Source organism: Schistocerca piceifrons, chromosome 2, assembly GCF_021461385.2.
Source record: "Schistocerca piceifrons isolate TAMUIC-IGC-003096 chromosome 2, iqSchPice1.1, whole genome shotgun sequence".
Lineage (NCBI taxonomy): Eukaryota > Metazoa > Arthropoda > Insecta > Orthoptera > Acrididae > Schistocerca > Schistocerca piceifrons.
Window position 1 is genome coordinate 1,003,780,532 of NC_060139.1, and position 72,089 is coordinate 1,003,852,620.

At 41.4% G+C, this 72,089-nt stretch overlaps 1 protein-coding gene across 1 annotated transcript; it reads right to left on the bottom strand.

Moving 5' to 3' along the window:
• Nucleotides 1-3,898: 3,898 nt before the first annotated feature.
• LOC124776051 (shematrin-like protein 2) lies at nucleotides 3,899-43,656 on the bottom strand. Its single transcript, XM_047250894.1, has 4 exons — nucleotides 43,562-43,656; nucleotides 39,311-40,041; nucleotides 12,989-13,076; nucleotides 3,899-4,863 (listed from the first exon to the last, which is right to left on the bottom strand). The coding sequence occupies exons 1-4, from the start codon at nucleotides 43,571-43,573 to the stop codon at nucleotides 4,189-4,191; spliced, it is 1,506 nt and encodes a 501-aa protein (XP_047106850.1). The 5' UTR covers nucleotides 43,574-43,656; the 3' UTR covers nucleotides 3,899-4,188.
• Nucleotides 43,657-72,089: the final 28,433 nt, after the last annotated feature.

Here is a 72,089-nt window from a genome sequence, read left to right on the forward strand (position 1 = left end):
GTACTTCTCTACGCCACAATAGGCGCAGACATATCCTGAAAATTACTAACTCGCCTACTCATCATCACTCATGATACCAAACTACCTATATGCGAGCGAAGCAGCGAGTAACAGCGAGTAACAATATAATAACGGAATTTGCGAAGTTGTTCTAACAAATGAAAAATTTAAAAAAATAGAATCAAAAAATTTTAATCACGCAAACTGACAAAGAAGTCACGGAAACCATTTAAGAGGTTTTATATGTAGCAAAATAAATGGAAAAAAGAGTAAAAATATCCAGGTGTGCTGTTGCTAAGCGAAGGGACGATTTCCAGTCTCCGTATATGTCTAGAAAATGAAGTTTAATACCAGTGCGCATTGCCACTGAGACCATGAGGCGTGGACTTTTAATGTGAAAACCAATAAAAAACTTAAGGTGATCAAGGGAATAATATTTGTTGGAAATGATGCGAGGGGCAGGAAACAAACAAATGTATCAGGCAACAAACCCAGTGGAAGAAATAAATATGACTGAATGAAAATGACGTAATGGTAAACATTTTTAGATGGATTAGAAAATACAAGTACTACTTAAAGGAGGGTACGTATTGTTAAACTGTGCAACAGTGCATGTTGAATGGCTAATGGTGATGATGACAATTCTTCTTAAGCTAGTGTGTTCTGTGAACTGAGCATTACAGTGGTACACTACTGCACTAAACATCTCAAACAGGCTGCAGTAACCAGCAACGTTGCTGTAACTGTCAGTGCATAGTGCACACAGTGACTATCATATTTGAAAATACTGAGTTTAAAGCTATAGGCACTTCGGAAGTAAATGGTACCTGTTAGCGTTATACTTTTAAAAAAAATTTCAACAGGTGTTTGCGACGGCTCATATCATTTGCATTATCAGAGCGCTAGACTTCTCTCCGTATCACGAAATTTTCAGTGATCAGCACGTTAATCGTAACATGAACAACGCAGATGAAACTGATACTGTCTTTTGAGGTCTAGCATAAGCCTGAAGCTTGCTACGGCTAAATAAACATTGCTTTCTAAACTAATGTCTGCGATAGCCATCCATGTCTTTGTTAGTGAAAGGTGCTACGTAAGCTTTATATTCACTCACACATTTCTAATTAAATTTTTCCTAACCAACCTAAATTCAGTACAAACACATTTACCTCGCGCTAATATTTTCTGATATCTTAATATAAAATAATCTGTACCTATTACACAAAGAGGCTAACATAAAATGTTTTTCAACTAGGAATAGCTTAAGCCAGAAATTAACAAGTAGTAATAAACTATATAACAGGAAAAAAATTAAAGCTTGTGGACAACAGCGTATCAGATGAGCACACGTAATTAAAAAAAAAAAAAATTAGCAATATATGAAACCTACAAAATCTCCAAATAAGCCGATATAGACCGTAAATGAAATACAGTATGCCTTCTCAGTCACCGGCCGATTCTTAATACTTCATGAACAGATGAAGAAACTACGTAAAGGTCACGTTAAGTAACACTGTAAAATGCAAATGTTTAAAAATCGTCACAATGAGTTTAATGCGCTTCGTAGTGCGCTAATAGTATCTGTAAACATGCAGGAGGCATAAAAAATATGAAGTACTCCCTGAAGAAACATCAGTATTCCCTACATTACAAAGTAGCGGTTTTAGCGTAAAGCAGAGTAATGATGCAAATATATTTCTGTGAACTTTAATGCTTTTAAGATAGTAACGTCTGGTGGAAAGTCGGATGTTCTGGTAGAAACACTAGGGGATAGTGTTGTATCTAGGGTACTGCACGTAGGAATACAGTATGTCTCCTGGTTGGTCTCTCAATCTTCTTACTGATTTAGAATCACATGAAGGAAGAAACGCTAAAACCACCATAAGCAGATTCTGTTATTTTCTACTGTTTTTGTTGTGAGGCGTGTAGTTGTTTTTTGCGTAGCGTTTTATAATATCGTGGAGTCTACATATTTAAGTACTATATAATATATTACAGTTACTTGGAGAATATAGTTTCATGTTGAGTAAAATTCCGTATATTTCTAAAAATAGTTACGTAACTTGTGAGCAATTAAGCCATCTTTCTTCGGTCGTGCATTATACTGTATCTTGAAACGGAAGAAAATCTTCTACCACGAAACACGTAGTATTACGAAAGGAACTGAGTTTGTTTAATTTTTTTAACAATTTTGCGTCTTTTAAAAACTGAAAAAAAGAGGAAAGGAATCTACTGGGGCACAGTTGTATGTGGCACACGAATATGATAATGACGCTAATGTAAACTAAAATTAAGCTTTTATATTATAAATGATGTATGTCTCTGAGAGGCCTTATAAAGCGGATAGCTGACTGTGCACGACCACAGAGCCAAAGATATTGCTTCAAGCCCGAGACTGTAGTGTCAAAGTAAGTTCGCGCTTGGTGTACAGTAGGTAGCTGTCTGTGATGGAAAGAGTGTGGAATAGGCAGTTTATATAGTGTTCACTTTGAAGCCACCAAGTGTTAGATTATAATGTAGGATTTATGAGTACATGTATTATTGGAAATAGAAAGTGGAACCTAAAGTCTTCACGCAAGCAAGGTAAAGATGTTAAATATTTATGACTGTAGTTTTGCCAGCGCGTTAGTATAGATGATTTGGCTGATAATTGTCAATTGTTGAGTAACCCCAGAATGTACATAAACTGATTTGTTGTATCTGCTAGTTAGATATTTCCCTTTTGTAATGTTTCTAAGATTTGTTAACACAGCTGTATCTAATTTGATGATTTGTATTTATATCCTTTTTAGTGAGTTGGTGTTTGTGGATCAATTAGTAAATATGATGTAATTTTCTGAGTAATGTAATTTCAGTTGTCAGATGTTTTGAAAAGCCATACTTTACTTACCATATGATTTAACTAAAAATCAGTGTTAGTAATTCACCTCCCTGTCCTGGTCACATGTTTTTCAAAGACGTTGGATTTTTCAGAATTGTTTTCATTTATCATCCAAAAGAAAACTCCCAAGTATTACTGCCAGTATTGCACACTGCTGAGCCTGTAGTTACCATTTTTATATTCTTTATGAGAGACCAGAATTTATCGCGTTTCACCGTTGCTGCTTTACAGCTAAGACAGTTTTTAACAGGGCCAGAGGATTCAGTGCCTGAAGGCCTGAATGTATTTTGCAGCGACTGTATTTCTTTAGCGGTATTGGGAGTTGCATTGCCCAATCACTTCGTTTTAAGTTTTGCCGAAAATAATACGGAGTAAGTACACCACTTGCACTTACAAGACACTACACGAAAACTCCAGTTATGTATCCATTTTTCAGTTCAGGCATTCATTCATTGTATTAAAAACAAGTTTGGTAAAGAACGTTACAATTATAAGTGTAATTTTTTAAATGAATTTTAAAAGGATTTACTAGTTTCAGAAATATACGCGATGTAACCCACACTTTAGTAGAAATGAGTTTGAACCGAACTTTGAAAAATTTTGAAGCAACAAAAAAAATTAACTTCCCGCTAAGAGTGACGTATTACATTAATGGTTCAAATGGTTCAAATGGCTCTGAGCACTATGCGACTTAACTTCTGAGGTCATCAGTGGCTTAGAACTTAGAACTAATTAAACCAAACTAACCTAAGGACATCACAGACATCCATGCCCGAGGCAGGATTCGAGCCTGCGACCGTAGCGGTGGCTCGGCTCCAGACGGTAGCGCCTAGAACCACACGGCCACTCCAGCCGGCTATTACATTAATGGGTCAAGAAAAAAGTGAATTAAGAAGTATAATTTATCCGAAGATTGAAAGGTAGAGTTATTGTTCTCTTATAATTGGGAGAATGAAAAAGAATGGCATGTATTGTAATTCAAATAGGACATAATTTTTTAGTATAAACCTATGTATATTCATTGTATCAGTTTATTTAGTAATTTACAGCACATATCCTTACTCTATTTATATGATTACACTAAATTTAATACAAATGTTTCACTTGACAGTGGATTAATATTATCGGCAAACAACAATCTGTACACTGACAATTGGCTTTCATGTTTTAGTAGTAATGCAGTTCATGGTTGCAGACAGTACAAGAGTAGTAATTAGTTGATAAGCTGATGTTGCAGCTGGTGTGACATACGCTTAGATGTGAGCATTTATAGAAACTGTGTGTTAAACTCTATGTTTTCCAGTACATCAGTGGTGACCGAAGCCACTGGTACCAAAGTAGTCAAGGCTGCCATATCCCGAGTGTCCTAGATAGCTACCGTAGCTGGTGCCATATCCAGAGTGTCCTAGATAGCTACCGTAGCTGGTGCCATATCCAGAGTGTCCAAAGCCACCGTAGAGTCCTCCAAAGCCCGTGCTCTTGACGACAACTGGGACTGGCTGCTTGACCACTACAGGCTGCGGGATTGGCACGGGCACTGCCTTTGGCACGGAAACTGGGTAGGGTACCGGCTTGGGTACGGGCACAGGGTATGGCTGGGGTACCTTGACAGGGTATGGCCTCACCACGGGCACCGTGACTGGAACCTTGACAGGCACGGGGACCTTCCTCTCCACGGTCACCGGGTACGGCACGGGGACAGGCTTCGTGATGGTCACCGTCTTCACGCCGTAGCTACTGGGGAAGCCTGTGTATCCTCCATAGGCGTTGTATCCGCCATACCCGCCGTATCCTCCGTAGCCGCCATATCCGCCATAGCCTGATCCGTAGTATCCACCATGTCCAATATAACCAGTATCATATCCCCCAAAACCTAGGCCTAGTAATCCTCGCTTCTGCGTCTTGCTGTCCCTTCCTTCTGTTTTCGGTTCTGCGTCTTCTCCTCTCACCAGGAGGAACAATGAAAGAAGTACAGCACACACCTGTAAATGCATTAATTAACATATAATCACCTCTGCTAGTTAAATTCCAGTAACATTTTCCTTGCGACATGAAATTCGATCAAGCAAAGGGGTACTTTCACAAGAAAGTTATCTGGTATAGTATCACATCATATTGTGAATCACTATCAATAAAGCCAATGTTTTGTCAGCGAGTACAGTGACCTTATTCTTGGTCTGCTGTACCACAGGTCCTGTTGACTCTGGCCTTGAAAGCCTACACAGTTACTTTAACAAACACGAAGGGCTACCCACTTCCCCTAGTAACGTGGTATTGCACCTAAATCTGTAAATGAATTGAAGTACACGTACAATTGTAATCAGTCACATTTTTTGATCGTTACACTATATATTTCGAACGATTATACCTTCATTACAATAACTTTAACTGAGAATAAGTAGGGCTGATAGGGACAAGAAGTGTCACTTTCTTTGAAATGTCATTGACTGCTTCCGCGAAATACACTTCCACTGCACGCACTATCTCTTCATAGAATGTCTGTGCTCTGTGACCACAATTTCTCAGCCACGCTAGTGTACAGGTGGATGAAGGATGTAGACATACAATCATTAAAACAAACGACACAGCGGGAGACCATCAACTGCGAGCACTGACAAGAATCATTCGCTAATGGAGGGGTTCATTCGCGCAACTAGACGCGCCATAGTAAATAGACGAAGTAGATCTCACTGTCGACTCTGATCCCGTATGGGAGAGAGACGGACTTAATTGCAGTGAATTGTCTGGTAATCTTAAAAGAAGGAACACCAGTGTTGTGAATTCAGTCGATGGTGAGAGCTGAGCATTTTTTCGGATTGTGGAAGGAATTCCGCCGTGTCTTTTACAAAGAGATCCACCTGTCGTTGGCCTCAAGCGAGCGAGCAAAACCATAGAAAATATAGATTTGGTTGGCCAGAAGATGGTTTGAAGCACTGTCGCCATAAATGTGAGTCAGTAAAAGCATTTAACGTCTCACGAGAAACGCAAATTCATCTGCGCCTCTATTCAGTAGAATACGTTTTGCATTCAGTAGCTTCGACAGTATTTATCCACAGCGTGAATCGGTATTTCAATTAAATAAACCACCCTCCGTTTTACCGCCGATTCTCAATTTCTTCCTTAAAGTTCACTGTGCTGTCTTTGTACCTATGAGTATCCTTTGTAAATGGTCCCTCGATTCATCTGGTATCTCCTACAACCTAACTCTTTCGGTTTTTTATAGGAGTTTCTTGGTATATGTACCCATCCATGTGACAAATAACATGAAGTTTTCGTAGACAAACGATGTCGAGAAGACCAGAAACCGTTCACAATACGCAGTGAAGTTCCAATATGTTCTAAACACAACGGATATGGGGAAAGAAATTATAAGGGAAATTATTCTGCCTAGCGGATACGATACATCGATATAACCAAGTCATCATGAATTAATCATAAATCAGAACTGCCAAGAGCAATATTTTATAAAAACGTAATGCATCGAAATTCCAACGAGGTTTAGCACCTGACAGCTTTTCGCTTTGAAGAAAAGCAGTCCTTACTCTTTTGCGATCTCTGTCTCTTCCCCAGACAGAAACACGGTAGTACTACAAGTCTGGCCTATATTTAACAATTTCTCACGTGAAGTTGCACTAGAAACTGCAAGGTAGTCCCAAACGTGGTGAGGAAAATTGGGCTATGGATTGTTGTAGCCTGTCAAAAGACTCAAACGACAGATGCAGGGCTCTAAAGAACTATCTAAATAACGAATAGAGGAACATATTTTGTGATCGCTTGCTATAATTTTTACGCCGATTAATCAACACCTCTCTTGCGATTAACACTGGTACACAAAGAGCGATAGCGTGAAATGCATCTATGCTCTGTTTCTTCACGAAAATTCAGAAAACTGCAGAGCCCTGAAGATAGCAGATCTCCGGTTCTTATTTGCGGCCAAATTACATCAGCTTAGAGAAGGTAAATGTGTATGATTTTAGATTAAAGAAGTCATTAGAAACAGATCTGGGACATGATTATCATTGGATATTTACTGACAAGTGCAGAAAACATTTGCGTACTTCAAAGCAGTATCACTGCCTACAAAATAAATGAGTCAATGTGATGGTGTGTAGCACCTGCAGCTCCTTATACAGTTCCCAAGACCACGAAGATATATAAAGGAAGACCATGTCGTAAGAAAATAATTACTAAATCCGTATGATATGCGCTTGGGGCTATGATTCACTGTGATTCTATTCGTATTTGAACACAGTATTCCGATGAGAAGTGTAGTGGCTTCCCAAATGCAGAAACGTTAAATAAAATTTCATGCTAAAAAAAAAATACAAATATGATCTTGACAGTATTCTCTACGACATACCATCGCATAGACAATTTCAAAAGGTAATAGGGGTGCTGGCAGAAGTAAAGAGGTAAGGTTGGGTCCTGAATCTTCTTAGGTGGCTCAGCTGGTAGAGCACTTGCCCTTTGAAAGGCAAGGTCTTGGACTTAGATTCAGGTCAGTCATATGATTTCAAACTGCCACCAAGATTCAGATTAGCGCATACCCCGCTGCAGAACCAAGATTCGTTCTAGAAACAATCCTTTAGGCTGTGGTTCTATGCAGCTGGTAAACTCATTTTCTTTTTTTTTTTTTTCAAAAATGAAACTCTCCTGTTTAAAACAACTTGAGTTAATCTGTTAAATATTTGGCATTAAGTGCGTAAGCGATAAAACGTTTAGAAAAAATTCAAACTATGTCGAAAAGTTGTTGGAAGCCGCTACAAAAATTTCTCTCACTTCTAAAATCTGGGTAACTTTCGCTCCGTTTTGGGCAAAAGCTAATTGTTTACGCATCTCAATGCTTCTGACATTATATCTCCTGAACTATATGTCGTCCAATGATACATGCGGAAAATGTTTGCACAATTTGTTGTGATTAGAATTACTGCGGGGTGGGGTGAAAAGTAATACATACACGCTTGTAGAGCGCACCTACATGACTTTGAGAAACGCGCTACGTGTACTGTGGAAGGTGGCTTCTCCGTCTGCACATATCCGCAGTTTGAAGGTGTTGCGTTAATCTAAGGCATTTTTTAATACCGGAAGTACAGAGATGTATTCTAGTCATATGTCAGCGCGAGTTAAACAGCGTGTTGTTATCAAATTCTTAACTGGTGAAAAAGTGACTCCTAGTGAGATACATCGTCGTTTAAAGGCTGTATATGCTGACGATGGTATTGACACGTCTACTGTAAATAGGAGGGCAGTAAAATTCCGTTACCTATTTTCGAATCTGGGATCACAATATTTACTAGCAATCAGGTAATTAATTTCAGACGGTAATGACCATCTTCAGTCTTGAGTAGAGACGTGTTGCATTTGCAACAACAAAATATCTACTTAGGTCTGAAGAAGGTCATTAAGACAAATCTCAACGTCCGAATAGGCCTCTGAAGGCCCAACGTGTCAGTCTCAGTCTATAGGCGTCACTGGATTCGGATATAGAGAGGCATAAGGTCAGCGCACAGCTGTCCCTGAAGTTGTCAGTCTTTATGATCGAAGCGGCTACTTCTCAGTCAAGTAGCTCCTCATATGGCCTCACAAGGGCTGAGTGTACCTTGCTTTCCAACAGTGCTCGGCGGACCCGGATAGTCACCTATTCAAGTACTAGCCAAGCCTTAAAGCGTTAAACTTCTGTGATTTGATGGGAACAGGTGTTATCACTGGGGCAAGGCTATTGGCAACGAAGACGGTCATTACCGACTGAAATTAATAAAGGACGTAGATGTTTGTAGCTTCGTCATAAGAGGCCTTGACAAATATGCATTTTTTATCTCTTGATGGTGACTAATTACGGATACTTGTGTCCATTTTCAAACCATCCGTGCAGTAACTGTGACAAACATAGGCAATATCCCATGTACAGAAACTGCCCCTGCAGTAATCAGTGCGGTATATGGACGAATTAATAAGACCATAGCAAATTACACCACATAGGTTGGACATTCGAGAACTAGTCACCGTCAAGAAAATAAAAATAGATAATTCTCAGTGCATCTTATGACGAAGCTACAACCATTTATTTCAAATACAACGCCAGTTACGGACCTTTTTTCACCTCTAGCATGCTGCAAATTCGAAATTAATAATCTTGTGATCCAAGACTGGAATTATAATGAAGCAAATACTTGCCTGGATCGCTGAATATGTTTTCATAACTAAGACGCAACTTAAAAACTCCGTGGTTGCGAACCTGGAAAAGCCATAAATGTCGATGAAGCGCATAGGAGACGACCGTTACTGCCACGGCGATAGACATTGCAAACTCGTAGACATGTCGACTCAGAATGACCGACGAATCACTTAGAATCGTATTTCAAACCATATTGGAATGTCCAAGGAACGTGTAGCGTTCATTATTGATCAATTTGGAAATCGTAAAGTCTGTGCAGGATTAGCACCACGCCGTTTCATAGACGACACAGACAGAGTCGAATAGAATGGTACGAGCAATTTTTGCAGTGCTGCAGTGACGAAGCAAACGACTTCCTTTCGAATTTTGTGACGGGGGACGAGTCATAGGTCCATCAATGAGACTCAGAAGAGAAAAGACGGAGTGCATAATATCGACATCCGTCTTCTCCTCAAGAGAGAAAGTTCAAGACAGAACCACCTACAAAAAATTATTTTCACTGTTTTGGTACACTCATCGAGTTTATGTGACCGACTGCTGGGCCGGCCTGCGTGGTCTAGCGGTTCTAGGCGCTTCAGTCCGGAACCACGCGGCTGCTACGGTCGCAGGTTAGAATCCTGCCTCGGGCATGGATGTGTGTGATGTCGTTAGGTTAGTTAGGTTTAAGTACTTCTAAGTCTAGAGGACTGATGACCTCAGATGTTAAGTCCCATAGTGCTTAGAGCCATTTGAACCATTTTTAAACCGACTGCTGGTACATGGGGCGCCGGCAAATTCTTCTCGGCACGTAAAGACTAAACCTCCTCCTACGTCGAGTTTGTCGTTTTAGAGGAAATCTGGCGCCAATAATCTTCCAACATGACAACGCTCGTCCACGTACCTCGCGCCCAATTGAAGAGGCTCTAAAAAAATCGGAAGTTTGAATCCATTCCACAGCCTCCGTAATCCCTCAGTCTTGCGTCTTGTAATTCCTATCTTCCACCTCTACCTCAAACGATGAGGTGAAAGGAGCAGTTAAGTCCTGGGTTCGATGACAGTCGGGAGAATTCTTCCACCGAGCGAGGTGGCGCAGTGGTTAGACACTGGACTCGCATTCGGAAGGACGACGTTCAATCCCGCGTCCGGCCCTCCTGATTTAGGTTTTCCGTGATTTCCCTAAATCACTCCAGGCAAATGCCGGGATGGTTCCTCTGAAAGGGCACGGCCGGCTTCCTTCCCCATCCTTCCCTATTCCGATGAGACCGATGACCACGCTGTCTGGTCTCCTTCCCCAGACCAACCAACCAACCAACCAATTCTTCCAGGCGGCAGCTCGTGGTCATGCGGTAGCGTTCTCGCTTCCCGCGCCCGGGTTCCCGGGTTAGATTCCCAGCTGGATCAGGGATTTTCTCTGCCTCGTGATGCCTGGGTGTTGTGTGATGTCCTTAGGTTAGTTAGGTTTAATTAGTTCTAAGTTCTAGGGGACTGATGACTATAGATGTTAAGTCCCCTAGTGCTCAGAGCCATTTGAACCATTTTTTTAGAATTCTTCCATGACGGAACGAATAAACTTGTTACATGCTGGAAGAAATATGTTGCTCTTAACGGTGACAATGTTAAAAAATAAATATATTATTTTGAAGCTTAATAATTGTAGTTTAATGTACTTTCTGTCAGATCTTCCTAACGGTTTTTGTTCTTGTCCTGTAAGTATGTGTGCATTGCTTGCCGGCCTATCATCGTAAGAAATAATGTCGTGCCCGGTACTGAAGTTTTACTCCGTCGGCGAAAATGTTGTGAGCAAGAATTTTTTTGCTTGCACAAGTTTATGTGGGGGCGGGGGGGGGGGGGGGAGAGTGGTGGAGGGCGGTGGAGTTGGTGGAGTGTCTGTGATAAACTGCTTTTAAAATTATGCTCGAAGTCTCAAATATTGGGAAAATGTAGTTTCGGTATTTGTGCCCCATTAATTACATTGTCTGCACACATATACACAGTTTCTGTTACACTTGCAGTACTATGTTAGAAGTTCGACGTAAGATTGTACTTCTTGATGAGTAGTATCTCACAGCATATTTCAATTTTTAAATTAGGTCAATAATAAAATGAAATACTGAAAATCAAGTTTTCCTGCCCCTGGAAGCCGTTATATAAGCAACCGCCAACTTTCTTTCACACTGCTAGTCCAGGAAGTTATGCAAGATAGCTTTGTGATATTTGGAAGGTAGAAGTAGATGTAGTAGAGAAGGGAGATATGTGGTCAGGTCGTGAGTCGTGCTGTGATTCCTAAATCGCTAGACCTGGCTTAAGGCAAAGGTCCTAGATTCGAGTTCTGGCCCGGCACAAAGTTTTAATCTGCCAGGCATTTTCAGTTTAAAAATAGTTCCACTACGTTTGACAGAAGTTTTCGGAAGGCTTCCACAATTTTAAGGCAAATGCTGGAACTTAAAATTTCCTCCCAAATCCTCTTTTAATTAGAATTTAACAAGGGATCGGATGACACAACAGGTATTCCTACTGTCTGAGGTAGCGAACGAAATGTATTACTTGCACACACACTAGTATTTACTACACATATTTATAGGGAGTGTTGTCATAGCCATAAATTTTAAGCTGTTCCTATTTACTGTCCTGGCCAGGTATTTCCTCATTTGTTAATTTTGAAAAATGAAGAAACCGCAGAACAGTTGCTAAATCCACAGTCTTTGACTGTGTACACAATCGGCCACAGAATGGACTTGTACAGATGCGGCTGCCCCATCCGAAGAACTTTTAGTTGTTAATTATGTATTTGGGCAGGTAGTCTCAAATAGTTTCAACTCGGAGCGGTGTCTGTCCTGTTTACAAATCGCTGGAAAGATATGAGCTCTGCAATGAGCTAAATTTTGAAACAACCCACTCTTCCCATTTTGGCAGGAAGAAAACTGTAAGGAGATAAAACCCTCTCAATTTGGAACCCCTCACTGGGATCTAGCTGAAGCGAACGTAGCTGTACGATAATTTAGTGATATCTTGCATGGCGTTTCCCAGACGAACTAAGATGAGCCAGAAGAACCACGAAAAGCCATAGAGTATCGAGGCGTATACATTTGACACGAATGCAGCCCGAAGCAACACATAAGTCGTCGTCTGGTGTAGCCAATTTCGAAACTACGTTTTATAGGAAAAACACTAAGATAGCGTAATCCGACAACCACAGAGATCCCGTACAAACCACCACGTTGGAATTATTCCTGAGTACTGTGCGTGGGGCTCAATGCTAAAATCGATCTCGGCGGTAGCAGACAGCATCGGAGACATCTTAACGATGCGTAATACATCAGGAAAATATATAGCTTACAGTTCCCTCATAAGGACTATTCTCATTGTTCATGGGCCTGCGAAACTCGCCGAACTGTATTAATGGAAGAGAGAGAGCAGATCGAAAATTTACTTAAGCTGATCGTCATGCAGGTGATTAGCTCGAGAGCGTCATAGAACTCTACAAACGCTAATGGGACAGCTTGTAAGAGTGACGTAGTGCCTTATTTTTGAAGACTCCAAGAGACAAAGTTCCGGTACGACTCGGGAAACATATTACCTTTCCCCATCTCAAACACTGGGTAAGAACCAAGAGAATAAAATTTGACGTATTCAAATTTTTTGGACAAGGAAAGTAACGTCATTCTTCTAGCGAACCATCCCTCATGTGAATACGGTGGTAAATGTTTCTGATGTGCTACATCATCTCCATCACACATCTTTCGACAGTGTATGGCAATCAACTCCACAAGCATACATGCAACAAACAAAAGTTAGTGTCTTCAGAACAGTGAAAAACTTTTACGTCAGTGTTGCTTCTTCAACAGTTTTCACAACCTTACCTACATTCCTCAGAAAATAAATTTTAATCACGAATGTACAATTTAGGCAGAGAATACCACTTCAGATCCCTACTCAGTTGCCGCAATACGCACCGGAGTCTTCATCGTCGCACAGTAGCAGTAATCCAGTAGAAAGATGGACCTCACTGATGAACGTGGAGTGGACGGTGCCTCTTTTATACTGAAATTGCGAAAATCCGCCGGCGTGTTGTCTGCCCACTCCGGACGCAGGAGTTACACTCTGACGCGCACAAGCTCGTCTTACCCCATACTACGTGGCTTAACTGTTCTCGATCTCGCGGGTCGCAGCTCTTGTGTAAAGGTTACACCGCTGCTGAAGGAGAGGCCTTGGCTCCAAGGCACAGTAACACTGACTATGGCGTCCTCTCCAGGCACACGAAGCCGAAATTGCAAGAGAATGTTGAGAACAATTACAAGGCTTGTATCTACGCGGTTAAAAATATTTGTATACAGGGTGTTACAAAAAGGTACGGCGAAACTTTCAGAAAAACATTCCTCACACACAACGAAAGAAAATATGTTATGTGGACATGTGTCCGGAAACGCTTACTTTCCATGTTAGAGCTCATTTTATTACTCCTCTTGAAATCACATTAATCATGGAATGGAAACACACAGCAACAGAACGTACCAGCGTCACTTCAAACACTTTGTTACAGGAAATCTTCAAAATGTCCTCCGTTAGCGAGGATACATGCATCCACCCTCCGTCGCATGGAATCCCTGATGCGCTGATGCAGCCCTGGAGAATGGCGTATTGTATCACAGCCATCCACAGTAAGAGCACGAAGAGTCTCTACATTTGGTACCGGGGTTGCGTAGACAAGAGCTTTCAAATGCCCCCATAAATGAAAGTCAAGAGGTTTGAGGTCAGGAGAGCGTGGAGGCCATGAAATTGGTCCACCTCTACCAATTCATCCGTCACCAAACCTGTTGTTGAGAAGCGTACGAACACTTCGGGTGAAATGTGCATGAGCTCCATCGTGCATGAACCACGTGTTGTGTCGTACTTGTAAAGGCACATGTTATAGCAGCACAGGTAGAGTATCCCGTATGAAATCATGATAACGTGCTCCATTGAGCGTAGGTGGAAGAACATGGGACCCAATCAAGACATCACCAACAATCCGTGCCCAAACGTTCACAGAAAATCTGTGTTGATGACGTGATCGCACAACTGCGTCCGGATTCTCGTCAACCCACACATGTTGATTGAGAAAATTTACAATTTGATCACGATGGAATGAGGCCTCATCCATAAAGAGAACATTTGCACTGGAATGAGGATTGACACATTGTTGGATGAACCATTCGCAGAAGTGTACCCGTGGAGGCCAATCAGCTGCTGATAGTACCTGCACACGCTGTACATGGTACGGAAGCAACTGGTTCCCTGTAGCACTCTCCATACAGTGACGTGGTCAACGTTACCTTATACAGCAGTAACTTCCCTGGCGCTGACATTAGGGTTATCGTCAACTGCACGAAGAATTGCCCCGTCCATTGCAGGTGTCTTCGTCGTTCTAGGTCTTCCCCAGTCGCGAGTCATAGGCTGGAACGTTCAGTGCTCCCTAAGACGCCGATCAATTGCTTCGAACGTCTTCCTGTCGGGACACCTACGTTCTGGAAATCTGTCTCGATACAAACGTACCGCACCACGGCTATTGCCCCGTGCTAATCCATACATCAAATGGGCATCTGCAAACTCCGTATTTGTAAACATTGCACTGACTGCAAAACCACGTTCGTGATGAACACTAACCTGTTGATGCTACGTACTAATGTGCTTGATGGTAGTACTGTAGAGCAATGAGTCGCATGTCAACACAAGCACCGAAGTCAACATTACCTTCCTTCCATTGGGCCAACTGGTGCGTGAATCGAGGAAGTACAGTACGTACTGACGAAACTAAAATGAGCTCTAACACGGAACATGTCCACATAACATCTTTTCTTTATTTGTGTGTGAAAAATGTTTCCTGAAAGTTTGGCCGTACCTTTTTGTAACACCTTGTACAGTGTGTCACAATAACCATTTACACTTTCATAAAAGTGCCAAAATAATTCGAAATAAAACTTCTATCAGGTGATAAAGCAAATCAGAGTGAATATTTTTAGGTCCAGAGAAATGATCTTGCGTGCTAGTTATTTTAATTAATTATTGCAAACAAAACATCAAAAATCTTACAACGAGGGCTTTGTTCGCTGAAACTGACCTATTTTGGATCTCTTTCAGCGTACGTATCATGTTATAACCGTACTGAGCTGGTGGATTTTAACATCACATTTAGAATGCTCCTCAGTTAATAATGTGAAAAGCTAAATGTTGAGAATACTTGGTACATCACAGTATTCCTTTTAATGTGATAAAAAATTACCTAGTAGGCACCACAATGACTGTTCATGGTCATAAACGGAATGCTGTGGTCGTTTACTCCCAGGCGTAACAATGATTGATAGCCGGAGCTTATCATACTCTTTTTACATTTATATGACACTGCGTAGGGTGCTTCAACCAACGAAGAGGAATTTATTAATAGCACTGTTCAGGGGAACAGAAAATAGATACTGAGTTCCGATTTTGTCAGTGTAATTTATCAGCGCTGCTAATATTTGATAGATATGTACATCCCCATAGTGTTTGAACTCCACTGATTGTTACTATATAAGAAGTTTGTTGTCTTGACCAGTATGGTTTGTTCATCAGCAGAACGTTATTATTCAGCATTGATCATCTTGTTCGAAACTGTTAATATTGTTGATTATCTTGTTCGAAACTGTTATATTATTGAGATAAATAAAAAAAATTCTCACACTCGACCATCAATGCTTTAATAATAAACAGGCACAAATATGGGAGCTGTCATTAACCGATGAGTAGCTTTCAACTTTCAGTGTGAATTATTGTATAACGTGCTCGTTTGAAGTTCAAATGGCTATTTGATTGCTGTGTTTCGGCGAATATGTTTTTCACAACACAGGTAGAAACATATTTAATTTCCAAGACACGGGTGTTATGTAAAATTGTTGACATCAACCTAAGTTTGTAATATTAATTTCTTTTCTCTTACGTCGATGGCGTTTATTTAAATACCTTCATATATTTTGTTATTATTCGACACTATCATCGGAGAGACATGATGAAAACAAAAATAATTTATCCTAGTAAGAAGTTTCTGTCAATTGTTAATCATGGATTCAGATATAAGAGTCCTGCGAGTGAGACTGAATGAAGAAATTTTGTCGATATCGATTGTTTGCTGTCTGTTGACTGATTGATCGGTTATTTCAATATCCCCTACTTTTGCTAGTAGTACTATTTGGTTGAAGTAGACGCTAAGATCTTCTGTAGCATTCACGATGTGCGTCGGTGATTATACTGAATGTAATATTTAATTTATTTTTATGAAAGGCATAACGTGTGACAAGTGAGCGATACACGTGGTGTGTGTCGCTGTTATTTTCGGTTTTATAGTGATCGTTTATTACAATTTTTCATGCTTGCAAAGACTGCGTATAACCTTTTTTAAATTAACAGAAATACATTTTGTGTGTGTATGCGTGTGTGAGTGTGTGTATGTGTACGTTAGCAGACATGATGCGTTCTTGCATCAGATAACGTGTTTTACCACTTCTGAAGGCATGACACGTGAAGGTCTCGTTATCTTGCAGAGGATATCTCTTCTCCTTCCCCCCTCCCGTGTTTCTCTCTCTCTCGCTCTCTCATTTTCTCTTTCTCTTTATCTTCAAATTTCCAGTTGCAGCGCTTTGACTACCTTGTATTTCTGTAAGGCAGTTTCGATTGTATGTTATTAGTAGAAGCACTTAGTAGGCAGTCCTAGAGTTATGCAAATGATCGAAACATAACTATTTAACAAGGAATTTTATTATTTGTGGTTCATGACCCTTTCTACAACATCGGTAATTTTTTTCCTTCTAATTCGGTTAAAAAGAAGAAAACGACTACCTGGCACTGCTTATAATGAAGAAAATGTGTTCCTTGTTTTATTTTAGCACTTTAAAAGTTTTGAAAATTTCATTTGAGCTCTTTTTGATGTACACCTCTTTACAAAAGCTAATCTCTGTTTCACAACCACAACTTTAAATTTATATGGATGAAACTCAGTTGTTTAATTTTTATTGTAGATAGTCAATAAATGTATTATCATGGTCGCATTTGTATTGCTTCTTATTTGTTCCAGTTCTGTTACTGCGCAAATTTTTGCATCAGATTAAGTCGTATATATAGCAGCACTCTAGTGCTGAGAATTTAAGTACATCGTTTTTTTAGTAGTCCCATTGAAACGTTTGGTTATTCAAGCTTTCGTAATGGAATGCCCTGACAAGGGAACCTCCCCATCGCACCCCCCTCAGATTTAGTTATAAGTTGGCACAGTGGATAGGCCTTGAAAAACTGAACACAGATCAATCGAGAAAACAGGAAGAAGTTGTGTGGAACTATGAAAAACATAAGCAAAATATACAAACTGAGTAGTCCATGCGCAAGATAGGCAACATCATGGATAATACGTGCGCCGGAGCGCTATGGTCACGAGGTTAGCGTGAGCAGCTGCGGAATGAGACGTCCTTCGTTCAAGTCTTCCCTCGGGTGAAAAGTTTACTTCCTTTATTTTCGCAAAGTTATGATCTGTCCGTTCGTTCATTGACGTCTCTGTTCACTGTAATAAGTTTAGTGTCTGTGTTTTGCGACCACACCGCAATACTGTGCGATTAGTAGACGAAAGGACGTGCCTCTCCAATGGGAACCGAAAACATTTGATCGCAAGGTCATAGGTCAACAGATTCCTCCACAGGAAAACACGTCTGATATATTCTATACGACAGTGATGACGGCATGTGCGTCACATGCCAGGAATATGTAGTCGACCCACCTAACTTGTACACTTGGCGAATGGGTGAAAAGATTCTTCTACCTTGCCTGATTTAGGTTTTCTTGTGGATGTGATAATGACTCCCAAAAAAGCGATGAAAACATAATAGACGGGCAGATAATAATTGTCTGAAAATAAAAAATTAAACTTTTCACTCGAGGAAAGACGTGAACCAAGGACCTGTCGTTCCGCAGCTGCTCATGCTAACCACGGGACCACGGCGCTCCTGAGCTCACACTGTCCTTGATGTTGCCTATCTTGTGCATGGACTACTCAGTTTGTATATTTTACTTATTTTCTTCATAGTTCCACACAACTTATTCCTGTTTTCTCCATTGATCTAGGTTCCTTTATTCAAGGCCTATCCACTGTGCCAACTTATAACTAAATCTGAGGGGGGTGCGATGGGGAGGTTCCCTTGTGAGTAAAATTTAATTTTACATTACTGCCTCAGTTTTTGAAATCAGAATTGCTAAATCTTTACTGCATCTATATGCAAGTCTTCTGATATCCTACCACTTATTGTATAATGATCATTCAGTATGTAATGCAACATGCGTTTTCTTAAATCAGGATGGTTTTACTCGTGATTTAAATAAACAGGATTATTCCTCAGTTCTTTGGCTAGAAAGCCCTATTTGACAAAGTAACCTCCTTTCATTTCTATGGTCTTACGCCATCTTAATGTGAGAGACTGCACAACGTAGTGGCACAGCCGTACTGATCTGAGTCTCAGCTAAGTCTCCGCTGCATCAATGGTTTCCCCATCCATGCCGTAGTGCTTTCCGCGAAGTCCATTCTTCAGTGGACCAAAGAGAGGAAGTCATACGGTCCGATATCCGTGCTCAGTGTTCAAGGGTGACTGACTTAGCATAGTCCACTAAATTTTTGTTGTCTCCTCTCGGTTGCCTTGCATTATCGTGGAAAAGGAAAGACGCGTTCGGATTTTGGTGGCCACGAACACGCTTAACATTTCTTCAATTCCTAAGAGGGTCATGACATCCCTGGGCTAGCAGGACAGAGCGGATGAGGTTATATTTGTGGAAGGGGCCAAAATAAGTTGCACTCCACATACAAATTTTATTTGTTAAAACAAACAGTCACACAAACAAGAATCAAAAACTCTCAAGGTTTTAACGAAAGACCTCCTTTGATTTTATTCAGATCGGCTGAAGGCCACATCGAAAATCCAAGGAACAAGATCTAAGCAAGGAATTGAAGTACAGGAGTTCTTCTGGAGGTTTCACTTCTTTAGAAAAAAAAATTATGTTCAATATAAAGAGGCTGAAAGCCTTAGCTTAAATTTATCCATAGAAATCGGCTGAAGGCCACACATTAATCAAGAACATTGTTACGGCTTAAGCCGAGACAAAGATTTTCAACGTTTAATCTAAATAGGCTGAGAATACGGCTGAAGGCCGCATATCAACAAAACGATTTAACGGCTCAAGGGCTAGAAAGAAGAGCTTTCAATTTAAAGGCTGAAGGCCTTATCTTAAAATATTTCGTGTAAAACTCGGCTGAAAGTCTCATACTAAAGAATCACAATCTTATGACTTAAGGGACAAGACAAGGATTTAGAATTCTTTTATTTAAGAGAGATTAAAACTCGGCTGAAGGCCACACACCATGCAGAAAACAATTTTACAGCTTAATGCCTAAAGGGAAGAGCTTCTAAATTTCAACTAGAATAGGCTAAAGGTTTTATCCTAAAATGCTTCACATAAAATTTGGATGAAGGCCACGTACGAAACCCTAACAATCTCACGGCTTAAAGACCAGGCAAAGAAATGTCCAGTTTTTAATTTAAGCTGTAAGCCTTGGCTGAAGGCCACGTACAAACTAGAAAATTCGTCTTACGGCTTAAGGCCTAGACAAAATTTTTCGACTTTTGATTTGAAAAGGCTGAAAACTCGGCTGAAGGCCACATACTAACTTGAAAAAAATTTATGGCTTAAGGCCTAGACACAAGGAATTTTCAATTTTAATTTTGAAAGGATGGAACTCGGCTGAAGGCCACATACCAAACAAGAAACAATTTTTTTACGGCTTAAGGCCTAAGAAGAAAAGCCTTGAAATTTTAATAAGATGAAACTCAGCTGAAGGCCACATGGAGTACTTAAGACTACAAATGAAATCACTATGTAAAACACAGGGAGTGGCTCTCAGAAGGTTTCAAGGATCGGCCTGGAAAGGTAACACTAACGCACGTTTAGGTGAAAAAGCCTCTTAATCGGAAGGCAACCCAACCGAAAGCCAGCCGACGAACCAACCAATGCGATCAGTTCTGCTCCACGTGACCAGCAAAGCGACAACAAGATGTCAATAGCACAACGTTCTAGATACTGGTGCACAATCCAGCCAAGTCAGAATAAACGCCCAAAACCACCAACACACCGCACTGGGCACCATCAACATGACGAAGAAAATACACTGCCGAAAACTAAGTCAACGACCAGGGCAGGTCACCGGAATTTCAACGGTCACAAGGCCAAAGATACCGGTGGTACACTTCATTAATGAAGTAACGAATTAAATTAAGTTAAACACGACAGAGGAAGATGGCTGCAATACTAGCCGACTTCAGTGCACACACGTTGTTACTAGCGGGAATCTGCCAGAAAGCGACAACCACGATGAAACGAAGAGAATTGATAGCAGTTGAGGCTTGATGGTAGATTATGTGAGCGCTCAACTTTAGTGTCCGGGATCTGTGGGCGACGAACCTCGTAACCCTGGCAGGAAGCGCCTCAAAACTCCAACCGCGACTGCACGGCGCCAGCGGCTCTGGCTTTAAAACGCGCCACGGAGACATCATCGCTGCTCTGCCTCCAACCGACCAACTCCCAACACCCGGAAATGGTCAAAAGATCAATACACGTCGGCCGATGAGATAACCTACCAGACGACCAACCAACGGTCGTTGCCGCTCCAGTCTTCTTCAGCCGGACAGTACATGTGTGTCGCCAGCAGTCGGCAACTACTGGCTGTCTGTACCACACTGGAGCTCGGTGCCCAAAGCTGCTTCCTCCCCGACTGCTGTTCCGTGCCGCAACTGCACTGCTGGTCCATCTCCAACTGACACAGGCACACGACGATCCGGAAATACTACCGGTCGCTCCAGAGATGGTACAACGGTGCACTTATCGATAAGCGCTGCTGCTGCCACTCACAGGCAGGTATGGGAGGAAATTAGTGACACCACTAAATGGAATAAGAAAACTAACGGCAGTACCGTAAGAAAAGGTGACAAACAACAAATGGCATGAAGACGAGCCATGCACAGCTCAGGTCACAACTAACTTCAGACTTCATCGTTTGACCGTGAGGACGGAAGTCGATCAAAATAACGACTTCAGGACCCCAGAAGAATGTAGCCATGACTTTATCAGCTGAGGATACTACTTTGAACTACTTCTTCAAAGGAGATATTGTGTGATGCCACTCCATGGACTGTCATTCTGTTTTGGGCCCAAAGTGCTGAATGTTTGTTTAATAGCCTGCTAGAATGTTTGACAATAAATCATCACCATTAGTCTCATAACGAGTAATCAATCCGGCACTAACGTTCCATCTTTTGTCTCAGGCTCTTCAGTTGTGCTTCCAGGAACCCAGCGAGCATAAACGTTTCCATACGGTAAATGGTGGACAAGCGTGTCAGCTCTATCCACCGAGATGTCTCAAGTTGAGCACTGAGGGGCTTGACTGTTATTCGTCGATCACTTCTAGATATTGCAAAATTGAGGACATCACAGCTGTGTTTAGCCGTTCTGCACTTGGCAGGTCAGATTTCCTTCTTCTCGTTTTATTAACGACAGACGCTTCTCCCAGCGACTTTCTGAGCTTTTGTCCACTGCTCGTTTGCTCGGGGTGCATCTCACAACGGGATCGTGCCTGTTCGTCATCACCGATTTCGCCCAAATTCATGGTATACACAGTTTTTGCCCAGAAATGCAAGTAACAGGATTGTGAGCGCCAGATGGAGAAGCATTTCGAGAAAAAATAGGATTTTTAATGCGGGTTTGGCTTAACATGAGACATTTATGTCGGTGTTGGTTGCAGGCAGTTGCAGGATCTGTGGAAGGCTTACACTACGGCACTCCGAAGGTCGTTAATCCTAAAGGTCGCTCACAAACTGTGGATATGACCGTGGAATTTTCTAATGTGATCACATAGATTGTGGTCAAAATGTGTAAATAACACAAGGTCGTTTTTAATCGTTGCCTCGACGCTTCGCCGTGGATGCTGTCATCGTGTGGCTACTGTTTTTCTATCGGTATTCCAGGCCATCAGTATTTTCACTTCCGCCTTTACGGTGCGGACGAACAGGAAGAGAGTCAATAAGGTCCTGGAAGATTCCTTGTCATGAAATTTCAATCACCAACTTTGTCCTCAGAGTGTGACAATATTTTGTTAGCAGCCATCTAAATTATAAAATAAGAGAAATCGGAGTTCTCTCTGAAATATTTAAGTGTTTTTTGATCCCGCGCACTGTTAGATAGTGGAACGGTAGAGAAACAGGTTGAAGGTGGTTAAATGAACCCTTTCCCAGGCAATCAATTGTCAACTGCAGAGTATTCATATATAGACAGGGACGCAGAGCCCTGTTCGCTCCAGAGCCGCAGCCAGCTGCGCTAGGTTTCTGGGCTGAGGTTTCATGGTTCTAGCAGTCCGATGAGGGCCGGCCGATTTCGTCGAGTGGTTCTAGGCGCTTCAATCTGGAATCGCGCGACCGCTACGGTCGTAGGTTCGAGTCCTGCCTCGGGCATGGATGTGTGTGATGTCCTTAGGTTAGTTAGGTTTAAGTAGTTCTAAGTTCTAGGGGACTGTTGACCTCAGATGTTAAGTCCCATAGCGCTCAGTGCCATTTGAACCAAACAGTACTGTGTTTAGAGCGCCCGAAACGAGAAAGGAATCACTACCAGATTTCCGTCCGATTCCACAAACCCGAAAATCTGTACAAACAAGTCACAGTACAGAACACCAGACAAACTAACAGCAACTAAAACTCTACTCGATTTGGGTGTGAGGCAAAACCGAAATGTAACCAACCAGAATCAGCAACCACATGTACCAAATGAGTGACATCAAATTCAGTAGGCACACAAACGCACACTGAACTCACTGTGACAACTCTGATGATGGTTGGCAGAATGAAACAAATCTCTTCACTGCTTTATTAATTCACAGTTGAGTAACCACACCATCTAATCAATGAGCCAAGTGCTTTTAATACAGTAGGGTCTTCAAGTACTATACAGTACGCAGATCCACCAAACTGCACATGATGGCGCGATGATAATCTGTCACAACATCACACACGTACTATGGGGCCCACAGGAGCAACTGACTACGCTCTACTTGGATTGAAATGCACGCATCTTAAAGCTTACTGGATCTGGCTTATGACGAGGTCGTGCACCCTTGTGACCACACCCCCTCCATCCGACAGTCCAAGCGTGCCGCCGGCGGTCCCGGCGTGTTTATCCCCCTGCGCGGACCTGGTTCCTCCTGAGTCCCCAACCGAACTGGCCCACTCAAACGACCCGAAAAATCAGCCACGTCACCCCAAAGGTAGGACAACAGTTACAATATATCGATAACCGCCGCTGCTGCCACTAGCGGACAGGCAACGCTTGCGAAACCAAGTGGCACCAGTGAACACGAGAAACAACAGGGGGCGGAAACCTACAAATAGCACCGACGCAAGCAGCAGCACGGCTCATTCAAAGAAAGGTTTAAGAGTGGGATTAAAATTCAGAGTGAAAGCGTATCAATGGTAAGTTTCGCTGATAACATTGCTATCCTCAATGAGTACAGAATATGGATTGAGAGTAAATGGAAGAAAGACGAAAGTAACAAGTAGTAGCATAAATGAGAACAGCGAGAAATTTAACATCATATCACGAAGAAGATAAGGATTTCTGCTACCGGGGCAGCAGAATAACCCATGACAGACGGAGCAAGAATAACTTCAAAGGCAGACTACAACTTTCAAGAATGTACATTCCCGACCAAGAGAATTCAGAATTCTACTAGTATGAAACACAGCCGCGCGGTATTAGCCGAGCGGTCTCAGGCGCTACAGTCATGGACTGTGCGGCTGGTCCCGACGGAGGTTCGAATCCTCCCTCGGGCATGGGTGTGTGTGTGTGTGTGTGTGACCTTAGGATAATTTAGGTTAAGTAGTGTGTAAGCTTAGGGACTGAAGACCTTAGCATTTAAGTCCCATAAGATTTCAGACACATTTGAACATTTGAAACATATGTTTGAGGAAGAAATTTCTGACAATGTACGCTTGATCACAGTATTGTAACGTAGTTATAGATTGTGGAAAAATCGGAACAGAAAGGAATCGAAGGATTTGGGAATTGGTGCTACAGAGGAAAGTTGGAAATTAGATGGACTGATAACATAAGAAATGAGCAGGTTCCCGTAGAATCGGCGAGGAAAAGAATATGTGGGAAACACTGACAAAAAGAAGGGATAGGATGACACATCATCTGTTAAGACATCAGGATAGAACTTCCATGGTGTGGTGGGAGCTGTTGAGGGTAAAAACTGTAGACGAAGAGGACAGAGTTTTGAATGCATCCTACAAATAATTGAGCATTCAGATGAAAATTAACGTTACTGATACCAATATCACCAAAAATAAACTCACCAGCAACATACATGCGTACAAAATTTTGGACATCTACACATACAAAAATCAGTTAGGCATTCAGTGTAGATATTGTGAAGCTCTTTATTAAAAATGCATAATAAGCAGTTGGTATCCCTTCAAAACCACACACATCCATTATGTGGTCCATTATCACAAATGCCCTTTGCCCGGAACATTTCTCGTCATTATTGGAAGTCTCCGTTGTCAATGGCTTGGCGCTTTTTACGTCAGTTACTCTGTGTAGAGATTGTGAGAAAGACTCGGACTGCGGAGAATAATCAACTACTGGTAAGGTAACATTTTTATTCTTTGCTGCAAGTCTGTGTTTATAGATTGGATCTTTCTCTCTGCTGTGCAGATTAAAACTATGTGGCTCGTTTATACATGAATCCGCAGTCTAGACCTGCAAAGGAAATGCTATTACAGACTGAGTAATCCAGGCAGTACACTGGAACTTTGGTGCATTCTGCTAATATAGATTTGTATGGAAGTGAATTTTGGACTCTGCGAAAACTGTAATAGAAGATAATCGAAGCATATGAGATGCAATGCTGTAGAACGATGTTGGAAATTAGATCATTTATCAATGAGGAGGGGTTCCACCGAATCGACAAAGAGGTGGACATTGGAAAACACTGACAAGAAAAATGGCAGGCTAATAAGATACGAATTAAAAAAATGGTTCAAATGGCTCTGAGCACTATGGGACTTAACTGCTGAGGCCATCAGTCCGCTAGAATTTAGAACTACTAAAATCTAACTAACCTAAGGACATCACACACATCCATGCCCGAGGCAAGATTCGAACCTGCGACCACAGCGGTCGCGCGGTTCCAGACTGTAGCGCCAGAACCGCTTGGCCACCCCGGCCGGCTGCAAGCTGTTACTGACTTGTTTGACTGATGGGGCTGCTAAGTGCTATACTATTTACTGCACGCCCCTGACTTAAACCCTCGTGAGTTCAACTCGATTTCTAAACTGAAGGAAACACTTCACGGCATTCGCTACAGAAATGCTATAAATTCGTTGGGCAACAGCCTGCGCTGCTCGAAGTCAGCACAGCTGGCATCAAAGAGTATCCTACGACTTCCACGTCGCTGGCAACGGGCTATACAAAATGGTGGTGACTACTTTGAAGGTCAGTAAAACTTTGAAACACCTATATATTTTGTACGAGCTGTAAATAAACAGTCGCCACTGTTGACGTTCCAACCCTCGTACATTGAGTATGTATTTTCCCTTAAGAACGAGGCATTTCACTTGAAAGTCGTTTGCCTCGATTCGGTGGATAAGAACGGTATGGCAGTGCCTGTGATGCTCAGAAATACGTTGCAGTCTTCCTTGCAGGAACTTTGTAATGCATTTCTGAACAACGCAATCACTGCAGTATCGCATCTTCATGTAACACGTTATGTAACTAAACTGCTCTTAACAGGCGGCTTCTAAGTCCTTGGTTAATACATTTAGCAGCACAACGCTTTCTTTCCCGCCCACAGCAGAGAACATTGTCGTAATAAATGTACAAGAGCCAGCACCGCAGATGGAATATTCTTAGAGAGTGGACTCGACGCAAAATGTGGCTGTCTATGAATATTCTTTGAGATTTGTCGGTTCCCGCGTCTTTACAACGACTGCATTTACATATATAGAAGCAAAGAACACATTGTGCTGCTAAATACATTAAGTAAGGACTTAGAAACCGTTTATTAACAACACGTAACTTGTATGTTACATGTACGTTCCTGGTTTGTGAACAAGAAACGGAAGAAACACTAATATGATGCGATATTTAGGAATAACTAAAAATTTTTAGACGTGGACTTAACATATGTTTTTTTTTTATTATGAATTTGGCCAGCTATGGATCGCATACAACTTAAGACTTATGGTGTTTCTTTTTCTTCCGTTCTTCCCAGTACTTCTTCATTTTCTCGCCAACTGCTCGTCTCTGCTCATCTGTCCACACTCTCTTGGGTCGAAGTTTTGGCGCATCTTCTTCAAAATTTGCGATTTCTAGAAGTATCCTAAAGTTATTCCTGTCACGTATTATTTCTTCTGTAACACCTATTTTGTTGGCGTCTTTCTTTACTGCTTCTATCCACCCTACAGTTCTTTTCAGCTTACTAACGTAATAAAAAATTTTCTTTCTAATATATGTTTATATATAAAAGAGAAATAGTTTTCTACGTTTTGAATTCAAAACCGTAGTGGCAAAACGAAAAACCGTTAGAGCAGATTTGAAACAAGATGTGAAACACTCGTATTTAAAATAAATGTTTCACTGCCATTAAACTGGAACGTCCTCGCCTGGGAAAGCTTGTCTGTCGTTGAAGGGGAGAATGCTGTGTACTGAAGAGGATGGGAGTGTGGATTGATGCGCAGTAAAGGCTATTTACAAATTGTACAGAAACCAGATGGCGGTTATAAGAGTCGAGGGACATGAAACGGAAGCAGTTGTTGGGAAGGGAGTAAGACTGGGTTGTAGCCTCTACCCGATGTTATTCAATCTGTATATTGAGCAAGCAGTAAAGGAAACAAAAGAAAAATTTGGAGTAGGTATTAAAATCCATGGAGAAGACATAAAAACTTTGAGGTTCGCCGATGACATTGTAATTCTGTCAGAGACAGCAAAGGACTTGGAAGAGCAGTTGAATGGAATGGATAGCGTCTTGAAAGGAGGATATAAGATGAACATCAACAAAAGCAAAACGAGGATAATGGAATGTGGTGGAATTACGTCGGGTGATGCTGAGGGAATTAGATTAGGAAATGAGACACTTAAAGCAGTAAAGGAGTTTTGCTATTTGGGGAGCAAAATAACTGATGATGGTCGAAGTAGAGAGGATATAAAATGTAGACTGGCAATGGCAAGGAAAGCGTTTCTGAAGAAGAGAAATTTGTTAACATCGAGTATAGATTTAAGTGTCAGGAAGTCGTTTCTGAAAGTGTTTGTATGGAGTGTAGCCATGTATGGAAGTGAAACATGGACGATAAATAGTTTGGACAAGAAGAGAATAGAAGCTTTCGAAATGTGGTGCTACAGAAGAATGCTGAAGATTAGATGGGTAGACCACATAACTAATGAGGAAGTATTGAATAGGATTGGGGAGAAGAGAAGTTTGTGGCACAACATGACCAGAAGAAGGGATCGGTTGGTAGGACTTGTTCTGAGGCATCAACGGATCACCAGTTTAGTATTGGAGGGCAGTGTGGAGGGTAAAAATCGTAGAGGGAGACCAAGAGATGAATACACTGAGCAGATTCAGAAGGATGTAGGTTGCAGTAGGTACTGGGAGATGAAGAAGCTTGCACAGGTTAGAGTAGCATGGAGAGCTGCATCAAACCAGTCTCAGGACTGAAGACCACAACAACAACAAACCGACAGAGAAGGAGTGGATTTTGCGAGACAAGAAGGAAGGGGCAGTAAACGGTGTCAATAAAGAGAGAAAGGATTTAGGAAGTAAGGGGAAGAAGGGGAAAAGAGTTATGGAAGTATGGAACGGGAAGAGGCTGCTGATGTAGCGGAATGGATGTTGAATTTATAGCGGGTAGGACGTGTAAATGTGTCGACGGACTTCATGGTCTAGGTGAGGGAGAGGGCTGGAATTCCTTTGGGAGAAGTCGTGGAGGTGTGGCGAAATGTCTCCGTAGAGGCGCGACAACGTACTAGAATTGGAAATCAGAGGGGATGCAGTTAGATTATTGAAGTTTGCAGATGGTATAAGTTGAACAAAGGTGTTCAGTGAGAGTAAGGAGAGGTCTAAAGTTAAAAGCTGATGAGGGTCTGCTCCAGTGTAGCAGAATGAAGTTTATGAGTATGACACAGATATCATCGAAACAACCGTAAGAGTGTAAGAGCAATTATAATATGCAAAGTGTGATGACATTAAATAAGTGCTTTACGACATCAGCATGCGTCGACCGACAGAAACAGAGGCCCATGGTCAACTTAAACAGGGGGAAAGTTCGGAGGGGAAAGTTCCGATCTATTCCGGCCAGTAAGGTCTGGTCTCACGGTTCAGAGGCTGGGGTCCCCTGAATGATGGGATCATCTAACGTCCCTGCGTCTCATGGAAGCCGTGACGAGAAATTCAAATTAATAACTCGACGAGCCTTAGTGAATAGCTGTGTTGTTGTGGGTGAAATCTTACGGGACTTAACTGCTAAGGTCATCAGTCCCTAAGTTTACACACTACTTAACCTAAATTATGCTAAGGACAAACACATACACCCATGCCCGAGGGAGGACTCGAACCTCCGCCGGGATCAGCCGCACAGTCCATGACTGCAGCGCCTTAGACCGAGTGAATAGTCGTCATGTTGCGAATTACTATGAAGATTAACTCAAGGCTCAGTAAACCCCTCCGCCCACACGAGACAAGAGACCACTGATAAGGGAGCCTTCTGTGATCTCCAATTGCCGGGACAAACTTGTTTCACGAATTTGAACGTGCCAAGTTAATTAGGTTGCTTACAGTTTTATTTTGTTGGTATTGTTAATAGAGGCATCTGAAAATAGCCACAGGCCGATATTGGCGAGTAATTTAGCGTAAAGGTCTTGTATAAAAAAGGTACATCTTCTGCAAAAAAATCTGACAGCCTACGGTGGATATTTAAAATGGTCATTCAGAAATCTCGCCAAGGGTCACCGAGGAACTGCCGTGCCACTATGGTTTACGAACTCTGGAACGGAACTGAAGTGGTATGGGCCGAATATGCATACTTCGACTCGATGAACCAGCCGGGTTATATCCTCAAAACATCAACAATTGATTTTCACTGGTCTATTTGTTATTGGATTTTTAATTACGGGTCGTGTATTTTGGTTCACCAGCTATACTTTACTACCACTTGAGGCAACATAATGTGCCGGAAATTCACGGAAAGTTAGACCCCTTTCACACTTATCTTGAAGCCGTCAAAACGCGACATGCCGCGTGGCAGTTCCACACTTACCAGGCTACTGTTGTACACGGCAAGGCACGACATGATGGGAGGGCGGAGGGGGGTTGAAGGTGAAGGGGGAAGAGATCTTCCATTTTCAAGTTGTACAAATACTTGACGGTATATAAGAGTAGGCCACATCGTTTTATGAACCTATTGTTTCATTATTTTCCTTGACAAAACAGAAAAGGCACGTGAGTTTATTAGTTAGGTAATGTTTCTCACCGATTTTCAAGAATGTATTCGGTTAAGAAATAAATTTTTTTCACGTGCGGTAGTATGGAATCCTGGGTTCATAATAAACCATATACGTTTTCATAATTCGTAAGAGTCACTGTGAAATAATGACATTTCTCAAGCATTTGCACTTCATGTACAAATTGGCGGCTGGTCCCGGTGGAGGTTCGAGTCATCCCTCGGGTATGGGTGTGTTTGTTTGTCCTTAGGATAATTTAGGTTCACAAATGGTTCAAATGGCTCTGAGCACTATGGGACTTAACATCTGAGATCATCAGTCCCCTAGAACTTAGAACTACTTAAACCTAACTAACCTAACGACATCACACACATCCATGCCCGAGGCAGGAATCGAACCTGCGACTGTAGTAGTCGCGCGGTTCCACACTGAAGCGCCTAGAACCGCTCGGCCACATCGGCCAGCTAATTTAGGTTAAGTAATCTGTAAGCTTAGGGACTGATGACCTAAGCAGCTAAGTCCCATAAAATTTCACACACATATGAACATTTTTTTTTCTACAAATCTGGTATTGAAAACGTGTGATGGAGTGTAGCTTACTTACCCTTTGCTAAGTTTTACACAATGCATTGCTGCGAGTGAAATAGAGGCAGAAGAAAACATAGATTTCTGAGTGGTGGTGACAGTGATATCTGTCATCTTTCAGAAGTAAATGCGAGTTATTGATGGTATCAATGCCGCGATCGTAATCCGAAGGAGTGCGTGACAGTTTAGCTTACTGTCAAACACTATAGGATAGGAAAACGGCCTACTAGCGATCAGTGCAGGCCTAGTATCAAACCGTCGTGTGATTTTAACCATCCACGTACAGAAAGCTTCAATGCATACGAATTTTCCCTCAGTTGCGACCGTTTGCTTTGGAAAGTCATCGGCTATGTTCCTGCAACAGCCCACACATAAAAGGCAAGTAGGTAATTCAGTTCAAGTCTTATAAGTAAGCAGTGTATACATATCGTATATGATACTAGAATAAGACAATAAATGAACATAAAATTAAACTTTGCTTTCGACGGACTATTGTAATAGCTTGCAAATTCTGTTGAATTGCTTCCTTGTTCGAGATGAACAATGGCAGACGACAAAATCAGGATTTCATTTAAAGATGTTACTATGCCTACAGTGATAAATACATAAAATGTCCAAGTTTTAAATTTTTACTTTCAGTGGATTCGTCGCATGAAAACCGACTGCCATTTACGAAAGTTCTCTTCCCTTCGATGAAGATACATGTCTTTCTGCGACAGTGTCACAATTAATATCAGGCCGGCCGAAGTGGCCGTGCGGTTAAAGGCGCTGCAGTCTGGAACCGCAAGACCGCTACGGTCGCAGGTTCGAATCCTGCCTCGGGCATGGATGTTTGTGATGTCCTTAGGTTAGTTAGGTTTAACTAATTGTAAGTTCTAGGGGACTAATGACCTCAGCAGTTGAGTCCCATAGTGCTCAGAGCCATTTGAACCATTTGAATTAATATCAACAGACTCTTCATTATGGACCGATACGGTGTCTTCAATTTTCCACACTGCCCCAAGCTACTAATGGTAAACATATTCGAACTGCGAACCCATCAAATTCGATGTATTCAGACTACAAAGAATATTCGTCCATAGTTGATGCCGGAAGTTGTGAGAGGGATTATCTCTCGAACATATTCAAAGCAAGTTCCGTGTGGAAATCTAGATGTGAAAGCCAGCAAATGGCTCTCCATACCACGGCCGTGTCGTGCCCGACTAGTGTGAAGTGGGCCCTAGTCGTGTCGCTGTGGACAGCCCGCTCGCTGACACACATCTTTGAGAGGCAGCAGGTGTGTTAGATGTGCCGTCAGTTGGTACCACTTGCGTACACACCAGAGCGCGTAACCAACGGTCGCGCTTTCCCCGCCTGGCGGCAGCGGCACGCTGCGTAAATCTGCAGCAGGATGTCTGCGCTGTGTTCCGGTCGCACTGTCGCTTTCACGGTCACATTATCTGCATTAGCCAGTCAGTTACCGGAAATAAATTTGGAAGAAAACTAAAATGTTGAGGGCATTTACTGATGTATGAAATGTCCTCTACATACTTGTGCGGAAGATCAATAATGTTTATGAAGAATACGGATAAAACTATTCGTATATGTGCAGTAGTATTCAATAATAGCGAGAGTTATAAAAAAATTTAAAATCAAGAAACAAAGAGTGAGTTGTAAGGTAAAGACACAGTTTGTCGTCACTGTTATTTGGACTGTATTTCAAATACACATTGACGAAAGTGAAAGAGAGATTCGAACATGACCAAAACTGAAAGATAAACCAATATGAAAGATACACTACCCTGTCAAATTTATGTGATAACCTGTCAAAACTCTAAATAACCATATTTTCCAGCGTGGACGTGCAAGAGAATTAATCAGGTACTGGAAGGTAATGACAGGGACGTGCAGCCATGTCGACAACAGTGACGTAGCCATTTGCGCTAGGTATGACGGTTGAGGATCTACGGCGCGAAGAGTCTGATCGTGGTGATCCACACATTCTCAACTGGGCTTAAATCCATGGAGTTTGGAGACAAGAGAAGTTTTGTAAACTCGTGGCTCTAAGCACTATGGGGTCATCACTCCCCTAGACTCAGAACTACTCAAACCTAACTAACCTAAGGACATCACACATCCATGCCCGAGGCAGGATTCGAACCTGCGACCGCAGCAGCAGCGCGGTTCCGGACTGAAGCGCCTAGAACCGCTCGGCCACAAGCGTCGGCTCGGTAAACCCATCCTGGTGATTTTCGAACCACACACGTACACCAAAAGCTGTGTGAAAGATGGAACCAGTTAAGGATCTCATTTCATTTAATCTTATGATCGCTATTTGAATTTTCTTTGGTCTTTTCTCGATGAGTGATTGTCGATTAATATGTGGGTGTTTGAAAATTATCGTAGCATGGAGACAGAGCAGGGAATGGGCCAGAACAAGAACGGGACGAGAGAGTTGGTTGGCAGTTTCGGATTCAACGGCAGTTTGAGATTCATTGAATTTCACTACCCCCGCCCCCTGCCCCTGCCCCTGCCCCTGCCCCGTACTTCCCTAAACAGAGGAATCGTTCTCTATTTAACTTCGTTTGATACAGAGAAGCGAACAGGCCATGAGAAACATGCAAAGGCGAAACCTGGAGCGACACAGTGGTTGGACATTTCTGCCTTTTAAACACAGGAACCGTTCTCTGGCAGTGTGGTGGAAGACACAACAGAAGAGACTGCTCGGACGCGGATGTAACTGATAGGACGGAGTGAGGGATTTTGGTTGGTCACTTCAAACTCGACGCATCTCCTCCACCCCTCCCTGCTCTTAAGAGCAGAAGAGAATCGCTTCGGTAATGCGGGTGTTTCGAAACTCTTGTGGTTGAACTGGGTAAGGTTTACATTGGTCAGTGTTAGTTCCCCATTCGGTCGCCATTGTTTCACAGTAGTAAAAATAATTAATAGAAAGGCTCCTTTTCCATGTATACCTGCGATGAAAGCGGGAGAGTAATAATTTTCCTTTACCGCAAACTATTGCTTCAGTTCCTCTACAGTGAGTGTGTTTTTGACATTTGAACTAAATCCTAAACTATTTAGTTTTGGGGACCACTCGTTGTTGTAAGTTTTCTGACAGCACCTGTAAATGCTTGTTGAACTATTTGACCGAGCGAGGTGGCGCAGTGGTTAGACACTGGACTCGCATTCGGGAGGACGACGGTTCAATCCCGCGTCCGGCCATCCTGATTTAGGTTTTCCGTGATTTCCCTAAATCACTCCAGGCAAATGCCGGGATGGTTCCTCTAAAAGGGCACGGCCGACTTCCTTCCCCATCCTTCCCTAATCCGATGAGACCGATGACCACGCTGTCTGGTCTCCTTCCCCAAAACCAACCAACCAACTATTTGACTTAACTTTAGGAAACAGAAAATTTCCATTGATAATTACAAAAGCATTCCACCATCTGTGCAAAAAAGATCCCGAGCATAGTCGAGACTTTTCCCACAGTACCACTTGTTTAATGAGAGAGAGTAGGAGACTCTGTGTAGTAAGTTCTTTCAGTATTAATCACGTCAGAAATTAACAGGAAAAGAAGCTAACGTGAGTTAGGAAAGGAAAAGCAAAGAGACAGTAGCAAGTTAACAAAACTGTTTCAGTTAGCGACTTCCTTCCGAGATGGTAGTGATAACGGTTAATTTTCAGTGAAGATATTAAAATACAGCAACTGAAAGGCACCAAACAATATTCAGTCGTGTAATAGTCTTTGTCTATCGTCGCACAGGCACTCTTCGCTATACAATATACCACCTCTTTCACAAAGAGGATAGTAAATTCAAGTTCACGTGTTGCCATTACGTGAAAGTTTCAGCTGTTTGTGGAAAGGTTTGGATTAAACTGGTCAGTACAACCTGAATATATGTCGAAAAAAGAAGAAAGCTGGAATTTTGCAAGGAGTTCTGATGAAGCTACTCATTAAGTAATTTATTAATTTTTTAGTTATATTTTACGTATCTGAGACGCTCTTGTCTTGAAAAATTTGCTTCCGAATGATAAGGCAGCCACGTATGTTCACATGGCTGAATACATGCTCTTTCATTTTAAATGATGTAGCCCTGGTATAAACACAGACGCAGAGTGTCTGCATAGTCATTTAAATCGCTTTCCAGGGAACCCTGATGAGCAAGATGAACCAGTCACATGACGTGGAAATACTGCAGAAGAGGATTCAAATAACAGAGGAGTTGTGTGGAGCTATCGACGCATTCATTGATCGGACATATCTTGCTTTTTGTATGAAATAAATGTTTGCATCATTGTTTGATTTTCAAAATGATTCCTATAACAAGAAAAAATTATTTATTTAGGCACCATGTTGGAATTACCAAACTGTTACACATTTTCACAGAGAAGAGTTTTACGCGACGTACGTTCTACTACTAAAAATTAGACGTGATAGAAGAAAACTGGTGTTATTTCTTGAAGCATCAGATGAAATATAATCTATTAATGAATTTAAAATTTGAATCATCGATTTGTGTGTTAGCCAATATAGCTTTCGATTATTATGCAAATGAAAGACGAGTTCAGTAACTCTTCAGTGTGTAGTATACCACCTCTGTCACACTGAGGATAGAGTAACAGACTGTTCCTTATATCACAAACAAGCATAGAGCAAGAATAATAGAGTTTGCGATTAACCTTTCTAGCGTTGTAGGTCTCATGCATCTAATGAATGACATATGACAAGTATTCCTTAAGGGAAAGCAGTACACGCAATTACGAACGAGGTAGAACACTCAGTCATCAATAGCCAGTGGCGGCTACATGTATGGTAAAAGTATGATAGTGGTTACTCGGGAAAATCTTGAATAGAAGACTTACCACATATCGGAACGGCTTCGTAATAAATCGTCTTCTTAACGTATTATATATGTCGGTAGTTCTGTAAAGTATTTCGACGACCTTTCAGTAATTTATGAGCGTCATGGGAAGAGGTAGAACAGTGAAACACTTCATAATAGGCATTGTCAAGAAAAGTAGTTGCATTCAGCAATGCTAAATCGTTGTAGAAAACACTAAATACATTACTCGGGTACGAAAAGACGTAGTCTTGTACTAAAACAAGACTGAATTTTTCTTCGTGTATTGTGCTTCCTTTGTATCCAAATCATCACGTTCGGTGACCTGAGTACATTCTTCTGGAATTACGTCATACTATTGAACTATTGAAAAATAATGTTCGTCCGGAATCGCGTTGCTGCTACGGTCGCAGGTTCGAACCCTGCCGCGGGCATGGATGTGTGTGCTATCCTCAAGTTAGTTAGGTTTAAGTAGTTCTAAGTCTAGGGGACTGATGACCTCAGATGTTAAGTCCCATAGTGCTTAGAGCCATTTGAATAATGTTCAATTATTGCAAATTAGAGATTTCCGTGAACATAAAGCAGCAGATGACGGGACTAAGTTAAAATTTTTTCTGTGCCGCAGCTGTTAAAACTGCTGCAGGAGAACCAGTTTAAGGAGATTAATTTACTTTCTCCATTACAGCAGTATTTTTTGAGCCATTAACGCAGTTGCAGTGCTTTGTATACAGAATGCTCTCTGTGCTATGTGTACAATACTTTAGCACACACGGAAACTTCTCACAACTGAATAACATTAAATAGTCAAACTTTCATAACAAAAAGCAGGCTCATCTGCCACTATTACAAACAGTTTTAGGCTATTTTTGAAAACGTTATGAGTTAACTGATTAGTACAATGAAATAGGAAGATATCTAAATGTATGTCGAAAGAAGAAGAAAGCTAGAATTTTGCAAGTGGCTCTTATGAAACTACTCATAAAGTGTCTTCATTTATTGTAGTCACTGAACGACATCGAGTTGTATATTACGCATTCAGGGCGTTCTTGCTGTGAAAAAGAGCTTCAGAATAATGCACTTGACCAAGTACATACTCATTCACTGCAAGTCACTTGATTCATAAATGTTGATGTTGATCGTCGGCATGGTCACTTAAAGAGCTTTACAGGGAACCTTGGTGAACAAGATAGACCAGTTCACCAGGCAATGGAAATGAGGAAGGATTGGATTCAAGAGTCATTTTTAGAACGTAGTTTCAGACTCCAACGCGTCCATTGATTGGACGCTCCGTTTTTTATTTTTTTGTTTTTTTTGTGATAAATAAATGTCGGCACTTACGTTTCATTTTTATTATATTTTCTCTAAACTGAAAAATTTACTAACTTAGACATTATTTTGAAATTACAAATCTGTTATGCTTTCTCTCAGAGAAGAACTGTAGGTAGTGTACGAAGAAGGAGGAGGAGACTGGTGTTTAACATACCGTCGACAAGGACGTGATTAGAGACGGAGCACGGATTAGGGAATATGCAGAAGAAATCCGCCATTCCCTTTGCCATAGGAACCATCCCGGCATCTGCCTTATAAAAAGATGCAGGGAAAGCAAGGAAAATTTAAACCAGGATGACCGAATGCGGGTTTGAACCGTTGTCCTCCCGAACGCGTGTCTACTGTGTTAGCCACTATGTATGCAACATATGTTCTATTATTAGAGTTATTTTAAAGTATCAGATAAAATACAACATATAAACTAGTTTCGAATTTGAATCATCTGTAGCCGGCCGGAGTGGCCGTGCGGCTCTAGGCGCTACAGTCTGGAGCCGAGCGACCACTACGGTCGCAGGTTCGAATCCTGCCTCGGGCATGGATGTGTGTGATGTCCTTAGGTTAGTTAGGTTTAATTAGCGCCACGTTCTAGGCGACTGATAACCTCAGTTAAGTCACATAGTGCTCAGAGTCATTTTTTAATCATCTGTACGTGTGTTAACCAGTGCAGTTTTTTATTATTACGCAGACGAAAGACGAGTTCTACAGGTGAGTGTTTCTTTAATGCCATAATCTTTTCTACTACAGTACACTGAATATATGATATATATAACCAAGCAACTACTTTGCTATATCCATTGCATGTAGAGAAAGCTGCAATACAGCAACGGAGCTGCACGCAGATACCCTAGTCCAACATGTAACGATAAACTGACGCTCTAAAGTGATTTTCTTCATCACAAATTCTGCAGCTTTAGTAATTTATCATTGGCATCATGGAATAATTCGTATGTTATAATTTGTTGTACTAATAGAACCATAATGTTTAATAAATTATGCACTTTGCACAACATTTATGATGAGCCAATCCTGATATCCCACTATTTATTTACGTACGTGACGCCACTCAATTAACAATCGTGAGTGTTGCGCATAACACTTCGACTACCGGTCATTTCACTCAGACTTTTCATCTCAGCGTACAGTACCAGGCGTTTAAAAAAACTGACGCATATTGCTACAGGACGTAATATTGGTCGACGCTAGAAGAAAAGTACCTATAATTGTCCGAAGACCAGTTCCATTTGAGATACGGGGTGAAGATCGTGTATTTTGCTTACAAAAGTGACAGGATTCAAAAGAGGTTGCACAGAAAATTATCACAGTCGCACGCGTGGACATGCGCAAATCCTCAAGCAGACGTGGTGGTAAAGCATCAGGATCGCCTTCGTATCAGTGTATGAAAGGAATTGTCGGTAACATAGAACCATACGCATTACCAAACATATTAATAGGTGCTGCGTGTCGCCGATTTGTGTGCGATGAATTACTAGCGCTATTGGAGAACGTTACCCTGTGCTTTGTAACGGCGGGAAACAACTCTATCTTTAGGTATCGTGCGACATTAACTCAGCGCAACTTTTCAGGGGAGATGGATTTCATACATAGGTCAGGAACAACAAATCTGTTGGATTTTTGGTCACTGAGAAATTTAAAGGCATTGGTGAATGTTCAACCCATAGACAATGCGCGGACGTTACAGTAGCGTATGACCAATGGCTGTGATGCAGTCCGAAATGAGCGAAGTATATCTGAATGAGTGCCTGATTCATTGCGAAGAAGGTATGAAGGATCTTTGAGGATATGTCCTACCCCACGCAGCACTGCCTACATTACTTCTGCGCAACACACACATGGGAATGAGAGGTCAGATTGGTGCATGCGTCAACAGGCGTTTGTTTCCGGACATACCATTACAATACTTTGCTTATACTTCAGACCAATGCTGCCTCTTGTAGGTATATATAACACAATTTTTGTAGGGAGCACATTGTGCTCATGTGGGAGCGATCTAGAAGGTTGTAAAATAATCCACTGGTACCTAAGATCGCAGAAGTTCTTTTGAGATAAAAGGGTATAGATGTTTCCCACTGCCTGGCTTGGCATACTGTTTTGTAGGGAGCACATTGTGTTCATGTGGGAGCGATCTAGATGGTTGTAAAACAATAAACTGGTAGCCAAGATAACAGGAATTCTTTTGAGATAAAAGGGTATAAATGTTTCCCACTGCCTGGCTTGGCATACTATTTTGTAGGGAGCACATTGTGTTCATGTGGGAGCGATCTAGATGGTTGTAAAACAATACAATGGTAGCCAAGATCGCAAGAATTCCTGCGATCTTAGCTACCATTTATTGTTTTACATACATAACATCTCTTTTAAACGCCTTGTATAATTAAAAGAACAAAGCATGAGCCTTGCGCAGATGAGCATCCAATAAATCTGAAAATGTTATTCTTGTGTTCAAATCTGAATCCGATGACTGTCTCCACACCGTTGATGAACAAAGAATAACGAAAACTATTGGTTGGTTGCTGTTTTTGAGATAATGTTCCCATACGTCAACCGAAAGACGTTTTCCAGCTAATGGTAAACGTAAAAGAAGTAATATTAAAAGTAATTCTTATCTTAACAGAAAGATATGGAATGAAAATTTTTTCTTATATTTTTCAAGCCAGGGTCACAGTAGCCACACAGGTTTCGTCCTATAAGCCCGTCATCATCAGATGATGTGCACAAGTTATATAATAATTCATCTGAACAGGCAAGGAGAGGTATTCATAATGAATTACATAATGCAGACCGTGGCTCTGTAAGATGTGGAATGCATTACAACACCAAATCATTTGTAAATATCATTTATTTCATAGAAAAATATTAAAATTTACAAGCCTTTCTGGTCAGTGTAAGAAGACTAGATGATGAGTCGCTACCAGCAGATAGGGTGACCCGCTGATATTGTACTAGTGGTGACCGCCAAAGCTGCCACCGCCAAACCCTCCGTGTCCACCGAAGCCGCCACCTCCGTATCCTCCGTGACCACCGAAAGACGACCCTCCGAATCCTCCGCCGAAGCCGCCGTGGCCTCCGCCAAGACCTCCTCCGAAACCTCCGCCGAAGCCGCCTCCGTACCCGCTGTCCTTAACGACGACTGGCACAGGCTGCTTCACCACCACAGGGTGGGGCACGGGCACAGGGACAGGCTTGGGTACACTCACCGGGTAGGGCACCGGCTTCTCAACAGGGACAGGGTAGGGCTTCGGCACAGGGACGGGGTACGGCCTGTCCACGGGGACCTTCACGGGGACTTTCACAGGGTAGGGGACCTTCTTCTCCACTGTGACGGGGTACGGCTGTGGAACGGGTACGGGCACTTCCTTGGTGATGGTGATGGCCTTGATCTTGCCTTCGCTGACGCCAACTCCGCCTCCGAAGCCTCCGCCGAGTCCTCCCCCGTAGCCGCCTCCGAAGCCTCCACCCAGGTCTCCTCCGTGTCCGCCTCCGAAGCCGCCGCCGCCGAAGCCGCCTCCAAAGTCGTGGCCGCCTCCGAAGCCGCCGCCGTATCCGCCGCCGAAGCCGCCATCTCCGAGGCCGAACAGCCCTCGCTTTTCGTTCTTCGCGGCCTTGCCTCCATTCTTAGTGCCATCTTCCTTTGCAAGGGACGCGGTACTCACCGCCAGAAAAACTAAAGTCGACTGCAACAAAAGAAGAAAAGATGTAATTGATGTAGAAATACTCGTAGATTAAGATTTGGAAGAAATAATATTCCTTCGTATTGACTCGTTTTCACCGTCAAAACATTTTTTAATGTGATTAGAAATTAATTCCATTACGAGCGGCGTCTTTAAGGCGCTATGAAGTGAAATGAATTAAATACACTGAAATTAATAAGTCGGTGTGTATGAAATGAATGAAATAACATTATGAAATGATGCCAGTGCTGACCGCTAAGATTGCAGAACCTCGAAATTAACGAATATGTGTACGGCAATAGAAAATACCGCATGGAACTAACAGTGGTAGCAGTGTCCGTAAATCGTATGGGGAAAATTCAATGGCAGTACAAATCTGAGACAGGCTCTGGAACTGTGTAAGAGTGAAAAATGGGCTACAAACCAGTTCTGGGCTAAATTACCAGTTGGTACTACATGTACGAGTCATGCTTCAATAAAAGGAGCTTTAGAGCGGAAGTCTTTGCAATAAAGAGTCGCAGCTATTACAAATTAGGTAAATGATTTTTTTTCTCTTTTTTTTACAATGAAGGCTTCCGGCAACCATTTTGTAACGGATAAAATGAAATCATCTTTGAAAGACTTAGGTTGAATTTAACGCATTCAGCAGTCATGGTGGCATATGTTCAGCTACGACAACAGTACCATAACTTATTTGGTTACCAAAGTAAAGAAAATTTATCTTTCTAAAAGGCGCTACTTCGCTACTTGATAATTTATTATACTGAACGCATAGATGAATAGATATATGAAATATTTCACTCATTGCAGACAACGTAGAGGCTGCTGATGCTCTGTAATCCCGTAAAATAAAACTAAAAATGGTTTCATTTATGAATGGTGCTAAAATGAAATGCGACGTATCACATTTTCATATTTTTGTGGGACGAGGGGGGGGGGGGGGGGGGGGGGGACCTTCCTCGCCGAAGCTATTGTCATTTTTGGTTATTATGTCACGTGTACCTGTAATTCCTTACGACATCTGATTCCGTTAAAGATGGTTCATTCCTGATCGTGTCGGCATCATCTATAAAAATACTATTTCATTGGCTGAAAAATTTGAGCGGTGTGTACCGTAAATACGTTATGGCGAGTCACACTAAGGCTTCCGGTTCATATCCGTAAGTGGTTCGGTCAATAAAAAATTGCGCAACTAATTTGGCCAACTGTCCTTTCTATTTCCGAAACCAAAATTCCTTGTTATTGACTAATGTTTTCTCTCAGATACTAATAAAAATTCTTTTGAACTTTCCTTACGTTGTTTAATTGGATTTTGTAGAACAATATCTGTAAGCAGTTACGTCAACAAAATGTGTATATTGTGCGTACAGAGAGATTTAAAGTGGAACGACCACGTAAATACAATCATAGATCGGCCAGATAGCAGACTAAGATTCGTTAGAACAATCCTCGGGAAGTGTAGGGTACCCAAAAGGACGCAGCTTGCGAAACCCTAGTTTAATGAATACTTGAATATTGCTCGTTAGCTTAGGATCCGCACAATATAGGGTTTATAGAGCAAATAGAAATAAGGGCAGCGAGTGTAACGGAGATGCTCAGCCATTTCCATTGTCCGGCGCTTTAACGATCCGCACCGCCGAGTGGCTTACAGTTAAAGTGCCGTCTGCGTAAGTTCCAAGAAGAAATAAACAATATATTGCTATTTCTCAGGTATATCTCGCGAAAAGACCATTAAAATAAAGTTAGTGAGATTCGAGCTCATACAGGTCTTAGTAACAACCTTCTTTCTTTATGCCGTTCGCGAGTGGAATTGAAATGGGTGGAAGTTAAGAGACGTACACAAAGTGCCCTCTGCAACACGTTAAACAGTGTAGATGTAGACGTTAGAAGCGACTTGGCGGAAAACATCTCGAAATATGTATTAAGCGAGTCGGCGTTGTGATTAAGATACTTAAAATGTGTTGGAGAGGAAAAAAGATTCATATTTATATCCGGTTAGTCTAGTTTGCATATTTTGGGATATCCCAAATCACCTCAAACAAATTCCGGATCATTTCCTTCAGCCTATTCCTTGCCCTGTATTTGAATAATTCTGCAAGCGTTTCTTCGCAAATATCTCAGCGTCCTTTACATTCGGAACAAGTGACAAGGTCGCTTCCTTGTTTACTGTTATCCGCTGAAGAAAATAAATTCACATGTGCTACAAAAAATATCTACTTCATCTTGAAACCTCCAGTATCGGCAAACACAACATACTGCTTTGTTAAGTCATTCTTGGCACAAGTATAGCAAAACATTAGGGAAATTCAAATTGCGTTTGATGCAAGAAGGAACCGCGTTGTTAAAAACGAAGTCTACGGTCACCAGTGACTCTACTGTGGTCCCTATTTCGATTATTCATGAGTCGGGATCCTTCCTGCACATCGGTCAGGAGGCCTGAAGATGGCGTATGGAAACGCCGAAACCGGTCGCAAAAATGATATAAAACTGGTGATGTAGAAGGCTGAAAGTGTTTTTGATTTGACATTTTATAGCTCCTTGTGCTGTAAGAAATTTTTACCACCGGTGTTCTTCAGCCAGTAAGCGGAAGGAATTATGATATTTTGGTGCGCTCAGCTGTGCGGTCATCAGCGCAAATCTTGACACCGTCGAATGTAGCCACCGTCACGAATGATGTTGATATGATGAGGACAACACAAACACCCAGTCCTCTGGCAGAGAAAATTCCCATCCCGGCCGGGAACCGAACCCGGGACCCTGTCATGCAGAGGCAGCAACGCTAGCCACTAGACCACGAGCGGAAGGGAGACAGCGGCGTAAAATTCTTCGTCACTAGTCTTTACGCCATCGCCCGAGACTGAATCCGAAACAAACCCGACGTCTCGTGTGCACATGTGACTCTGTTAATGGCGAAGCCTGGCGGTCTCCTTCGCGGCATTCGAGAGGAATAGGCTACGTGGCAGCACAGTGTTCACATACTTTCTATTGTCATCATGATAAACCACAAACATTAAAACACACTATACTAAAATCTATCACAATCAATCACGCTCAACAAATACATTTAAGATACAACTCTCACACACCTCGAGCAAAGTGGAAGTTGTGCGCGGACGAAGAAAACCCCATTCTATACGCGACACAACCAACCACCCGTGGTCCCCAATCGAAATTGCCAAACGATTCTTTCTTTCTCTGTTGGGAACAAAAACTTAAAAAAGTGCGACCTTTTTACATGAGCGATCCCTATTGCAACGGATTTATATGAATTTTGGATTTTCGCTTAAAGACTAATTACATTTTTTTCAGCATTTCTATCGAGCTCTAGTCACTCCAGCTGGACGTTGCATCCATATGGAGAAATTACGATCTCATGATTCGTGTAGGTTTTAACTCTAGTATTTTAAGTTCTGCTACACTTTTGATAGATGTCCAGAGTGATAATTCCTATGAATAGCGGCTACTGCACGACATGCACCATGTCGATTGCAAGTTCTTAGACTCTGACTTGCCGGTGACTTACCACGATCCTCATCGCTGCTCGTGTGTGGGCCGGATGCAACGAATGACTGATGCCTCTTCCGACGACGGCGTCCCTTTTATAGGAGCTGCGGCGGAGAGCGGTCGGTCCCTCCGCGCGCTTTCTCCCGGCACCTGTTGTTACATGCCGCCGCCTGCCTCCAGGCGCCAGAGGACCAGTATTGTTCACCTGGCTGCGTCTGCTCGTTTCTCTCGCTGACGAGCAAAACGTCGTGGACACGCTTATGATAATGAAACCTCGGAGATTCTCAACGGTGGATGGCCGCCATCTCACCTTCTCCTAATTACAAGTTTTTACACTGTGCATGTATGTACGTAGAATGTCTCATATATCGGCTACCTGCTAGACAGTGTGTTACGTATAAAGAGAGAGTGGCTAAATGTCAGTCAGTAGTACATGAACGATACGTGACTTAAGCGATAATGGTAAAACCTTCGTTGTCATAAATAACTGCTGGTATGACACCTTTATAACGGGCAACAGAAATTAAAGATATAGTTGCTAGTTACATCCTAGGAAGTATCATGATGGCAAATCTACATGTGAAATAGACTATGAAGCGCCGAAGAAACTGGTACAGGCATGCATATTCAAATACACATATATGTAATCCTGCCGCTGCGGCCGAGGGGGTTCTAGGTGCTTCAGTCCGGAAACGCTCTGCTGCTATGGTTTCAGGTTCGAATCCCGCCTCAGGCATGGATGTGTGTGATGTCCTTAGGTTAGTAAGGCTTATGTACTTCTAAGTCTAGGGGACTGATGACCTCAGATGTTAAGTCCCATACTGCTTAGAGCCATCTGAACCATTTGAACTAGATATATGTAATCTGAACCATTTGAACCAGATATACGTAAACAGGCGGAATACGGCCCTGCGGTCGGCAACGTCTATGTAAAACAGCAAGTGTCTGGCGCAGTTGTTAGATCGGTTACTGTTACTACAATGGCAGGTTAGCAAGATTTAAGTGAGTTTGTAAGTGGTTTTATATCGGCGCACGAGCCATGGGATATAACATCTTCGAGGTAGGGATGAAGTGCGGATTTACCCGTACGACCATTTCACGAGTGCACCGTGAATATCAGGAATCCTGTAAAACATCAAATCTCTTACATCGCTGCGGCCGGAAAAATCGTGCAAGAACGGGTCCAACGACGACTGGTTCAACGTGACAGAAGTGCAACCTTTCTGCAAGTTGGTACACGTTTCTAAAATGGCTCTGAGCACTATGGGACTTAACTGCTACTGTCATCAGTCCCCTAGAACTTAGAACTACTTAAACCTAACTAACCTAAGGACAGCACACAACACCCAGCTATCACGAGGCAGAGAAAATCCCTGACCCCGCCGGGAATCGAACCCGGGAACCCGGGCGTGGGAAGCGAGAACGCTACCGCACGACCACGAGATGCGGGCGGTACACGTTTCTGTCGTGGGCCATCAGCCAGTGTCACTGTGCGAACCATTGAACGAAACATCATCGATACGGGATTTCGGAGCCAAAGGCTCACTCATGCACCATATAAGAAACTATCAGCCTCGATTGCGGTAATGAAACCAACCTTTACCTAGGTTTCAGCCCAAGTAATTGAGCCTTCTTCAGAACAGCCTGAATACACGCGTCATTTAGGTCTACCTAGCTTCACTTGAGCTCCCGAGGCCTACCTCACGGCGTCCATGGAGACAAGGTGCTCGCCGGAGCTTAAGTCTTGGTGCTGACTTAGTACTTATGTACCGCATTTTTAAAATGTGACTACGCCTATTCAGACTTTTAGTTTTATTTCTAGACCATGCCCTCGTAGACATATTATAGAATCAGGTATACCTTCTGAAGAAGGCTCTAAGAATGGTTTTATTATCGCAATCGAGGCTGATAGTTTCTTATATATTATATTATCACGATTGCTGACTGGGCTGCAATGTTCAAAGTACTATCACTCATGTACCCTTGATGACTGCACGACACAAAGCTTTACGCCTCGGATCGGCCCGTCAACACCGACATTGGACTGTTGATGACTGGAAACATGTTACCTGGTCGAAACGAGTCTGCTTTAAAATTGTAACGAGAAGATGGATGTGTGGATGTTGAGACCAGATGCATCCATTCATGTCCATTGTGCATTCCGACGGACTTGCGTAGTTCCAGGAGGGCACCCCACATCTCCAGAATAGCTACAGAGTCGCCCCAGGAACACTCTTCTGAGTTTAAACACTTCCGCTGGCCACGAAACTCCCCAGACATGAACATTATTGAGCACATCTGGGATGCCTATCAACGTGCTGTTCATAAGAGATCTCCACCCCCTCGTACTCTTATAAATTTATGGACAGCCCTATAGCCCTCATGGTGTCAGTTCCCTCAGACGTTAGTCGAATCCATGCCATGTCGTGTTGCGGCACTTCTGCGTGCTCGCGGGGGCTTTGCACGATATTAGGAGGTGTACCAGTTTCTTTGGCTCTTCAGTGTATTTAATCTGTAACCAGTATGATGATAAACGTTTAAGCTTTAAGCAATCGCAGGATCATGGGAGGTGGAATGTGTCTACAGATACCATAACATGTTGCGGCGTTAAATGTTGTGGTGGCAATAATTTAAACAGAAAACTGGAATTGGCTGAAGCCTTCTTTTATGAATGCGCTTCACATAAGATACCATTAATTCATTGACTGTTGATGGAAGAAGACTTTTTAGTAATGTGCCCTACGTCATGCCAAACCTGCGACGGTATGGATATCTTGTAGGGTGGGCACATCTTTTTGTTTTTTGTAAGTTGCCGATGTGCACGTTAGGGAGAGATCGAGTTATGTTAGTTTTAAACAATCTTTGGTCCTGTTGCACAGTCTTTGCCTTGTGCTGTCTAATTTTCCCTTAGTTGAAGTGTGGCAGGTGATGGACATGCTCAGTAGTGCGGTGTTGGCTTGCGATTGTATCTGTTAGATGAAGATACACTCCTGGAAATGGAAAAAAGAACACATTGACACCGGTGTGTCAGACCCACCATACTTGCTCCGGACACTGCGAGAGGGCTGCACAAGCAATGATCACACGCACGGCACAGCGGACACACCAGGAACCGCGGTGTTGGCCGTCGAATGGCGCTAGCTGCGCAGCATTTGTGCACCGCCGCCGTCAGTGTCAGCCAGTTTGCCGTGGCATACGGAGCTCCATCGCAGTCTTTAACACTGGTAGCATGCCGCAACAGCGTGGACGTGAACTGTATGTGCAGTTGACGGACTTTGAGCGAGGGCGTATAGTGGGCATGCGGGAGGCCGGGTGGACGTACCGCCGAATTGCTCAACACGTGGGGCGTGAGGTCTCCACAGTACATCGATGTTGTCACCAGTGGTCGGCGGAAGGTGCACGTGCCCGTCGACCTGGGACCGGACCGCAGCGACGCACGGATGCACGCCAAGACCGTAGGATCCTACGCAGTGCCGTAGGGGACCGCACCGCCACTTCCCAGCAAATTAGGGACACTGTTGCTCCTGGGGTATCGGCGAGGACCATTCGCAACCGTCTCCATGAAGCTGGGCTACAGTCCCGCACACCGTTAGGCCGCCTTCCGCTCACGCCCCAACATCGTGCAGCCCGCCTCCAGTGGTGTCGCGACAGGCGTGAATGGAGGGACGAATGGAGACGTGTCGTCTTCAGCGATGAGAGTCGCTTCTGCCTTGGTGCCAATGATGGTCGTATGCGTGTTTGGCGCCGTGCAGGTGAGCGCCACAATCAGGACTGCATACGACCGAGGCACACAGGACCAACACCCGGCATCATGGTGTGGGGAGCGATCTCCTACACTGGCCGTACACCACTGGTGATCGTCGAGGGGACACTGAATAGTGCATGGTACATCCAAACCGTCATCGAACCCATCGTTCTACCATTCCTAGACCGGCAAGGGAACTTGCTGTTCCCACAGGACAATGCACGTCCGCATGTATCCCGTGCCACCCAACGTGCTCTAGAAGGTGTAAGTCAACTACCCTGGCCAGCAAGATCTCCGGATCTGTCCCACATTGAGCATGTTTGGGACTGGATGAAGCGTCGTCTCACGCGGTCTGCACGTCCAGCACGAACGCTGGTCCAACTGAGGCGCCAGGTGGAAATGGCATGGCAAGTCGTTCCACAGGACTACATCCAGCATCTCTACGATCGTCTCCATGGGAGAATAGCAGCCTGCATTGCTGCGAAAGGTGGATATACACTGTACTAGTGCCGACATTGTGCATGTTCTGTTGCCTGTGTCTATGTGCCTGTGGTTCTGTCAGTGTGATCATGTGATGTATCTGACCCCCGGAATGTGTCAATAAAGTTTCCCCTTCCTGGGACAATGAATTCACGGTGTTCTTATTTCAATTTCCAGGAGTGTAGATTTATTGGAAAGGATAGTAAGGATGAATATGATGTATATATCAGAAGATGAGGAGAATGTAAATTTTGAATAACGCTATAATTTTTGAAGAACAGAGGCTTGAGGTAAGACTGCCGCACTGCAGTCAGCTACTTAATTTGCTTAGAGCAGAGAGAAAGACTACGCCACTTCCATGAGTCGTACATTAGGATATCAACTAATTCGGCTGTTTAGTTTTTATGGAAACTGTCTGTTGACATTGTACCATTTTGAATCGTTTTTCACTTTGTTAAGCAAAGTATTGTTCAGACGAATGATATGGGTGAAGATCAGGGGAAATTTTACTTTGAGTACATACTTCACTCTATAATCGTTGTCTTGGAATATCATGTCAGCGGAGATGTTACTCCCTGAGCCCACTGTTTAAAGAAGGTTTACCATTACGCATTACTACATTGCACAATATGGTGTGCAGCGGTTTGAATATTGCTGGAAATTTTACTTAAAAATAGAAATGTACCTTGGCCGCTGCATGCTTGCTTATTGCTGTTGTGCTTTCGAGAGACCTACAGCAATGTTGTGAAGACGCACAGTCAATGTAAACTTTGATTAGGGCCAGATAATTGTTTTACTTCAGTTGTACATTAAATATAAAGACAAGTTGTATTCAGTTCAGATACAGTTCAATTCAAACTAGGTTTTGTATAGTCGAAGGTTAACTTACCAGTTTAAGATGTACATAACTGTTTGTGGGTACATAGTTTTGGTAATACATAGACTTTTTATGGAGTGAGACGCAAATCTGGGCCAAGTTTCATACAGAAACACATAGTAGGGAACCTACAAATGTCGACCTTTCCTGCCATGATAATTCGTTGGCGCTGTTGGTAATATGTAGACGCATTTAAAAAAAAAAAACTACTGCGTTAATTTTGCTAACGTTGTACTTCTTTCTTATGTAATTCATTTAAAATTTTGTTCAATATGTGAAACTTTATGTTGTGAGATGATTATCGATTACTTTATTACATGAACAGTTGTCATAATATTAAAGGTTTAGAATTTGTGTGCACAGTAGTATAGCTTTTGCTTTTGTTTGTTCGGTCTTCTAGGAATTTTGCTTTTCCAAGAAATAGTATTTCATAATATTGGGCACAACAGGAAACGAATGAAATTCGTTTGGTGCGCAAGACAGCAGAAGGTGTCCCAAATCAACGAATCAGTGTAGGGTGAGGGAAACCACGTTGAGCAATTAGCAGGTACAAATAGTTCACACGAGACTGTGGAAAGTGGCTCCACAATTATTGACTAATTTAGCAAACATGGATGAAACAAATCAATCGATGGGTAATGAACGCGTAAATTCTGAAGCTGAGTCAGTCGCCGATGAGTCGCCAGTCACAAGCTAATGATTACAAAACCCGCCACGGTGATGCGAAACTTTACAGCAACTAGTAACAGACATTTCAGAATCAGGTTTCGCGTCAGTGTCTTTTGAACGAACACAAGGCACATCACCTTCAGTGAAAAATTATATAGAACCACATTGCACGAATCCGATAATTTTTCTGGAATCAATTCGTCAGATGCTTAAAGAAACACAAGAGGAAAATAGAAAATCACAAGGAGAGAACAGGAAATCACGGGCAAAAAGTAGTAAATTACTTAGGGAAGGAATAAAAAAGTCACAGGAAAATAATACAAAATCACAGAAAGAGAATGGAAATACATTGAAAGAAATGGAACTGAAAAGGCAAAATTTGTCATTTGAGATTATGGAAGAAATTAAAAATGACCTTCATCCAGTAATTAGTAGTTTTACAACTAGAATATGTAACGTTGAAACAGAACACGAAAACATGAAAAGAAATCAGCTTAATGACAAAGACGAATTGTTAGCTAAGATCAACACTGTAGTTCCGAGTGCTATAGTTACACAGATAAAAGAACAGCACGAACAGCTGAACACAACGGCAAAAGATTTTACCCAACAAGAGAAAACTTTGAAATAAAATTCTGAGGGACAAAAACCGCAGTTGACGAAATTTAAAGAAAAAGTTGGTGACCCGAAATGAAAATGGCAAATTTGTCAACCATTGCAGACAGAGATTCGAATAACACGCTACCAGCACAGTTTTCCGGTACAGTAGAATACCTGTCATTAATAAATTTGAAAGACAACTAGAAAAAAATTAATCGAGAAAATAAACATTATACGAGCAATACAAACGAAAAAGCCGTGTGTATTGAAAGAAAACTTAGCTGCGAGGACGAAAAGGACGAATTTGATTTTTTACGTCCATACTCTGAAAACCTTGGTGATCACACAATTTATAGCGTTTAGGTCATTTTCCACGAGAACAGTACCACAGAAGCAGATACAACAATGAATAGCCGAGTTGGGCCAATAGAAGACAATCTGGTTTACATAAAAATGATAACTTCCGTTATCAAATAGCTGTGACGGTACGTAAATACAAAGTTTCCAGAAATTAGAGTAACGAAACTCACCCCCAAGCTTGTATTGATCACTACCTATGTTCTTTACCACCAAGATGGCCACTTGGACACAAATTAGAATGTCTCTGTTGTTATTTGGAAAATGAACCTGCAGCAACAATGCACTCACCATTCCTATGATGCACAATTCTCGCAGTTGAATAATTATTATTGTGAAAGAAGTACTTTCCGGAATTCTAAGTACGACGGCGCCCAGTCCTCTGCCGCAATATCCCAATTGCAAGATTGCAGGTGCCCCGGCCCGCGACAACCACCCATCTCGGAGCCCAGATGGACCACAAGCCACAAGAATTGTCACTCCCCACGAGGAAGCGGATATCGTCCCCCCAAAGACGATACGCATCAACGCGCGGCGGCTCCAGGAGAAAGTGGATGCCTTGCGGGACACCGTCCCCCCAAAGACGATACGCAACAACGCGCGGCGGCTCTATGAGAAAGCGGATGCCCTGCAGGATACTGCCCATGGGCTACGCCACGCTTGGACCACACTTCCACGCCGCTGGGATAATATGAGAAAGCGGATGCCTTGCGGGACACTGTCCATGGGTTACGCCACGCTTGGACCACACTTCCACGCCGCCGGCATCGACATCCCGTTCCCCCAACCATCCTAGAGGAATCGGATTCCGACCATGGCTAACGATAGGCCTGGCACGCCCACCACGGACGCATCCCTTGGCGGGACCAGCCCCCATTCTACGTCCAATATTCTCCAATCATACCTGCCCACGATAGGCAAAATTTTACACCGTCCCCCTAAAGACGATACGCAACAACGCGCGGCGACTCTATGAGAAAGTGGATGCCTTGCGGGACACTGTCAATGGGTTACGCCACGCTGGGACCACACCTCCACGCCGCTGGCATCGACATCCGGTTCCCCCAACCATCCTAGAGGAATCGGATTCCGACCATGGCTAACGATAGGTCTGGCACGCCCACGACGGACGCATCCTTTGGCGGGACCAGCCCCCATTCTACGTCCAATATTTTCCAATCATACCTGCCCACGATAGGCAAAATTTTTCTGCCTGACTCATGTCACCGTCAGAGGGTGGTACGGGACTACAAGTCCCACCGCCACACCTCCAAAGTGAATTGCAGTGACGCGGTCATTGCTCTGTGGCTAAATTTACTGCCTCACCAACACAGTTAGACCGCAATAGACCGGTGATGCTGCATTGTAACATATTACAAAAAAAAGTACGAACTGCGAGAATTATGAGTCATAGAAACGGTGAGCGCATTGTTGAATACAACAACCACTTCACGAAAGAATGGAAACAGCCCGAGGGCCCAAAGTGCGCCCATAGAGGCACATGCACATAGGCCCCCCAACACCGATAGCCCCAACCCCTCCGAATGCACCATATATTCCCCCACATTTCACCAACGAATGGAAACAGTTGTAACCATTCAGTATCCAGTATTCCAGGAAAGCAATTGGAGGCCGCATAATTTCGAAAATCGCTTTGCCTCCATGTATGGTAGCCACCCAGGGACTCGAGACTCCTGAATCATCCTGTACATAGAGAGTGCATTGCTTTCACCACCCTGGATGTGTGTCTGAGCAATTAGCACAACATGGTTGTAGGGTGCATGGCAATCACGGGGCAAAAGCTAACCAGGGCCCTGTACCCGCTCTTCCGCAGTAGGGAACTGAACCTGCATACCAAGCTCCGCATTTACCGAACAGTTATCCTGCCTGCCCTCACGTATGGATCTGCTGCATGGGCCACGATTAGTGTCACCAGGATGCGGACATTGCAGCGCCTGCAGAACAAGGTGCTCAGGTGGAGCCTGCACGCCCCGCCACTCACGAGAATTGTCACTCTCCACGAGGAAGCGGATATCGTCCTCCTAACAACACGCGGCGGCTCTATGAGAAAGTGGATGCCTTGCGGGACACTGTCCATGGGTTACGCCACGTTGGGACCACACTTCCACGCCGCTGGCATCGACATCCGGTTGCCCTAACCATCTTAGAGGAATCGGATTCCGACCATGGCTAACGATAGGTCTGGCATGCCCACCACGGACGCACCCTTTGGCGGGCCTAGCCCCCATTCTACGTCCAATACTTTCCAATCATACCTGCCCACGATAGGCAAAATTTTTCTGCCTAACTCATGTCACCGTCAGAGGGTGGTACGGGACTACAAGTCCCACCGCCACACCTCCAAAGTGAATTGCAGTGACGCAGTCACTGCCCTGTAGATAAATTAACTGCCTCACCAACACAATTAGACCGCAATAGACCGGTGATGCTGTATTGTAACATATCACAAAAAAAGTACGAACTGCGAGAATTATGAGTCATAGAAACGGTGAGCGCATTGTTGAATACAACAACTTACATACCTGGAATTACATCAATGAGAACAACCGTAGCTTGCCTGGGTGGCCAAGCGGTTCTAGGCGCTACAGTGTGGAATCGCGCGACCGCTACGGTCGCAGGTTCGAATCCTGCCTCGGGCATGGATGTGTGTGATGTCCTTAGGTTAGTTAGGTTTAAATAGGTCTAAGTTCTAGGAGACTGATGACCTTAGAAGTTAAGTCCCATAGTGCTCAGAGCCATTTGAACCATTTTGAACAACCGTAACATTAACTGTTAATCGTACGCATTACTACAACTCAGACGATAAACATGCATCCTCTCATAGCGCATTTTGGGTAGGTCAAATCCACAAAATACATGGCACTACAATAATTACGCTAATAGCAATCAACACAGTCACGGTAAGGAACGTCATAAATCGAAGTGGCAAATTCTGGAAGGGCAAGCCGAGTGCGACCGATGAAAGGTGGCTACACTGAGCCACTGCGCCAGAGATTGCGCCAAAGGGTATTATTGAGCCGCCTTCACAGTGCTTGTCGAGAGCTCGTAGCAGTCAGTGCCTGTTAAGAGCTCGTAGAAGTCAGTGCTTGTCAAGAGCTCGTGGTAGTCTGTGCTGAGATGTTGTAGCAGAGAGTGTTTGTTGAGATGTGCTATTAGGCAGTGCTTGCTGAGATGTGATATTGGAGAGTTCTGGTTCAGATATAATGTAAGGATTAGAATGATTTTCATCAATAGAAATGAGGTAATTAACTCAGTTTGTTTTTATTTTAGTGTCCTAAATAATGCGTCATTACAGGTTCAGTCAACAAAGCATCTGGCGTGTGTTCTTGTATTAGCGTTTAATTCTGCTTTCATTACGCAATTATAGTATTTCTAATTTTCTTTTATCACGTCAGTATAATTGGTATTTAAAAATTCTTGCCTTGTTGAAGAAGAACCGTGCCAGATGTGTACGTTGAGTCACACTCCCACACACAGAACAATTACATTTGTGCTTGGGTTTTGTAGGTTTTATAGTTGCATGGGACTTAATTAATTAATTGTGTTAACGAAAAATTTCATTTCATTCTTGTTGTTGTTCTTTGCAGTCAGATAGCGTAATAATACTAGTCAGGGCCAAACGATTACGAGACACAGCGTAACCGGACATACAGCTACTAAAAACTAAAAATATTTTCAATCTTATATTTAATAAAGCCCCCATGCACGTGGCGACCGCTGCTTCGGATCGTCCCTTGGAATTCTTCTGATTGTAAAAATAGTAGACCGTAGTATTGTTGTAGTAATTTGAGTTTAGTAATTGTAATCTGTATTGCATGTGTAGATTTGGTAATTGTCATTCTTCTAATGGTATTTTTTAAAATTTAAATTGTTGTCTTGTATACGTGTTTGACAATTTAGTGCAAGTATTTCAATTGTTCGATTGATCGTGTTTGAGGGAGACATTGCATGTAAATGGTGTTGTTGGAGATAAAGAGTCATTGTGTGTAATTTTCGTACAGTGACGAATTTTTTTTGTGTTTTGTAAATGATTACGCGGTCGATGAAAAAGGCGAAAATGATGAATAGTGAGAATGACGAAATTGTTGACATGGCGAACTCGCCAACACAGGAGAACAGTGTGATGAATAATGAAGTGGAAAACAATGTAATAAGTCGGGAAAATAGTCCGGAACCATTTCAAAATTTTTCTCAATCAGAAAATTCACAGAATACGAGATTAACGATAGAAGATTCTGAAATAGTATCGAACACAGATAGCTTTACAGCTATGACGAAGGAAGCTGGTTTTGTGGGAAATGTTAGGGGCGAAAGGAATTTCGAACAAGTTAATATGGAGCAGTTGATGAGTGCTATATTAAATGTGGGATCACAGTTACGATCTGAATTTAAAACAGAGATAGGAACAATTAAAACTCAGATAGGAACAATTACAACTGGTATGGGAACAATGGAAACACGGTTAGACTCACTGGGATCACAAATGGGAACAATTAAAACTGATATGGGAACAATGGAAACACGGTTAGGATCTGAATTGAAAACAGAGATTGGAACAATTAAAACAGAAATGGGAACTTTGGAAACACGGTTAGACTCACGAATAGGGACATGTTTCAAAAATATGAAAGATGAATTAAAGAAAGAAATCAGAGAAGAAGTACAACCAATCTTGAATGCTCACAATAATAGATTAATTGCAGTAGAGATTAGGCAAAGGGAACAGGATAGAGAACAGGAAGAAAGAGATCGCGTGATAGTACAGAAATTTTCAGAGTTAAATTTACAACGTGCAAAGGATAAGGAAGAAATATTTGAGAGAATCGAGGAATCCGTACCAAATGGCAGATTAAATAATCTAACACAACAATATGAACAGTTAACTACCAAATGTGTCAATACTGAAACCCGAGTCGCGACACTTACGGAAGACGTAAATAAACAGAAAGAACAATTAGGTGACTTATCGGAAAGAGTTGAGGAAATTTCAGATAAACTGACAAATCTTAGTTTACATGGGGACAGAGATTCGGATGATACAGTACCATTGTCATTTGCAGAAACCGAAGAGTATCAGAACATAAATAAACATGTTGAAAATCAGGGAAAATTTAATGAACGCGTTAAAAGGGAAGTTGAGGCATTACGAAAGCAAGTCAAGCAAATCGAAGGCGAAATTGTAGGAAAAGACAGCAAAAGAAATTTGGAATCACAGATAGCAGAGGGGTTTGAAGAAAATAATTAGTTTCATTTACGAGATGCGACAAGAGAGCGCCAGGCGCGCGAACTTGACAATAATCGTCATTGGGACTGGGACAGACGCGGTAGGTCTTTGTCACCACGAGGCGAAAGTTTTGACTATAAACACTTTTTGACTGTTCGGAAATTTAAGATCTTCCGCAATTCTAAGAATGACATACATCCATGTTCATGGTTAGATCAATTTATGTACGCACTTCCACCAAATTGGCCACTAAGTCACAAACTGGAATTTATGTGTGGATATTTAGAAAACGAACCGGCGACGCGGATGCGCGCACTCATTAGAGATTGTAATAATCTAAATGATTTTTATCATGCATTTCTATCGGCATATTGGTCCGAAAACACGCAAGACAGAGTCAAACACAGTCTTATTATGCAGCGTAATTTCAAACAGTCTGAGTTCCGCACGCCAGCAGAATATTTTGAAGACATGATTCGAAAGAATCAGTTCCTGTCCAACCCTTACAGCCCGACTGAATTAATTCGCATTTGGTTAACTAAGCTGCCACAATCCATAAGACAAATTGCTTTAGCCGGAAGATGTAAAGACGACATTGAGACTTTAAAGACTTTGTTGCAAGAACTTGAGTATGACGACGACGACGGGACTTCTTGTAACTTTTTCAGTAACAGTAATTATAACAGATTTTCAGAGAAAAGGGATAGTGATCGGAACGGACGTTATAGCGGTAATTTTGAGAATGACAAACGAAACAGACAGGACAATAGATACCAGCCTTATGACAATAACAGACGTTCTAACATAAATTACACAGACAATCATAATAACGGTAATTCCTACCGGAATGATCAATCATACGGAAACAGTAATCCGTATCATCAAGACGGAAATTATTCATACAATAATAGAAATTCTTACTACAGAAATAACCAGGGTAGTAGATACAACAATAATTTCAGAAGTGACAGTCGAACAGAGAGACAAGTGCAAATAGTAGAAATTGATCCGCGAAATGACGCGAATAATCAAAGACGTGACGCAAACAATCGACAATGACTTGCAGCTTCAGCTTCTGGCAGCAATATAGACGGTTCAGAAAGTAATGACATTACGACTTTACACTACGTACGCCTGGAAGACATGAGAGACATTTTGTTAGATGAAAAGGAAAATAATGTAGACGCATTTTTACATCCTGTTATTGAAGTATGTGTGGGTAAGAATAAGTTCACTGCAGTTTTAGATTCTGGGAGCCCATTGAATGTCATTAGTGAATCAGTTTTTCGTATATGTGAAAGAACTATTGCCTGTCCTGTGTTACCTATTTGTAAAACTACAATTCGAGGTGCTATTTCTGGAAAAAGTGTGGAAGTCAAACAACAGACCAACTTAAATTTCATTTGTCAAGGATACAAATTTTCTGCTAATTTTATTATTGTTCCATTACTCGGTACCCAAATTATATTAGGTATGGAGTTTCTTAACGCACATAAGGCAATTTTGAACTTTAAAGAAGGAAGCGTGAATTTGACTGTTGCCGGAATGCCGAAATGTTTGAAATTTTTCGAGTGTTTAACAAGATCTGAGTCAGATACAAAATGTTTAAGGTTTCTTACTTCTGATGTTTTCGTTGAGCATTATGACGACAGTGTGTTTATTCATGACAATGACAATAGATACAGAGACGCGATGGATGATATAATTAATAGCGAAGAATTAATTAATGAAAAGATTAAGAAAGCTGAAGTGCCAGATGACGTTGCAAGAGAGGAGCTGTACCACATTCTGAATTCACATGCTACAGTATTTAGTCATCACACAGGAACTATACAAGGCTTACAATATTTATTTAAAGTAAAAGAACACACACCATTTCGCGGGAAAACGTACGCTATTCCTTTGGCTTACAGAGACAAGGTTAAGAATGAACTTCAGTACATGTTAGATCAGGGTGTTATTGAGCCTGCAGTCAGTCCTTAAACTAGCCCATTACACGTTGTTCTTAAAAAGGATGGATCAATTCGTTTGGTTCTGGATTCCAGACAGATAAATAACATCATCATTCCTGAAACTGACCGCCCACAAAATTTAGATGAACTTCTTCAATATTTCCATGGAATTAAAGTTTTATCTACGATTGATATGCGCGCAAGTTTTTGGCAAATAGAACTTCACCCTGATTGTAGAAAATACACTGCCTTTTTAGCCTTTGGTAACTGTTACCAATTTCGGAAATTACCGTTTGGACTTACTGTATCTTCAGCAGCATTCATTCGTAGCTTAAATGAAATTTTACCTGTTTATCTTCGTGACAACATTACTTCATATGTTGACGATATTCTTATCGCTAAACATTCTTGGAGTGAGCACAACAAAATTTTGGATTCATTATTACGTATCTTTGCAAGAGTTGGCATTACTGTGAACTTGGAAAAATCTGAATTTGGTCGTTCTCAGGTGAAATTTCTCGGTCACATTATTTCTACAGAAGGTATTCTTCCTTATCCAGAAAAACTTGACGCTATTCGTAATTATGCTGTTCCTACCACAAAACGTGATGTTCGTAGTTTTCTTGGTGTCTGTAATTTTCTTAGACGCTTTGTTAGATTGGACGATTTGGCCACACCTCGTTTATATGAACTATCTGGAAAGAAATCTAATTGGTGTTGCGATGAGGAAGCTCAGTCAGAATTTGAACAGCTTCGTGATGCTTTAGTTGCTGCTCCACTTCTTTCACATCCAGATTTATCTAAAGATTTTTGTTTGGCGACGGACTCATCATACAAGGGCCTAGGTGCACATTTATTTCAAGAGATAGAAGAAGACGGCGTTGTAGTCCAGAAAACTATTGCATTTGGAAGTCGTGTTCTTTCTAAATCAGAAAAGAATTATTCGATTACGGAACTTGAAGCTTTGGCTGTTGTTTGGGCTTTCACAAAATTTCGCACATTTTTGTTTGGCAGACATACTAAGGTTTACACCGATCATCGAGCTCTGGAATTTCTCATGTCGACAAAATTAACTCATGGCAGATTGTCACGATGGGCGTTGTACCTACAGGAATTTGATTTTAGTATTGTTTACATACAGGGTTCTTCAAATATTGTTGCTGATGCTTTATCACGTGCACCTATGGGTTTGAAACAAAGTGCTGAAGAGGACTGCAAGGAAAATAATTATTGTTTGATGTATATTCAAGGTGTTGCGTTTGAGAACTTTATTTCGTCTTCGCTCCAGGACATGGCTAAGGAGCAAAATAAGGATGCAGTCTGGAAGGACATTAAGGAGAAGAGGAGGAGAAAGGAAAGCGTAGCGATTAGACAGCATTATTTAGTCCGCAATGACATTCTTTTTAAACGAAAATCGGTCGGCAACTCTGTTTGGTTAGTTTGTATTCCTGATGAGTGGGTTAATAAGCTGATTTGGTATACGCATTTCAGTTATGCACACTTTGGTCTCAGAAAATGCTTTCACAAATTACGAGAAAATTGCTACTTCAGTAATATGGAAAAACGTATTCGATCTGTTCTGGCCAAATGCAAATTATGTCAAAAGGCTAAGTCGCCAACAGTTTCTAACAGAGCACCATTGTTTCCTATCATTCCAGCGAAATTAAAGGAGATGGCTGCAGTCGATTTGTTCGGTCCAGTGGTTCGTTCTACTAATGGTTTTGCGTACATTTTCGTAGCAGTGGAACTGACGTCAAAATATGTGTGTTTTACACCTTTACGCAAAGCAACAGCTCGTTCAGTATCTAACGCTTTCATCAAACATTTTCTTAAAGAAGTTGGTCATGTTGATAAGGTTATATCAGATAATGGATCACAGTGTCGTTCTAAAATTTGGCTTCGTACTCTACAGCGTCGTAAAATTAAACCAATTTTCACTTCACTTTTTCACCCTCAAACTAACGCTTCAGAGAGATGGATGAAGGAAATCAATAAATTGTGTCGTCTTAATTGTCATCAGAATCACAGAACTTGGGATCAGTATCTTCATATTTTTCAAAACATTCTGAATGAACTCTCTAATGATTCAACTTCTTTACCGCCTAGACTGGTATTAAAAAATAAAGCACCGACAAATCGCATTTCTGAAATCGTTCCTTTTCCGCCTTCACGGAAACTGCGGCATTCTGAAGTTGTCAACCTGGCTCTACGAAATATTGCATCTGCGGCTGCTAGAAGAGAGAGAGATCAGCTAAACGTCCTGGTCGTTCAAAAATCTTGTCAGGTGGTCAGAAGGTGCTAATTAAGTCCCACCGTTTGTCTCACAAAGGAAAAGGCTTGTGTCGCAAATTTTTTCTGCTTTATAACGGTCCATATAGAATTCGCAAAATTATTCATGATAACACTGTCGAAGTAGAAACTCTTAAATCTCGACACTCTAAAGGAATACATCATATATCTAACGTAAAAATTTTTGTGGAATGACATACTTTTGAGAAACCAACAGCTAGATGTAAACATGCGGAGAGTACAAGGATACCGCGCTGTGTTTTGGCGGCGGCACATACTCAAAGCAACAGTCAAGTCTGCGCGCCGCACAAGGCAGTCGTTGACCGCGAACAATTGCTTCCTACGTCACGCGCCTACAGCTGATCGAGCGCTCAGTGCGAATGCACTGACAGCAGTAAACAAATACACAGTTCAATTTCTCCGATTTAATTCAGTATAACGCTATAGTGACTTGACGAATTATGTTATTAACATTCAGTATTTTTCAGGATACGGTTCTATAAAATATTTAAGAACTTCACGTAAATTCTGTGTGTCTCCGACGTTAAGAGGACTTGCTATCGAGAAATTTTCAGGAAGAATGTAATTTCGAAGAAGAAACTAATAAACTAAAAAGGGTAACTATTAATTGAGTTCATTTTTCAGATAACATATTTCCACTTAGGTACGTACTTTAGACGTAATTTTCTGCTCGCGATTACGTGATTCATACTTTGTGCTAATTTCATGTTCTATGAATTTACGTGTGAAGCGACGTGCTTGCGTACATTTGCTGATTTTTGTCAATGTTTTATTAATGAACAGGATTGTTATTTGTATATATTATGCATCGCTTGGCTGCTATGCTTTTTCACTGATGTCATTTTTTTTTAATGATGTGTCTGCTGTGCTTATTTATTTAAATTATAATTGTAACCTGATTTATTATGCTGATGTGTTTAGGTATGTAAGTTATACTTTGTAATTTATCTGCTTGCGCCTTCATGTTTACTTATCAAGATGACATATGAACATTTATTTGCTTATGTTGATATGATGCTAATGACATGTTTACTGCTTTACGTATGGATTGCATATTTATACATATCTGTTGTTGTCATAACTACTCTTTAATTTGGTGTATAGAAATGCTGATATACTGTGTACAAACAGAGAGTTTGAAACGTCCCCTTTGAACAATTCTACAAGACTGTGCTTAAACTGACACACAATATTTTGTTAGCGCAACGCAATCTGACTTTCGAAATTCCCTACAAAAGAATGGCCCTGACTAACATTAAACTATACCTTTCACAAATCACTTACCTCACCAAAATCTTCGCTGCTCAAGCTACTGCAATACAGCGAGCGCCACTACTGCCAGCTAAATAAAAGATTCAAACTATGGAAGGCACTAACTACTGATAGGGATAGTTAGCAAATGAAAGATATTAATAGAGAACAAACAATGTATTTACCTTAATATCATCACAAGTCATAATATATATATCAGTTCATGACAAATTACAAACCTCCGCCATCTCTCTCCCCACATCCACCACTGCTGGCGGCTCACCTCCAACTGCGCAACGCTACGCGCTGTTCACATCCAGCTGCCGCTGCCCAACTCTACAATGGCGAGTATTAGAACAATGCAAAGCAGCCACAGACTGCACACAGCACAGCCAGTGATTTTCATACAGAGGTGGCGTTACCAATAAAAAACCTAAACAGCCTACTTACATAGCCCCCATGCTCCCCACAAAAAATTTTACAAATTGGATTGGGCAGTGCCCAATAATGATTTGATAAAATTTTTCATAATTACAATAACAAAGATATCAAATGCACACACTTATTGATACAATGTTGGTCAAAAGCTAAAATTTTCTCACAGTCTATAAAGACAGTCCTGATTCATCACAGTAAAATTACAGTGTTTTTCTTTTTTTTTTCAAAGTCTGAACAGTAAAAGAGAATACACACAGAAGTAGTGGATTTCTATACAGTCTTGAGGAAGTAGTGTCCTCCCAACGGAAAGACAGTGCTGACTCTTGACACGCTGACAAGTAATGGGCCACAATGGAGCAAACCCACAGCAGAGTCATTCGAAGTTTTGGAGAATATTGGTAGGTAGGTCATCACAGAGCAGACCCACTGGAGTCCTGGTAGAGATTGTGGTATTGGTGGGCCACCAGAGGTGCAGACCCACTGCAGTCCTTGTAGAGATGGCCAGCAGCTACCTGTTGCGACTGTGCAGGTGCACAATCACCATTGAAGAGTCTTGCACAGAATATAGCAAGTCCATAAACCACCACTTGTCCATTCACAAAAAATTTGTTTGAAATGTCCTTAGAACCAGCAATGCTGTTATCCAGTCCCTTGCTGAATTATTAACACATGTGCAAACACTATCAGTCCCTACTTCTCACATATTGTCCATATACTATGACCAACAGAAATGTGTGCAGTGAAATGTAACTTACAAGTTAATAATATGATGAATGATGACAATTACAATTTTATAACACAAGAATACAATTACAAAGATACAGAAAAAATCATTAAAAACATAATAATACAGATAACATTTGTAGCAATACAGGCTTTACAAAAGAATCGAAATAACATATCCATCAGAGTTACAGGAATTATGACATAAGTAAATATATAAAATAATGAGAATAGTTTTCGAAACATTAATTTCACACATGAACATTGAAACAGAACAGAAATGTAAACAACTTTACAAAGAAAATAACATATTACAAATGCAACTTATATTTGAGGATAACAGTATTCCTCCTCATAGTGAATATAGCTTAGTACTAGAAAAATTCTACAACATAAATCGTATTAGCTACACACATAAAGACAGGAAAAACACAAATACACAAGGGAACACAAACATATAGTGGGATAACACAAAAGGAAAGGACAGGGTTTGTTTCATTGCAGTATATTGCAAACAAAACTTTCTTTCCTTCTTGGAGATCTCCCTTCATTCATCATTATTCCCAAAAGTCCTATCTAAGCCTGCCTTCTGTATTCTGTTCACATCCTCTGTCAAAAATAGTTTTTTTCCACTGTACAGTATCCTTCTTTTTCGCCCAACCCATTTTCATATAGCTTCTCAACACATTTCTTCCAAGTCATCATGGTTAGTTTCTTATATAGTCTACCCCTCTTAAGCTAAATTAAATCTACTGAGCTCAGATGCTAAACTAAGGGACGAGGCAATGCAGCAGCACATAAAACAATTAATATAAACAGCAATGAAAAAAAATGGAAAATCGCAAAGCAAGCTACAGTAAATCTAAATTACCAAGCAATTCAACATTACAACTAATATGAGGCAATGTGCAGCAAACAAAAAAATAAATCTGGCTTAGCAGAGTAACACAAATTAAAGTTCAGTAGCACTATGCCTGGCAAACAGCAGCTTATATCTAAACATGACATAGCTCAAGCAGAAAAAATAGTACACTAAAGATAACAATGCAGATAAGGGAAATGTATATTCACATCTTAATGTCTATGTAATTAAAGTGGTGCACCACTACAACTTATTGTTAAATAAATATTACCATGTACTTGAAAAGAATATTATGTATGCAGTTACTGTTACTAGTCCCTTCTTATTGTTCTTTCCTTTCCAAGTGCTCCTTTTTTGAAGAATGTGGATCACAAAATTATTATTTAATAGATATGTTGACAGAAAGTGTTCACATTAGCAAATGCATTTAATTTTATTTTATGAAACCAATGCTGCAACACAGCTGAAAAACAGATGTCAAATGAAATAAGCAATTACGCAAACCAAAGCATAAAAACATCATTCAATAGTCATGTGGCATTTCGTAAGTCAGTAGCTCTCAACTCTCATAGAAAGACACTTGTCATAATCAGGTGTGCAGATGTACGAATATTTCCCATCAATTCATAAGCATTGCAGTAATTAGCACAAAGTACGAGTAATCATATGTTTTCAGGTAATGAGCGTGTAATATTTGCGATGCTTTCTACAAAGGAATGTCGATAGCAAGGTTAATGGAAGTAATGAGGGTGTCGCATTTGCAATATTTTCTCTAAAGGAATGTCAATGGCGAGGATAAAGGCCTGCCTTTTTTCTGTTTTTTTTTTCTACCTGTGCCGCTGAAAGGCTAATGGCTTTTTTTTTTTTTTTTCGGGCGGCTGTCGCCCAGGTGGGTGCCCGCGACGCATTACGTGCAGGTGGTCACTTAACTTTCTTACGGAAATATTTACGACAGCAGTTTCCGCTACAGTGACAGTCTCACATAAAAATATTTCACAGGTCAAGAATTAGCGTTGCAAATCTGTAGAAACAAAATCCTATAAATATAAGTGTCCAAAAAATTTTCATCGGCATTGTGATACATTCACGCATTTATACACACATTTCATAACTCTTAAAGTACGATTCTTGGTTTCCAACAACCTTTTCCACAAATCAGAGTCCCTAAACACTACTCATTATTCCTTACCTCATTACACATATACATATTCATCGACACTTCTTCAATATTTCATCATGAGAAATAGGTAGCGTAATAAACATTCCTCAACAACATAATACACATCGTCGTTGTAATAAAAACATCATAACACCTCAGGCAAATCTCAAAATCGTCGTAGCTTCCTCCAATAATTTCAAAACCTAAAAAAATTCTCTGCTCATGTCAAAAGTGTCATCTGCCTCAAACGTACTTTAAAAATCATGATCTCATACCAAATACATCATTCAAAGCTCTCATAGTATCACAATGGGTCCGAAAAACTATGAAGAGTTCACACAGTACAGACAAAATACAATTTCGTAAGTGTGGAGTTACCCAACGGTGTAATTACGTAAACATGTGTCACTGACATAGTAAAAAACATGCTTATCTCTCAGTTAAATGATCAGATCGCTGTGTAATTTATGTTTTAGAGAAATATGGTACCGATGTGTAAAGTTGTATAAGCAAATACCATATTAGCTAGGGTTCCTTGTGGTTGCCACACACATGGTACACAAAGTAAGCGTGTACCCCCCTGAGGATTAATGTAATTATACCCTCAGGTGTTATAGATTATTGCAATGGAATGAAATGTATCACGGAAAACCTTCTTTGTAATTCAAAAATCTTTAAAAATAAATGGCTTAAGTACAAAATTAATCTCTCAAATGCGTGTCCTGTAGCGCTAAATGTGCGTCTTGCTGTAAGATAATTCTGTGGAAGTGTCGTAGTTATCGTCCTCCGAAAGCTAAGTTCTGCAGAAGTCAATGTACTTACCTCATGATAAACAAAAGTGAAATGCTTTGCGTATAGATATCGTAGTTATTACGCTTATTGTTGTGATGAAGAAAGTACTGTACAGTAACGTATTGTTGTGCCACGAAAAAGGCTGTCTCATTGTTGCTATACCACAAAAGTTACTACTAAAAAATGTTTTTCTTTCCAGAATAAAACAGAAAACTGTGCAGATATAAAACAGATACACCGCAAAAGCAACACTGTAAATTGTCACTCATTAGTAGCATCGTGATAAAAATCGTGTAGCTGTCACATAAACTAACCTCTGTGTCATCTGGTATCTCTCAGAAAGCACTTTAAATTCAGAATGTATTTTCAAATAAACCAAAATGTTGCATTAAAATCTCATTAGCAGTACTGGTAAATGTTCTAAGTATGTGAGCCTTATAGTCGTTACGTAATCGTGCAACAAACAAGCAAGAATGTACACACACAATAACACTGTGACGTCTGTTCACTATAACAATGCATTCGTCATTTCTGTTTAAATAAGTTCTCTTGGTTCTTGATTGGATATTTAACTTCAAACATTGTTGTATGTTAACAGATTCTAAGTCTGACAAAGCATATTAGTAATGTGAAGCGAAAAAATTTTATACCAAAGACTAAGTTAAAAAGTAGATTATCTTTCAATAAACGATTTTACATGTGATGTGTGGTGCAAACCTTTACTCTTCATAGTACTCAGAGTTTGAACTTGAATGCAATTGTCAGGCGGTATACGTCGGTAAAGAATACTGGAATTTTTCTCAAGGTTAGCGTCTATGTTATTTTTCTCTGAGCCAGCTGGCGCACGTGGGTGCCTGCGGCGCGAGTCATTGTCTGTCTCTTTGTTGGCGCGCGCTGTTATTGGGATTAGGAGACCTAACTTCTACAAATTCACCTTCTCGAGAGGGCCCAGCTCTGTTAGAATCCCGCCAGTTCTGATGCAATTCAGGTCTGTCGTTACGATCACATCGTCTGTCGTCATGTCGGTAGTTCCTGTAGTTTCTTTCTTGTCGGTTAAGTTGTGGAGAATTTCTCCCTGAATCGTAACTGTGGGCTGGTCCGTTGCGTCTAAAGTTATTCTGTCTCCCTTGATAGTATTTATTTTGGTTCCCATATTGTCTGTTTCTCTTATTGTCTCTGTGATAGTCATTACCACAGAGAGGTGATCTTTCCCTGTAGTTATTACTACTCTGCCAACGGTTGTCGTACGGGTGGTGTCTATTTTGGTCACGATTTGCGTTGTAAGAATAGACCAGTCGTGTCCGGTTATTGTTTCTGTCGTCACGGAATTGTGACGGATGTGACCTGTAATTGTTGTGTCCTTGTTTTCGCGTTCCGCGATTATCAGTGTCAATTTCTAGTTCTTGTAACAGTCCCTGAAAAGCTTCAATGTCGTCTTTGCAACGTCCTGCTAAAATAATATGTCGTAAATGTTCAGGCAATTTGAGTAAGCAAATGCGGATGAGTTCTGAGGGGCTGTATGGGTTTGAAAGATATTGATTCTTATGCAACATGTCTTCAAAATATTTGACAAGACTGGAAAATTCAGATTGTTCAAAGTGTTTCATCATCATGATGCTATGTTTTACACGGTCTTGTGTAGCTTGAGACCAATATGCTGAGAGGAAGGCATGGTAAAACTCTCCTTCACTGTGGCAATCGTGAATGACCGATCGCATTCTCACAGCTGGTTCATTCTCTAAGTAGCCACACATAAATTCTAATCTGTGCTCCAATGACCAGTTGGGAGGAAAACAATGAGAGAATTGATGGAGCCATGCTTGTGGATGAATGTCGTTGCCAGAATTCTTAAATGTTTTGAATTTACGTGTAGTTATGAACAGCTTATAGTCAAAATCATCATGTCGGCGAGTCGCATATCGGTCATTGTTAGGTCGTGTCGGCCGTTCCATCTCAAAATTCGGTGCACATTGCCAATTTCTTTCATAACTTCCGAAATGCCCTGTGTTATTATTTTTGCGGCTTTTCCGTATTTCGAAGTCCCTCTTCCCGTGTTGGAGCGCGAGTGTCCTCTGAAATACGTAATTCTTGTATTACCTGTGTCAGCTGATCTTGTACTTCCCGGATTTCTCTTTGGTGTTGTGTATTAATTTGATTCTGATTTTGTTTGAATTTCCTAATTTGTTCGTACTCTTCTGTGTCATTAAAGACTACTGGTCTTGCGTCAATCAGACTATCATCTACCTTCGTAGATAAATTAGTGAACAGATCCAAAAGTTCGGCTACTTTCTCCGATAGTGTACTTATTTCCTCAGTGTGTTTTTCTGAACCAAGTTTCAGAGTATCTACTGTGTCCTTAAAGTTTTCCTGAGTTTTTGCAAGTTGCGTAACCGAACCGGTAGATGCAACTGAGTCAAATTTAGCTTGCAAGGTCTCATGATTTTCATGAACAATAGTTTGCAGTTCTTTTATGGCTGCTTCGTGATTCTGTAATACATTTTCATGACGCGAAAAAATAGGTTGGAAATGCTCACAAATTTGTGTTTTTACGTCATTACAGACCTTTTGACATTTCGATTCGATGTTATGTAACTCAGTGGTTAAATCTTCACGTGTTTGTTCAAGTGTAGTGTCTAACTTTCGAAGATTTTGTTCCATTGTGTCTAACTTTTTGAGATTTTGTTCCACTGTGTCTAACTTTATGAGATTTTGTTCCACTGTGTCTAACTTTTTAAGATTTTGTCCCATTTGTCTCTGATTTTGTTCCATTTGTTGCATTAATTGCAATAATAATGTATTAGTGTCTAGAATCTGTTTCTCTACGCTTTTCGGCAGTGCATTTGCACCGGCAACATTCACATTTTGACAAGCAGAAAATGCGTCTTGACTTCTTTGAGAAAACGGTGATAACCCAAAACCTGAATCTACAGTATTTGCGAAATTGTGTCCTGTCATTTCGGATTCCTGAGGCGAGCTGTTGCCGACCGATCGATCGATAATGCTTCCCTGTTCACTACCTGTTTCACTGTCTACACCATTGTTTGCAGCCCGCTCCATTTCCCTATTCACAATTACCAAATTACTACTTTGAACATCAGTAATTCATTACTCGGTGGCGCTAACACACTGCTTTCATTTTCACTGTCATTTCTCAGTTTTCTTTGGAGCCTAGTATTACGTTTTTCACACGCCATTATTGTCACAATATTTCACACGACAACACAGAAAAGCACAATTTGAAGAGCAAAAATAAGAGAACACATTAACATAACACTGAAAATAATATGTAGTTAATTGCAGCTGCGAAATACTTGGTGCAAATCTACATGCATGCCACAACTGTTTTACTGTACAACAATGAAAGACTGCAACTACAAAGGAGATTTTCTCTACAATTACGCGCTAGCAATAAACAAAATCTACACTAATTACACAAACTACAACAAAAAATCAGAAGATTCCAGTGAGGTATCCTCGGCTATGGGTCGACATATGAAACGTCCCCTTTGAACAATTCTACAAGACTGTGCTTAAACTGACACACAATATTTTGTTAGCGCAACGCAATCTGACTTTCAAAATTCCCTACAAAAGAATGGCCCTGACTAACATTAAACTATACCTTTCACAAATCACTTACCTCACCAAAATCTTCGCTGCTCAAGCTACTGCAATACAGCGAGCGCCACTACTGCCAGCTAAATAAAAGATTCAAACTATGGAAGGCACTAACTACTGATAGGGATAGTTAGCAAATGAAAGATATTAATAGAGAACAAACAATGTATTTACCTTAATATCATCACAAGTCATAATATATATATCAGTTCATGACAAATTACAAACCTCCGCCATCTCTCTCCCCACATCCACCACTGCTGGCGGCTCACCTCCAACTGCGCAACGCTACGCGCTGTTCACATCCAGCTGCCGCTGCCCAACTCTACAATGGCGAGTATTAGAACAATGCAAAGCAGCCACAGACTGCACACAGCACAGCCAGTGATTTTCATACAGAGGTGGCGTTACCAATAAAAAACCTAAACAGCCTACTTACAAGTTTAGGTCACACTATTGGATTAATTATAGGTTGTTCGCTTGGCAGAGCCTCGTTGTAGGAATTGTGCTGCATCCACTTGTTGACATTCTGTTCTCTACTGGTATATTTACTCAATAGTGCTTGTTTTGCTTACACTCAGTGCCTTATATTTTTAAGATAAGAAAATGAACTGCTATAATTCGACGAACGACATTGGTACAAAGAACTTCGTTGAAGTCACATGAGCTGAGGTTTTGTGGAAGCTGTATAAATTTATGCTAATAGGAAGGAGGCTAACGACATGACATACCAAAAATAGGTTTAGACGATTGACAATTATTACACTGCATTTTTCGTGAGCAATTGAAATAGGAAGTGACACTTGACACAAGAAATACTCCACATGTTTGCTTCTGTTTGCCATAATTCTTGAAGTGGTGTGCACACTGTGAAATATTATGATTATTCACACTCCGTAATCGTACTTCATTACTGAGAGTTATTCGAACTAAGTCTGTTAGAGGTCATGTATGTATATCTTTGTTTATAATTCATAATGAGCAGAAGATTTGGGTCAGATGGATTACACAGAGGTTGTGTGTTGGCAATGTGTCTTCAGATTGTATGGGATGATGAACTGAAGTTTGCACTAGGATTTTATCTGTACTTGTTCGAGGAGACTGACTAGAGGAAAGAGTTGTGTTGGAAGCGAGATGATATTGATAATAAGGTTTATATGTATCGACGCATTGAAGAGGTATTATTGAGGTATTATTGAGATTGTGTGAAGTTGATGATTATTGGAGTTTTGGTGGATAAGAGGTAAAGTAAGTGAGGAGCATATATTGGCAATAAGGCTTATATGTATCGACGTATTGAAGAGGTATTATTGAGGTATTATTGAGATTGTGTGAAGTTGATGATTATTGGAATTTTGGTGGATAAGAGGTATGGTAAGTGAGATGCATATTTTTTTTGTTGGTCTTATGGAACAAGGAGGATGAAGATAGCAGACTAGAACACTAAAGTAGAAGGAAGATAGTCTATACACACACTTTGTTAAATCACTAAGCAGTATATATTTTTTTTGAAGACAGGACGTATTTGCATATCTTGGCTCACTGACAGTTGTTCAACAACAGTACATTTTGATCTGGCTTGGCAAACATTGGTCTTGACATGATGACTATGACGTTGACCTAACTATTATTGACTGTTATACATTGCTGCCACTACTACTTGATACACATGATGAACATCAGATTTTGACAGAATTGCATTTACACAGTTAACACTATTCAGTTACACAGTAGTACTTAATGTGGATGAAAGATGAGTGAGTGTGTTTTGTGTGTTTTCCTTTCCTAATCCTACCCACCTATCTCGTAAATATTATTTTATTTGTTTGTAGTGGCTTGCACTGACACCCATAAATATTATATGTTTACTGATATTTGAGTATTTGTAATAGTTAATATGAAAATTATCTGACATCATTTGTGTGTTTGTTATGATTTGTATGTTTAGTGTAAAAGCATTTGTATGTGCATTCAAACTATTGTTCATGCCTGAACTGACTGATTAGTGAGGGTAAATATTATGTACTGTTACCCGCACTTTTTCAACATAATGTGTGACACTTAGGAATGATTAATTTCTGCTGATGAACTGTGTGATCAGTGATAGTGAATATTATGGACTGTTACTTGTACTTTTTCTACATGATTGGTGCCACTAGGACATGTTTTATTTCTGCTGATGAACAGTGTGATTAGTATGTGCATTCAAACTATTGTTCATGCTTGAACTGCCTGATCAGTGATAGTGAATATCATGGACTGCTCTCTGTACCTGCTCATCATTGCTAGGTGCAACTGATGGACTACTTGTATGGAAATGAAGTCACTTCTTGCTGTCTGCACCTACTCAACATTACTGGGTGCACAGATGAAGCTACTTCTATGGAAATGAAGTCACTTGTTGCTGTCTGCACCTACTCAACATTGCTGGGTGCCATTGTTAGAACTGTTTCTACTGAAATGATGTCACTTGCCGGTGTCTGCACCTACTCAACATTGCTGGGTGCCACTGATGGACTGCTTCTACTGAAATGATGTCACTTGTTGGTGTCTGCACCTGCTCAACATTGCTGGGTGCAACTGATGGACTGCTTCTACTGAAATGGTGTCACTTGTTGGTGTCTGCACCTGCTCAACATTGCTGGGTGCAACTGATGGACTGCTTCTACTGAAATGATGTCACTTGTTGGTGTCTGCACCTGCTCAACATTGCTGGGTGCAACTGATGGACTGCTTCTACTGAAATGATGTCACTTGTTGGTGTCTGCACCTGCTCAACATTGCTGGGTGCAACTGATGGACTGCTTCTACTGAAACGATGTCACTTGTCGGTGTCTGCACCTGCTCAACATTGCTGGGTGCAACTGATGGACTGCTTCTGCTGAAACGATGTCACTTCTTGGTGTCTGCAACTGCTGACCATTGCTGGGCTGGAATTATCAACTACTTGTTTTTTATGTGTACATTTGTATAAACTGATTTTTTGTGAATTGTGCAAACTATTATGTAAAGCCACATGTATGAAAGGAATTTGTATTGCCTACTGTATTTTATATATTAGGTTATTGAAAGGTCAGTGCAAAGCCAAAATTTTAACTAATTATGTGATATTTAGGTATTACTATTATCTTTTATTTTTGTCTGTATTTTTCTGGACGAATTTGGTGGTATTTTCACCACCAATGCTGGCAAAAATACCATCAAATTCTGGCCTGTGGAGGAGGGGCATATGAAAGGTGGCTACACTGAGCCACTGCGCCAGAGATTGCGCCAAAGAGTATTATTGAGCCGTCTCCACAGTGCTTGTCGAGAGCTCGTAGAAGTCTGTGCTTGTCGAGAGCTCGTAGCAGTCAGTGCCTAGTAAGAACTCGTAGAAGTCAGTGCTTGTCGAGAGCTCGTGGTAGTCTGTGCTGAGATGTTGTAGCAGAGAGTGTTTGTTGAGATGTGCTATTAGGCAGTGCTTGCTGAG

Coding starts and splice junctions, on each gene's coding strand:
- LOC124776051 (XM_047250894.1), bottom strand. Junction 13,077..39,310: donor AGCTTTGGCGGTCACCACTA/GTACAATATCAG, acceptor TCGCAATTTCAG/TATAAAAGAGGCACCGTCCA. Junction 4,864..12,988: donor GTGCGACGATGAAGACTCCG/GTGCGTATTGCG, acceptor ATGCATTTACAG/GTGTGTGCTGTACTTCTTTC.